Source organism: Salvia miltiorrhiza, chromosome 2 (genome assembly GCF_028751815.1).
Source record: "Salvia miltiorrhiza cultivar Shanhuang (shh) chromosome 2, IMPLAD_Smil_shh, whole genome shotgun sequence".
Taxonomy (NCBI): domain Eukaryota; kingdom Viridiplantae; phylum Streptophyta; class Magnoliopsida; order Lamiales; family Lamiaceae; genus Salvia; species Salvia miltiorrhiza.
This window is the reverse complement of record NC_080388.1, coordinates 7,848,759-7,920,847: the sequence shown is the minus strand read 5'-3', so window position 1 is coordinate 7,920,847 and position 72,089 is coordinate 7,848,759. Positions and strand designations below refer to the sequence as shown.

At 37.6% G+C, this 72,089-nt stretch overlaps 2 protein-coding genes, 3 long non-coding RNA genes and 1 other non-coding gene across 7 annotated transcripts; 4 read left to right on the top strand and 2 right to left on the bottom strand.

The window, feature by feature from the left end:
- Positions 1-14,639: 14,639 nt before the first annotated feature.
- LOC131013724 (small nucleolar RNA R71) lies at positions 14,640-14,746 on the bottom strand. The gene has a single exon (XR_009097811.1). It is a non-coding gene; the product is annotated as a small nucleolar RNA R71 (small nucleolar RNA).
- Positions 14,747-24,351: 9,605 nt separating this feature from the next.
- LOC131012909 (uncharacterized) lies at positions 24,352-26,900 on the top strand. Its single transcript, XR_009097515.1, has 2 exons — positions 24,352-26,203; positions 26,701-26,900. It is a non-coding gene; the product is annotated as an uncharacterized LOC131012909 (long non-coding RNA).
- Positions 26,901-36,751: 9,851 nt separating this feature from the next.
- On the top strand, positions 36,752-39,727 carry LOC131007938 (G-type lectin S-receptor-like serine/threonine-protein kinase At2g19130). The gene is made up of 3 exons (XM_057934850.1): positions 36,752-36,829; positions 37,055-37,134; positions 38,761-39,727. Exons 1-3 carry the CDS (start codon positions 36,752-36,754, stop codon positions 39,725-39,727), a joined length of 1,125 nt encoding a protein of 374 aa, XP_057790833.1.
- On the top strand, positions 38,276-41,776 carry LOC131012907 (G-type lectin S-receptor-like serine/threonine-protein kinase B120). 2 transcript variants are annotated; one of them, XM_057940882.1, is made up of 7 exons: positions 38,276-39,914; positions 39,989-40,093; positions 40,174-40,388; positions 40,458-40,668; positions 40,758-40,995; positions 41,074-41,221; positions 41,318-41,776. In XM_057940882.1, the coding sequence occupies exons 2-7, from the start codon at positions 40,084-40,086 to the stop codon at positions 41,612-41,614; spliced, it is 1,119 nt and encodes a 372-aa protein (XP_057796865.1). In that variant the 5' UTR covers positions 38,276-39,914; positions 39,989-40,083; the 3' UTR covers positions 41,615-41,776. The 2 variants fall into 2 exon arrangements, with proteins under 2 accessions (XP_057796865.1, XP_057796867.1); XM_057940884.1 differs by lacking the exon at positions 41,318-41,776 and having other exon boundaries at positions 39,732-39,914; positions 41,060-41,220.
- A 13,687-nt stretch (positions 41,777-55,463) lies between these two features.
- LOC131012904 (uncharacterized) lies at positions 55,464-58,129 on the top strand. Its single transcript, XR_009097513.1, has 2 exons — positions 55,464-55,751; positions 57,816-58,129. It is a non-coding gene; the product is annotated as an uncharacterized LOC131012904 (long non-coding RNA).
- LOC131012902 (uncharacterized) lies at positions 55,805-56,953 on the bottom strand. The gene is made up of 2 exons (XR_009097512.1): positions 56,337-56,953; positions 55,805-56,033 (listed from the first exon to the last, which is right to left on the bottom strand). It is a non-coding gene; the product is annotated as an uncharacterized LOC131012902 (long non-coding RNA).
- Positions 58,130-72,089: the final 13,960 nt, after the last annotated feature.

The following is a 72,089-nucleotide window of genomic DNA, read 5'->3' as shown; positions in this document are numbered from 1 at the left end:
AAAAAGAAAGCCAAAACAGATTGGGAAAACAAAAGTAAGAAAAAGGGCAGATGACCGGAAAAAAACGTACTCAGACTTCTGCTCCGGCGAAGACAACCCTAAATCTGAAAATACCTTTCACCCAATGAGTTTTCTGCACATCACCGCCGTTGAACCTCTAGCAGATTTCACCGCCGTTTGGTGAAAGGAGTTCAATCAGTGGGTGAAGACGAGAGGGAAACCCTAGAAACCCGAAGGTTTAGAGGAGAAACCCTCCGGTGATGTTTCACCTTCTTGGAGCAGATCTTCAAACAAAACCAAAATTTCCTTTGTAATCCTTCACGAATGATGATGGAGATGGAGAAGAGAGAAGCGAGTGAAGGGCTGAAACCCGTGAGCAAGGAGAGAGTTTTCTCCGGTGAGATTCAAGAGAGAGAGCGAGAGTGAAGTCTAGAGAGAAGGCAGAGGGTTCTTTCTAGTGAGAGAAAATCTCAACTTCAATACTACTACTTTTTTTTTTTTTAGTCTTTCTTCATGTATGACATTGTAAAAGCACAATTGTGTAGTAGTATCTAAATTATGCAGTTTATTCTCATGCTTTGTTGGTTTGATGAGTTTGTAGAAGCAAAACAACATACATAGATAGGATGCATCATATTGTCATTTGTACAGAGGGAATAAGTTGGAGTTAAAAGGTAAAACCTTTGGGATTGTATTCTGTGATGTTGGTGTTTATGTAGAGGAGAATTAATGTGTAGAGGTATCTATGATATTCCAGAGCTCTGCAGAAAATATGCAGAGAGCATATGAGATTAGGAGATTGCTGTGAGAGGAAACAAAATGAATTGAGTGCAGAAACTTTACCGAAGGTGTTTTGCTGCTGGGGTGAAGGTGATTGGTGAATAAGGGAGAGATTATAACGGAAAGGGGAAGAACAGGTCAAGGTATGGATTGAATAGAAAAAAGTACGAGGTGAGCATGATTGAGTGGGACATGGGCAGTTGAAGAAGCATGGTTGGAGGAGCATTTTGAGCTGCTGCAATACAGTGTGCAGGAACATCCCTCACCCTTTTCATAAGGATCGATTTTATTAAATCATTGGGCTAAAAGAAAAAGCCAATTATATAAACAATTTGTTCTTAACTAAAAGGCCCAACACTTTATCAAAGCCCAACATAAATAAATATCAAAGTCCTATATGAACTTTAATTTAAATTATATATATACTTATATATATATATATATATAATTAATGCTAGCATATATGAAAATCATACATTCATATATTTCAATTTATGCAATGCACAAAAATCAAAAGACTAAATTTTATAAAAGCTTTTGTAAATAAATTTTGTTGGAATTTAAAATAAATTCTTTTTCATTTCTCCAGCGTAAATCATTCTAATCTAATCTTAAAATGAATTATAAACTTAATAAAATAGGCGGCAGTATTACATTCCTCCATCCTTAAAAAAAAATTCGTCCTCGAAATTGAATATCTGGGTATTCTCATTTGGATGCTAGACTTTCTTTCCATTCAACTCTTATGCGGCATTGAATCATACACGGCCTTAACTTTCTAACAACGCGACATCATTCTTCGAACTAGAAAATTTTCTTCAAAATTCGGTACGTCATTGTGCCGTGAAAACTCATCTCCTCATTTCTTAGAGATTGAAGCGGGATCTTTCCCTTGTTACAAAGTATCGTGCCATTGACTTGAGTAGGTCAACCAATTCTAGGATTACGTCAAAATTCTATCATAGAAATAACACGCAAGTATTTCTAAATGTTTCGGCGCCTATATCGAGCTCTAAGTTCGTGGTGACGTCCTTAGCAGCCAGTCTTTCATCGTCAGTTGTACTAACTTCTAACGTTGTTACGGGACGATCGTGGCATCAATTCTATTTTCTTAAAAGTAGCATTTGAAATGAAAGAATAGGATACCCCAGTATTGAACAAAACTATAACCTACACGTCGAAAACATTAATCGTACCTGGCAGGTTTCCATAGTCTCTTGCTGCTTGATGTTGATTAAGAGCATAGGCCCTAGCATATCGTGGTTGCCCCTGATTTCCTCCAGGATCTTGGTTCTGTCGCTGTTGGTTTCCAGGATTTTGTTGTTGGGGTACTCCACCTCCCTTCTTTGGGCATGTTGAGACATAATGCCCGGCCTCCCCGCAGTTATAGCAGACGTTCATTCCTTTCAGACATTCTCCCGGGAGGAGTTTTTGACATTTTGGGCAAGGAGTTTGAACCATTGCTTGAGGTTGTGGGTTCTGATGCTGATTCTGATTTTGATTTGCCATCCATGGTTTCTTCCCATTTCCAATGTTTCCACCAGTCCCTTCATTCCATTTTCGCTTTCCCTTACTACCATCTTGAGATGGTACAAATTCAAACTGTTTGGGGGATTTTCCTTTCTCCCTTGGCAACAATGACTCAATAGTGAGGGCCCTGCCCAATGTTTGTACATAGGTGAGACCTCCTTGACTTGCTAGGGAAATCGCTATCTCGTGATGCAGTCCGTTTATGAACTTCTCTACGCGTTTCTCATCACTGTCCACCAATGTCGGAGCATATCTTGATAGTTGATTGAAGGCCCTGTCGTACTCAATCACAGTTCCCATTTTCTGTCTCAGATTCCAAAACTCATTCAGTTTCTTCTGTTGGTAACATCTCGGTATATACTTCTCATACAATTCAGCCTTGAACTCTTCCCATGTGAAATTCTCCCACTGTTCGTCAGTCATTGTCCGCCTCACTGACTCCCACCAAAAGTCAGCTTCGTCCACCAACTGATAAGTTGCACATGCCACTTTATCCTCATCATCACAACGGATGTAGTTAAAGATCCTCTCTATTGCTCTAACCCATTTCTCAGCATCTGTGGGTTCGCCCAATCCATCAAACGTTGGGGGTTTTTCCTTACGAAACTTTTCCTCAGCTGTGCGATTTGGTGCTACTTGTGGAACAGGTTCTTTGGGGACAACTCTTCTACCGCGCCCACGGCCATGTCCTCGTCCTCTACCACATCCTCTTAGCGTGTCTTCCATTCTGATTGACGGATGAGAATCAGCAGATGAAGAGACTCATTCGGCATACGTACATACATATATAGATATACACAAGATATATCGCTTCTATGGTGTAACCATGTGAAAGACTAGTTTTATGTGGAAACTAATCTTAACTTAAGTGGAATAACTTAAGTGAAACCTTAATCTCATGACATTGTTTCTACGTTATAACATATCTATGCTAAACGTTGCTATCTTATCATCCTTACTTAAATCGATCAAGCGGAGCTATCACGACTAATATTTCTAAGGTATCATTGGGTAGTACTCAAACGGTTTGTAAGAGGACTCATCATTCAAATCGTATAGGCAATGGACCTAAAACGATAACATAAAACTTTTCATTCATTCAATCATTTGTTTCTTTTGAAACCTTAAAACATATGGACAATAAATGCCCCTTTCATGAAAATTTTCTTAAGTCGGAAAGATTAATGGAATCTAACTCGACCATAAATTCATTGATTCGTTAAGGGTTCGATAGTCCCAAACATGACATACGTACATACATTGGTTATATGAGTCAAATGCTCAAAATAACAATATGAAAGCGATAAGCAATCCATATAACATCATTCGCGCACTTCTTAAAAACTTTGAAAGCATTTAAAATTATTGAAACTTTTAAGGTGTACCTTTTTGTTGCGGCAGTGTGACGGCGAGCTGAGGGTCAACAAATTTCTTAGAAGCCTAGAGGTATTATTCTAGACTCGACATTAGAAGCTTACGGTTATCAGATATATGAAAAAAAACTTATGCTCTGATACCATTCAAATTCTTGCAGCTGGGTAAAGGTTTATTGTGAATGAGGGAAGACCATTTAAGGATGAAGAACCGAATAGTTGAGTAGATGGAAGAATTAGTGCAGCTAAGGCATGGATGAAACTTGAGCGGTGTGAAGCTAAGGCATGGCTCGAAAATAGAGTAGCTTAGGGCATGGTTGAGCATGCTGTTGTACTTAGCAGCAATGAAGGTGGTGGCTTGGGGTTGGGCTTCCTTCTTTAAAAAAAAAAAAAGACTTTGGGCTTGATTGATATTAACAAGTAAGGTTTAATTATAACTAAGGCCCAAAATGAATCATCTAAACTCAACACACATACATAATTAAAGCCCAACATAAACTTTAAATTTAAATCATATATAAATCAATGCTAACATATAAAATAATCACATATTCACATAATCACTTTAAATAATATAAAATGCATAAAGGTTTGAATAAATGAATTTTGTAAAAGATTTTGTAAATCATTTTGTTGGTATTAAAAATAAATTCTTTTTCATTTCTCCGGCGTAAATCATTCTAATCTAATCTTAAAATGAATTATAAACTTAATAAAATAGGCGGGGTATTACAAGAATATTTAATGGACAAGATTTATCCATATTTTATACACTTAAAAGTGTTTTTATTATAGCCCTCCCCTATATATATATATAGGGTGGGGTTAATATAGAACCCCCCTTAAGATGAAAACTAGGAACCTAATCTAAACCATTCATTTAGAAAAAATAGATGGCTGAGATTAAATTATAGATGCACAATTTAATTAATAATTTTAATGTAATTAAAATTTAAAGGGTAAACATGTAATACTAGAATTACCCATTACTCACGATTTCCTATTACCAATTCAATTTCAATCTTTCACTTTTTTATCTAGGGTTCTGGCGCCGCTATGCACCTAGAATACACCCATCAAAACTGTTAGGCGATGGAGCTTCCGGCAGCGACGATCCAAATTGTACCACGCGGCGGCTGAGAAGATACTTTTGAAGGTGGCGGCGATTGAAACTGTTGGTTGCCGAAACGGTGCAATTCGAAGGTGCGGCGGCTGATTTGTGCAAGGCGACGACGTTTCCGGCGGCAACGAGATTCTTGCTCGTCAGTCTGTAGCAGGCGGTAGCAGAGACGAATCTGTTGAAGGCGGCGGCAGAGGCCATTTCGAATTTCAGTTGCACAAAGGTTGGATATTGTTCCATAGATGTTCGATTTTTGTTAATTTTTGTTAAAATCCATAGATGGTGGTTATGGAGTAACCATTGCGAATTTTAATTGTTGATAGTTGTTGTTGCATAGATGTTGGATGTTGTTGCAAAGATGTCGAATTGCATAGATTCTTGTTATTTGTTAATTTTTGAGGATCAACTGTTGTGTGTTTTGCTTATACATTTGATTGCATAGATTGTGTTAATGGAGTAACAATTTTGGGTAAATGACAAACATGGTTTTCGTACCTCAATTCCACATGATTTGTTGTCATTTCCCTTCATATTTTGATTGCTAATATGTGTTTGTATCCCAATTTTGAGTTTTGTTGAGTTTTGATGCTTGGTGTATCTTTTGGAGTGATTTCAGGAAAAATCAAAGATTAATTAGAAGATTTTGAAGACATGAGATTGAAGTACGTCTCGAGAGGAATCCGTGAGCGCAAACGGCGACCAAATCCGAGTCCGGACGAGGGAGAACGGAGCCGAACAAGCGGACTGCGCATAAAGCCCAGGACCCCGCGGTCCGGGCCACGGCCATGGTCCCGACCGCAGGCCTCTGCTCCAAAATTGCCCAGTAAGCCGCGGTCCGGGCCGCGGCTACGGGCCCGACCGCGGGCCTCTGCTCCAGAGCAATCCAGAACGTTTTTGGCAATCACCCGCGGTTCGAGCCGCGGCCGCGGGCCTCGACCGCGGTCTCCTCTCATTTTGGCCGCGTTCTTGACCGCGGTTCATGTCGTGGTCGCGGGAAAAAGGCGGGATTGCCCCCTTTGGTGGGCCCAGGCGTGATTTTTGCCCCAAAACCCCCTTTTCCCCATTTTTCTCATATCTTTCATCTTCCCCCAAGAAAAACACACTCTCCTACCTCCATACCCAAGCCCTAACCTCCATAACTACACTCAACCACCAAGATTGGAAAGACATTGAAGAAGAGAGAAGATTGAAGGAAGCTAATTAAATAGGATTTGTCACCTCTTACTCTCTCTCTCTTTCATTTATGAATTTCCTTGAATTAAGTATTTTGATTGTAAGCATGATAGGCTAAATCCCCCATTGGTTTGGGGGTTAGGCTAATGGATGATGTAATGGATTGATTATTATGCTTAATATATGTCTTAATTACTTCCTTGTCATTATCTTTGCAAGCCCTAGTATTCTTTCTTGTATGGATTGTTGGTCACTTTCTATGCATTTCTCATTTCTCACTTTCTATATCTTTATATGATCCTAGTTCAACCCCTTTGAGCCTTATTTTTCCATATTCTTTGATTTAGCTATGGGTGAGAGCTTGGAAATTGTTAATATGGAATAGTTGGTTTGTGGAGATGAATGATCATGAGTTATGTTTTGTGGTTTCAAATTGAAAATCTTAGTACCCTACAAGTTGTTGAAAAAAAAAAATGGTGGAGAAAAGAAAAAAAGAAAAGAAAAGAGAGAGCAAAAGAATTGAAAAAATTGGTACATAGGATGCATTAGAGAGACATAATATCATGAGAAATAATTGTTGTGTTGTGATGGTTTCTCGTATTGAAAAATCTGGTTTTATGAGGTGGAAGATGGTATGGATTAAGAATGCTATAAGGTTGGTGATTGTGCTACATTGAGAGTATTTATTAGTCACTTAGCCAAATATATCCTACCCTACCAAAGAGCCTACATTACAACCCTCAATAAAGACCTTTTTGATCTTGGTTATAGGAGCACACATTGAGTGGTGGAGAGGTGAGACGATTGACAAGCATATGGTTGAGTACTTGTTCTGCTTGAACTGAGCGTATACATGTCCATGTTAATTGATACACTTGAGAGTTGAGAGTTCTTATATTCTATATCTTTTTGGCGAGGATTGCAAGTCATTGAGACCATAATTTGAAGTTTTTCATGATTGTGATATCTTGATGATAGGAGATACAAATGCATGTTGATAATATTGTTGACAAATCTAAAGCCACAATGTTATCCACTTTTCTCTGCACTCTTGTTGATCCATTCTTGGTTCATCTTTGTTTTGTCCGAGGACGGACAATAGTTCAAGTTTGGGGGGTTGATAAACATGCATTTTTACCTCTTGGTGTGTCATTTTTGATGCTTAGTTGTGAGGATTTTGTGTGTTTGATGGTTTATTTGGAGCTTATATTGGTTTTTGGTCAAGAACTTGTCACTTGCTTGTGTTTGAACGTATTTTCAGAAATAATGAAGCGGAATTTGGAAGATTTTTCTGAAATACAAGTTGTAGTTCATCTCGAGAGGAGTTCGTGAGCGCAAACGGATCATAAATCGGAGTTCGGACGAGGGAGAACGAGCCAAAACAAAATCACTGTGCAAAGCTGTCGGGAGTTCTGTTTCGTCACGCGGGCCAGCCATGCGGCCGCGCGACGTGGCCGCGCGAGTCGCCGTATTTCCGTCCAAAATTCGTTTTTTTAGCGATTTTGGGTATTTTTGAGAGCTACAAGACCTAGGGCATATAAATACTCCCCAATAACTTATTCTCTGCAAGCTTTTATCACCATCTATCATTTTTTACTTTTCCTGAGAGCTGAGAGAGACAAAGAACGGAGCCAGAGCAAGAACTGAAGACTCTCGAATTCTACTACGGTTTCATTGTTGAATGTTTATTTGTGTATTTTAGATATTGATTTTTAGTCATATGTCTATGTGTGGCTAGAATCCTTTTTCCCAGGGTTTAGGGAGTAGACATGATTTGAATTTCTGACTGTTTGATTCAATTAATTGAGATTATTTTTCCTTTTTATGTTCTTGTTACAGTTGTTTGCTTTATTGATTGACCACCAATTTAGCATAATCATAGGTTTTAATTTGAGATCGGGAGATGATAATTATTACCTGAACTAAGAACATAGAACACATATATTTAATTCTAAAGGGAATTGATATTTGTGAGGGCGTTAATCCTATGAGCTTTTAGGAGTTGCATGTTAGAAGTGCGATCCGGGGACGGTAGCCTTGCATGTAATCAACGGTTTGTATGCCACGGGAGTGGGTATAGACTAGTTTTGAGATTATCTTAGGAATCGTCTTATTAATTGAATTGAACATGTTCGTTAGGAGAATCTGTTGAAACATTTGCCTTGGGAATTCTTCTCTTATCTGTTTCTCTGTGTTCCAGCTTGATTTATTTGTTTCCTGTTATTTATTTATTTAGCTTTAAAACCAAAACTCTTAATTTCGTTTGTCCAGATAGAGTAGGATAATTTAGGATAGGAATTGGTAAATTCAGTCTCTGTGGAATACGACCTTGCTTGCTACTGTACACAATTGCACCCGTACACTTGCGGCGTGTCAAATAAAATAGCGAACAAGTTTTTGGCGCTGTTGCCGGGGACTGATTTTTATCAGTACTATCTGTTAATTATTTGATACTAATCTGGTTTTTTATTTCTATTTATTTAAATTCTGTTCTTTATTTTTTTTCCCGTGGTCCTGATTTTTGGTTCTGAAGTTTGCTAGGTAGTTCTATGGCTACCGCAGAAGATGTTCGTGCTCTCAAGGAGCAACTGCAGCGTTTGATTGAGGCGCAGGAAAACCGCGATGCTCAGAAGCAACCTCCCATCAATGAGGCGTTTACTCCGCAGTATCAGTATCATGAGCCTCCAAGAGTCAACGCGAATGATTTCGAGCTTAAGACTGGTTTGATCACCATGGTGCAGCAAAACCAGTATGGAGGCAAAGCTGTGGAAGATCCCAATGCGCATCTGGCGCAATTCCTGGAGCTGTGCAGCACTGTCAAGATGAATGGAGTCCCTGATGACATTATACGACTTCGCCTTTTCCCATTCTCACTCAGGGATAAGGCAAAGTCGTGGTATCAAACTCTATAGCTGGGAGCCAATCCAGTATGGGGGGACCTGGCAGATCTTTTCCTACGGAAGTTCCATCCTCCTGGGCTTACTTTGAAGTTGAAGATGGACATTCTTCAATTTCAGCAATTTGATGGAGAGACTTTGGCTGAAACATGGGAAAGATACCAGGAGAAGCTGAGGAAGTGCCCATCCCATGGTTTTGATGAGGGGACTCTGGTGGTCATGTTTTACAATGCATGTGGAGAGCGTGCGAGAATGTTTATGGATACAGCAGCTGGAGGTTCTCTGCTCAAGAAAGGGAGCTCGGAGGCAATGGAGATCATTGAAAGCATGGCCACCACGAGCTATCAATGGCCATCCGAGAGAGTTCACTTGAAGAAAGTTGCTGCTACCTCCAGTTCAGATCCCGTGGCATTGATTTTGACTCAGCTGGCAGAGATGAACTCAAAAATCAATGCTATGACTGTTGGCAATTCTAAGCCAGTTGTAGAGATCCCGACAGGCGTAGAAGACGTCAACTACATCAATGGCAAAAGCTATGGGAACTTTCAGCATGGGCAACAGGGTGGATACAATAGTGGACAGCAGTTTCATCATGGAGGGCGTCCACATCCCAATTTGGCTTATGGGAATCCCAACAATGCAATCCAACCTCCACCAGGCTTCTCTGTTACGAATGGAATCATTAATGAAGTGAAGAAGCCAAATATAGAGGAGTTGATGATGAAGTTCATCTCCAAGGCAGATGAGAGGATGGAAAAGCTAGAGTCCAATGCCGTTGCTGTGGGGACTCAAATGAAGATGTTCGAGACCCAATTGGGTCAAGTAGCCACCGCCGTCAACAAACTCCAACAGTCGGGTAACCTCTTAAACAATGCCAAGGTGAACCCAAAGGAGCAATGCATGGCCATTGGATTGAAGAATGAAGCCCCCTCAGAAGGCAACCATGGATCTCATGAGATGGAGAAAGAAGAGCTCTCGTGGAAAGTCTGGGAGGAAGGCCGACGACTTCCACCTCATCTGCGTCCTCCTGGGTGGTTGCCGTTTCCCCAGCGTCACTTTAAGATGGTTGATCTGCCGAGCGGGACTACACAGGAAGGGGCCATGACGGCAAAAGAGGAGAGTGCACGGCTGATTGAGGAAAAAGCTGAGGAGGTCACTGTTGAGGTTTCTGGCAGAAAGAATGATGAAAAGCAAAAAACTACTTCGCCAGCAACTGTGGCCATTCCTCTCCCTAAGCGCCATAAGAAAGAGAGGGTGAAGGAGCAGTTCTCCAAGTTCTTAGAGATCTTCAGGAAAGTGCACATTAATATTCCATTGGTGGAAGCACTGCAGGAGATGCCGCAGTATGTTAGATTCCTGAAGGAGATTATCTCGAGGAAGAGGAGGCTGGAAGAGTTTGAGACGGTGAATCTCAATGAAGAATGCAGCGCAATCTTGCAGAGGAAGCTGCCGGCAAAGGTCAAAGATCCGGGCAGCTTCACACTTTCCTGCATTATTGGAGGCCAGCATTTCGGAAGGTCACTCTGCGACCTGGGGGCAAGCATAAATCTTATGCCTCTATCTGTTTTTCAGCAGCTGGAAATTGGAGAGTTGAAGCAGACATCAATGAGGCTGCAGATGGCGGACAGGTCGGTCACCTACCCTCGTGGAATTGTGGAGAACGTACTCGTGAAGGTGGGGGATTTTATTTTCCCTGCAGATTTTGTGGTTCTAGACATTGAGGATGAGAACAAAATTCCGCTGATTTTGGGGCGCCCGTTCCTGGCAACGGGAAGAGCTTTGATTGATGTGGAGAAAGGAGAGCTCACACTGCGAGTTCATGATGAGAGCCGAACTTTCCATTTCTATGAACCATGCCACATCCACAAAGATGAAGCGCCAAAGAAAGCAAAAGATCCGGGCAAGGTAAGTGTTGATGTTTTAATACATTTGATGCGGATCCTTTTTCTTGGCAGGACCCAGGTGATCGGAAGTTTAAAGGAGGAGTGTTGGTTGAGAAGCATGAAGCAGGGAGAAGCTGTTCGCAGCACTGCTTGTACCAGCCTCCTTGATGAGTTTGTTGTTCGGTCGAGCTAACGACGTTAAAAATAGCGCTTATTGGGAGGCAACCCAATTTCTGGTTAGTTTGTTCCTTTTCGTTTGTTTGTTTGTTTGTTTTCGTGCCCCACAAATCCTTTTCAAACTTATTCTCCTTGGTGGTGAATAAGTTTGGGGGGATGTGTCTTTGTGGGTGCACTTTTCTTTTTGGTTGTCTTTGTTTGTGTCGTCGTTGAGTTTTCTTAGTCTTGCTTTGGTGGTTTCTTCGTGATGTTACCTTGATGATGATGTGAGTAGTGTAGAGTTTTGTGGATAACTGGTTCATGATGATTTCTGTTTAAAACTTGTGAAATTGCATGAGTTTGTGTTGATATTGTTGTGATTGAGCATGAATGATGAATGATAAGCATGGTCTCTATGTGGTTGCAATCAATGAAATAAGCTGTGAGTTTTGAGCCTTGACTGTCATTATTTTTACAGTCTTATTTCTTATTCTTGAGTGATTGTTTGAGTATGCTTGTGTCTCACTAGAACTTGTCTTGGTTTCTCCCTCGAGGTCACATAATGTGCTTAATAACTTTGAGATGATAGAAGGCCATCTTTGCTAGCCTATTTATCCCATATGTGTCCTAAATCTTTATATGATCCTAGTTCAACCCCTTTGAGCCTTATTTTTCCATATTCTTTGATTTAGCTATGGGTGAGAGCTTGGAAATTGTTAATATGGAATAGTTGGTTTGTGGAGATGAATGATCATGAGTTATGTTTTGTGGTTTCAAATTGAAAATCTTAGTACCCTACAAGTTGTTGGAAAAAAAAAGAATGGTGGAGAAAAGAAAAAAAGAAAAGAAAAGAGAGAGCAAAAGAATTGAAAAAATTGGTACATAGGATGCATTAGAGAGACATAATATCATGAGAAATAATTGTTGTGTTGTGATGGTTTCTCGTATTGAAAAATCTGGTTTTATGAGGTGGAAGATGGTATGGATTAAGAATGCTATAAGGTTGGTGATTGTGCTACATTGAGAGTATTTATTAGTCACTTAGCCAAATATATCCTACCCTACCAAAGAGCCTACATTACAACCCTCAATAAAGACCTTTTTGATCTTGGTTATAGGAGCACACATTGAGTGGTGGAGAGGTGAGACGATTGACAAGCATATGGTTGAGTACTTGTTCTGCTTGAACTGAGCGTATACATGTCCATGTTAATTGATACACTTGAGAGTTGAGAGTTCTTATATTCTATATCTTTTTGGCGAGGATTGCAAGTCATTGAGACCATAATTTGAAGTTTTTCATGATTGTGATATCTTGATGATAGGAGATACAAATGCATGTTGATAATATTGTTGACAAATCTAAAGCCACAATGTTATCCACTTTTCTCTGCACTCTTGTTGATCCATTCTTGGTTCATCTTTGTTTTGTCCGAGGACGGACAATAGTTCAAGTTTGGGGGGTTGATAAACATGCATTTTTACCTCTTGGTGTGTCATTTTTTATGCTTAGTTGTGAGGATTTTGTGTGTTTGATGGTTTATTTGGAGCTTATATTGGTTTTTGGTCAAGAACTTGTCACTTGCTTGTGTTTGAACGTATTTTCAGAAATAATGAAGCAGAATTTAGAAGCTTTTTCTGAAATACAAGTTGTAGTTCATCTCGAGAGGAGTTCGTGAGCACAAACGGATCGTAAATCGGAGTTCGGACGAGGGAGAACGAGCCAAAACAAAATCACTGCGCAAAGCTGTCGGGAGTTCTGTTTCGTCACGCGGGCCAGCCATGCGGCCGCGCGACGTGGCCGCGCGAGTCGCCGTATTTCCGTCCAAAATTCATTTTTTTAGCAATTTTGGGTATTTTTGAGAGCTACAAGACCTAGGGCATATAAATACTCCCCAATAACTTATTCTCTGCAAGCTTTTATCACCATCTATCATTTTTTACTTTTCCTGAGAGCTGAGAGAGACAGAGAACGGAGCCAGAGCAAGAACTGAAGACTCTCGAATTCTACTACGGTTTCATTGTTGAATGTTTATTTGTGTATTTGAGATATTGATTTTTAGTCATATGTCTATGTGTGGCTAGAATCCTTTTTCCCAGGGTTTAGGGAGTAGACATGATTTGAATTTCTGACTGTTTGATTCAATTAATTGAGATTGTTTTTCCTTTTTATGTTCTTGTTACAGTTGTTTGCTTTATTGATTGGCCACCAATTTAGCATAATCATAGGTTTTAATTTGAGATCGGGAGATGATAATTATTACCTGAACTAAGAACATAGAACACATATATTTAATTCTAAAGGGAATTGATATTTGTGAGGGCGTTAATCCTATGAGCTTTTAGGAGTTGCATGTTAGAAGTGCGATCCGGGGACGGTAGCCTTGCATGTAATCAACGGTTTGTATGCCACGGGAGTGGGTATAGACTAGTTTTGAGATTGCCTTAGGAATCGTCTTATTAATTGAATTGAACATGTTCGTTAGGAGAATCTGTTGAAACATTTGCCTTGGGAATTCTTCTCTTATCTGTTTCTCTGTGTTCCAGCTTGATTTATTTGTTTCCTGTTATTTATTTATTTAGCTTTAAAACCAAAACTCTTAATTTCGTTTGTCCAGATAGAGTAGGATAATTTAGGATAGGAATTGGTAAATTCAGTCTCTGTGGAATACGACCTTGCTTGCTACTGTACACAATTGCACCCGTACACTTGCGGCGTGTCAAATAAAATAGCGAACAATTGCTAATCCATCGTTGCCTAATCCCTAAACCACCTTCATCACTTAATTAATCCACTTTGTTTGATTGTTCTTATTTTGTCTTTAAATTTGTTAGTTAATCAAACCACTCACTTCCTTGTTTAGTCTAAATAGCTCTAGCATAATGACTTAAGGTAATCACTAGAATTTGACTACTAATCCTTGTGGAATACGACCTTGCTTCCCTATGTTGCAACTACACCGTATACTTGCGGCGTGGTGAAAATATTAGCGAACAAGTTTTTGGCGCCGTTGCCGGGGATTAGTTTAGTTTCATTACTTGTGATATTTTGCTTCATTGTGCTTAACTACTTTAGACATTTTACTTGCTTTAATTTTTGTTTTCTATTTTAAGATTGTGATTTGACTCTTTGTTCTTGTTGGTTGATAGGTAGTGTATGAACACAAGGTCTAAGGGTGCACCTCTTATACCTATAGACCTTGAGGTTGAAGCTTTTTGCCGACACAACAAAGCAAGAACAAGAAGAGATAGAGAGTTGGAAGAAGTTATGGCGGATAATCACGACTTAATCCGTCAACTCCAAAGGCAATTGGAGGACATGCAAGGGCAAATCAATGAGCAAGAGGCTCAAAGGAATGCACCACCACCACCACCTATTAGCAATATGTTCCAACCCATTGTCCAACAAGGAGGAGTGCATGCACCGAGAATCAACGCCAACAATTTTGAGCTCAAGCCGGCCCTCATAAATATGGTACAACAAAACCAATTCGTCGGTCTTTCCCAAGATGACCCGAATGGACATCTTGGAAACTTCTTAGAGATATGCGGCACCATCAAGATAAATGGAGTCCCGGAGGATGCCATTCGACTTCGACTCTTCCCCTTTTCGCTAAGGGGCATGGCCAAGACATGGTACCAATCTTTAGAGGGTGGTTCTATCACTACATGGGAGAACATGGCTCAAAAGTTTCTCAACAAGTTCTACCCTCCGGGTAAAACCATGAAGATGAAGAAGGACATAGTCCAATTTCACCAATTTGATGGAGAATCCTTCTACAAAGCTTGGGAGAGATTCAAAGAGATGCTAAGGAAGTGCCCTAACCATGGCTTAGATCAAAACACAATCATTTGTGTATTCTACACCGGGTGTAGTGGTGAGATGCAAAGAGACATGAATGCATCGGCCAATAAAGCATTGTTGGAGAAAAGCCACGCGGAGGCCGCTCACATCATAGAGAACTTGGCCACCAATTGCCATCAATTCCCGACGGAGAGGATCATCTTGAAGAAGGTGGCGGCTACAACAAGCTCGGATCCCATAGCCCTTTTGACGGCTCAAATGACCACCATAAATAGCAAGATTGATGCTATGTCACTATCAAGAATAGAGCCCGTGGTTGAAGAACAAACTAGCTTTGAGGATGTGAACTACATCAACAACAACAACAACCGAGGCTATGGGAACTTCCGGCCCCAACAACAAGGTGGCTATCAAGGACAAGGGCAATACAATCAAGGGTTTCAAGCAAATCGCCACCCGAATCTTTTCTATGGTAATCCCAATAACTTCTTGCAACCACCGCCCGGATTTGCAGTGAGTGATGGCATGATCAAGGAAGAGAAGAAGCTCAACCTTGAAGAAATCTTAATGAAATTCATGACGGCCACTCAAGCCCACATGACGAGAACCGATGAAAGGTTAGAGGCTAAAGCAACCCAATTGAAAATGCTTGAGATGAAAGTGGGGCAAATTGCCGAATCCTTAAGCAACCAACATCAAAAGGGGCAATTTTCGAGTAACACCGTTGTGAATCCAAAAGAACATTGCAAGGCTATCACTATAAGAAGTGGGAAGATACTTGAAGAGTCCAAGATACCTCCGGAAGTCAAGAACAATGATGAGAACATTTCCTCAAAAATGCAAGGCGACAAGGAGGAGAAGAAAGATGTGTACAAGGCACCACCACCTTATTGCCCACCAATTCCATTTCCTCAAAGACTTCAAAAGAAAAATGTGGAGAGTGAGTTCTCTAAATTCCTTGAGATCTTTCGGAAGGTACACATCAATATCCCACTTATTGAAGCATTGCAACAAATGCCCAAGTATGCAAAATTTCTCAAGGAGGTCATATCCAAGAAGAAGAAATGGGAATAATTTGAGACGATCAACCTCACCGAAGAATGTTGTGCCGTTCTTCAAAAGAAGCTATCCCTCAAGATCAAGGATCCCGGGAGCTTTACTATTCCATGTGATATTGGTAATGGTCGTTTTGGAAAGGCCTTGTGTGATTTGGGAGCAAGCATAAATTTGATGCCTCTCTCAATCTTCAACAAGCTTAAAATAGGAACCATTAAGCCAACCACGATTGCTTTGCAAATGGCGGATCGTTCTGTTTCATATCCTAAAGGGATAGTGGAGGATGTCTTGGTGAGGGTTGACAAATTCATTTTTCCGGTGGATTTTGTGGTGTTGGATATGGTTGAGGACAAGGATGTACCTTTGATCCTTGGACGTCCATTCTTGGCGACGGGGAGGGCCCTAATTGATGTTGCAAAGGGCAAGCTCACATTGAGAGTGAATGATGAGAGTGTTACCTTCTCAATCCACAAAGCTCCCAAGCACAAAGATGAGGAAGAAAGAATGAAAATGAAGGAATGCAAAATGATGCAAGTGATCGAACCTTGCATCAACTTGAAGGATAAATTGAAGAAAGAAAAGGGAGAGGAGAAATCTCCAAGCTTAGAGTTGAAGCTTCTCCCCACACACTTGAAGTATGCATTCTTTGGTGAGAATGAGATACATCCAATGGGGCAAGACCGTGTACTCCAACTCAATGAGTTAGATGAGTATCACACATTTGAGAAGTCAAGCCTCTACAAGGAGAGGACAACAAGTGCTTATGACGAGATGATACACAAACAGGAGTTTGCACCCGATGATGAAGTCCTTATCCTCACCTTTCGTCAATCACTACCTCCAGAAAAGCCAAGATCGAAATGGTCGGGTCCTTTCAAAATCAACAAGGTTTTCAATAATGGAGCAATTGAATTGAGAAAGCAGGATGGAAGAACCTTTGTGGTTGAGAAGGAAAGAATCAAGGTGTATTTGCCCTTGAAACCAAAAGTTGAAGTGTTCGTTGGCACCATCCCCGAGCCATGACACCATCGTGAAGACGTCGAGCTCACGACGTTAAACTAAGCGCTAGTTGGGAGGCACCCCAACAAGGTACCCTTTAATTATTGCAAGTTCAATAATCACACACATACATAGGTATTTATATATTAATCTATGTATATATTTATATATGTGTGTGGTTTTTTATGTTAGTTTTTTTTTGTGAGTCCGAGACAGCTTCTCATTCTCTTTTCCTCCAAACTCATTTCCATTTTGTGTGAAATAAGTTTGGGGGGAGGGGAAAGATGGATTAGTTGTCTCATCTATCTTTTGCTTTACTTGTTTTTGTTTGGTTTAGTTTTATTGTCTTATTTTTGTTATTGTTGAATAAATGAAAGCTTGAGAGTTAGTTGGGTTGTTGTTTTTGTTTTGCTTGGGATAATTGTAGCAAATATTGTGATGATGAATTGATTGGTTTTTGGGCTTATGATTGTTGTTTTTTAAAAAAAAGTTGTTGTGTATTACATGTTGATTTTGCATGTAGAGTTTGAACTTGTGACAATGAGCTAAATACTGTACCTCCAAGAACTTGAAAAAGAAATGAGCTTGTGAGAATTGAGCCTTTGATTGTCATACATTTACAATCTCATTTTGTTCTCGAGTGTAAATCATTTGAGCATGTGTGTTGATATCTAGAACTTGCCATGAGTCCTCGCTTGAAAATAAAAGTAGATGTGTTGTTAATATTGAAGTGATTTAAGGCCATCTTTGTTAGCCACTTAACTCAAATTGTGTCCAAATTCTCATATGATCCTAGTTTACCCCATTTGTGCCTCGTAGCCATTCTTTGAATGAACCAATGATAAAGGGGTAGAACTTAGAGTGTTAGTGGTTGCTTTGATGAAAAGGTTTGGGAAATGATTGAAATTGTCTATCAAGCTTTGATTGAGTGAAAATCACTAGTCCCCTATAAGCTTAAAAAGAAAAAGAAAGAAAAAGAAATGGAAATGAATGTGAATAAAAGAGCATAAAGGGGAGTGATTTGCCTTTTGAATCATATCATGATAAGTATCACTAAGGGTGAAAAGAAGAAATGTGGGGATTTTGGTTTCTGATTGATTAAAAAAGAGAAATGGTGAATTTGACTTGTTCATTGTGATTGTTGGATTGTGGGATATGAGTTATTTGCCTAAAAACACTTCACCCCACCAAAGAGCCCTCATTACAACCTTATGAAAGCCCTTGTTGATCATTATTTATAACACATTGAAGTATAGAGAGTTAGGATAAATGACAAGCTTATGGTAGATTGCATACATTGTTTCAATTTGAGTGCAAACACGTCCAATCTAAACACTTGAGAGTTGAGTGCACCATTGAAACATTCACCTTGTGAGGATTCAAACTTGGATGCTATAATGTTGAACTCACTATCACTTGTGACTTCTTAGAATGCATTTTACTTGTGATACACTTTTGAAAGATTTTTGAAATTGTTGAAGCCTTGAAATGACATCAATTCATGCTCACATGTTTGTTTACTTTTATTTCTAGTCTTTTATCGTTTGGGGACAAACAACGCCTTAAGTTTGGGGGGTTGACAAACATGGTTTTCGTACCTCAATTCCATATGATTTGTTGTCATTTCCCTTCATATTTTGATTGCTAATATGTGTTTGTATCCCAATTTTGAGTTTTATTGAGTTTTGATGCTTGGTGTATCTTTTGGAGTGATTTCAGGAAAAATCAAAGATTAATTAGAAGATTTTGAAGACATGAGATTGAAGTACGTCTCGAGAGGAATCCGTGAGCGCAAACGGCGACCAAATCCGAGTCCGGACGAGGGAGAACGGAGCCGAACAAGCGGACTGCGCATAAAGCCCAGGACCCCGCGGTCCGGGCCGCGGCCACGGGCCCGACCGCGGGCCTCTGCTCCAAAATTGCCCAGTAAGCCGCGGTCCGGGCTGCGGCCGCGGGCCCGACCGCGGGCCTCTGCTCCAGAGCAGTCCAGAACGTTTTTGGCAATCACCCGCGGTCCGAGCCGCGGCCGCGGGCCTCGACCGCGGTCTCCTCTCATTTTGGCCGCGTTCTTGACCGCGGTTCATGCCGTGGTCGCGGGAAAAAGGCGGGATTGCCCCCTTTGGTGGGCCCATACGTGATTTTTGCCCCAAAACCCCCTTTTCCCCATTTTTTCTCATATCTTTCATCTTCCCCCAAGAAAAACACACTCTCCTACCTCCATACCCAAGCCCTAGCCTCCATAACTACACTCAACCACCAAGATTGGAAAGACATTGAAGAAGAGAGAAGATTGAAGGAAGCTAATTAAATAGGATTTGTCACCTCTTACCCTCTCTCTCTTTCATTTATGAATTTCCTTGAATTAAGTATTTTGATTGTAAGCATGATAGGCTAAATCCCCATTGGTTTGGGGGTTAGGCTCATGGATGATGTAATGGATTGATTATTATGCTTAATATATGTCTTAATTACTTCCTTGTCATTATCTTTGCAAGCCCTAGTATTCTTTCTTGTATGGATTGTTGGCCACTTTCTATGCATTTCTCATTTGTGATTTGAATCGGGAGAGGATAATCATAATAGATTAGGAGCTTGAAACATATTGACTCAATAAACCGGGAGGTTGAGAGTTGGGTGAGAGTTTATCGATCTTATTGTGCTTTTGGGAGTTATAGGTTAGAAGTTGACCGGGGACGGCAACTATGACCCGTAATCTACCGTTTTAGTCGTCCGGGAGAGGGCTAGAACTAGTTGGGAGATCACTCTAGATAAATAGGAGTATCAAGACTAATATTGAGCTAAATTGAAGTTCATTGCTAATCCATCGTTGCCTAATCCCTAAACCACCTTCATCACTTAATTAATCCACTTTGTTTGATTGTTCTTATTTTGTCTTTAAATTTGTTAGTTAATCAAACCACTCACTTCCTTGTTTAGTCTAAATAGCTCTAGCATAATGACTTAAGGTAATCACTAAAATTTGACTACTAATCCTTGTGGAATACGACCTTACTTCCCTATATTGCAACTACACCGTATACTTGCGGCGTGGTGAAAATATTAGCGAACAGTAAACTTATGCAATTATTTTAACGAGTATCATATTTTAAGCAGGATTGATCTTTCGTCTCATTATTACTTATTACATGAACTTATTTGCATAATGTTGGAGTAGTTGAAATTGATGTTGTTGCATAGATGTTGGAGTAGTTGCATAGATGTGAAATGTAGAAACCATGGAGTAACAATGTCAGATTTCAACTGCATATATGATTAGTGATGTTGCATACATGTTGAAAGTAGTTGCATAGAGGTGAAATTGCATAGATGTTTAGGAATTTAAACATTTGCATAGATTATATGAGTTGTTGCATAGATATTGGATGTAATTGCATATATGTGAAATTGGATAAATGATATGAGTAGTTGCATAGATGTTGGATTTTTGAGTTACATAGTTGTGAAATTGCATAGATGATATGAGTAGCTGCATAGATGTTGGATGTTGAATGTTGGAGTCACCATCTACTTTTACGTATAGTGAACCCACATGCACTTGCGTATGCACGGTAAAAATTGACACCATCCTCAAGAGTATCAAATGTTTGACCAATTTTAGGTTTCAATGAATCATCGCATACAGGCACGTTAAAATCTTCAACATTCGCAGTATCCAAATCAAGTTGCACAGAATCTGAATGCAAAAACAAAATATGATTAAACGATATTGAAACTAAATTATATGCATAATTGTAAAACATAATTGTGCAATTATATGCATTACAATGCAACAAAATTTAAGATACAAATTTAAAACTAAATACAATGACTCATGCAATTTCAGATTCAAAATGTGCAACACACTAATTTAACTATGCAGCCAATAAATAAACAACTAAGCAATTTGAATCTGTAATACCTCGTTTCCTCGAGCTAAGTTTAGAATAATTTTGAACTTAGATTTAAGATGATTCACGCCGGATTGAGAAAAAGAATTTATTTTAATTCCAACAAAAATGATTTACAAAAGCATTTGTAAATTTAGTAATTAAATTTATATGCATTGCATATTTATTTAATTAAGCATTCAAGCATTTATGTGTGTTGAGATTTAATTTCTTTATGGGCCTTATGTTTTAATTACCTTTGGATGATAAATGAGAGCCCAACCCATCTTTGACAAAGCCCAACCCATCTTTGATTCAAGATATTTTCTCCACCTCCACCGCCTCACTGTTCTCTCTCTTCTCAATATTATCTCCTCCGCTGCTACGCCCAAATCATTCTCATTCACTCACTTCTCTCTCGTTCCAACACACACCGAAGAGAACTTCGAGAACAGCAGCAACCATAACTCTCGATTCACACAGCAACAGCAGATTCAAGCCAAGGTTTCACCTTTAACTCCCCTGCTTCTTCACTACACTTTTCGATCTAGAAACCCAAATTCATGTTCATGTTTTTGTGTGTTTATATGTATATATTTTGCTGCATAACTGTTAAAAGAAAAGAAAGGTAGAGTCTTGATTTATGTTGCTGTAAGTCGAGCCTTGAGCATGTTGATTTTGTGGAGTTTTGGGTGGATCAGTCGGAAGTAGATGAGAGTTGAGGGTGGCGGCCGTGGCTTGCTGCGGTTGCCGGAAACAGAAGGAGGTGACGGCACTTCACCGTTGCCAAGGAGATGATCAGCGTGAAGCTGTACTGGTGGGCTGAGAAAGAAAGAATCGTGAGCTGTACTGAATTTGGGAGAGCAGAGCAAGGAGATGAGTGTAGAGCAGAGCAGACGAGAGAGAGTGCAGAGCAGAGCTGGAGGTGCAGAGCAGAGCTGGATTTCAGAGCTCGGAGGCCAGAGCGGAAGTGCAGAGCTAACCGGCAGAGCTAAAGTGCAGAGCTAACCGGCAGAGTTGAAGTGTAGAGCTAACCGGCAGAGCTGGAGGTGCAGAGCAGAGCTGGAGGGCAGAGCAGAGCTGGATTTCAGAGCTCGGAGGCCAGAGCTGGATTGCAGAGCTCGGAAGCCAGAGTTGGATTGCAGAGCTGACCAGCAGAGCTGAATAGCAGAGTTGGGATAGCAGAGCTGAATGTCAGAGCTGAATGCCAGAGCTGAAGACCAGAGCTGGTTGAGCAGAGCAGAGTAGAGTATAGTAGTGCAGAGCAGAGAAAGGGGAAAGAGGCGGCAGTGGTCTGCCTTTGTTTATGTATCTTGGGCTTGTGTTTGTTTTTTTTAAGTAAACACTATTGTACTTAAGTATGAAATGAGTCATGCATTGCATCATAATTTAATTGGTTATTTAAAACTCCAATTACAAAAGAAAGACGAGTAAGAATATTGTTGGTGTTCTTAACTCAAGAGAATTGTTTTCATTTATTTATTCATTAAATTTTGAAAACCCGGCTAAGTGAATCATAGAATGTTAAGCACTTTACCGTGACTTGAGTTTAGATTTAAGAGACCTATTAAGAATAGTTTTCTTGTAGGCTTTGAACGTCAGGAGGATTAGCACTGCTATTCCGATTCAGAGATAAGTTAAACGACAGGCTTTGCCTAAACAGTTGGGCTTATTTTCCAAATGTATGATTGAGCTAATGAGCTTAAATGTTCGTGAAAAATAAACTGTTTATCCAATAAAATATTTTTGTGCACTTTACCATGTTTAAGGCTCGTACAGTTAATCAATTGAGGTTCTCTTATGACTTAAAACGTTGTTTGAGAATTGTGTACACTTGTTAGCTGACTCGGTGGGTTGATCTCCATCGGGCACTAACCAGAGACGTTATAAGGGTGCTCGGCTGGATGTGTTCCGGAGCATGAGAAATATAAGGGGCTGCCTGGGTAGCATCCCGAGGTCAAAGTAAACTTGTCTGGGTTACGCCCTCAGTTCAAGTAAGCGGGAGACAGAGATCTGTCGGTGGCTAAAAGGTCCGGGATCACAGCGAGTAACAGAATAGAGTGTGCAAACGCGCGCAAAATAATTAAGTATTATATGAAATGTTTTAACATGCTTAGAAGTTATTTCACTTCAAAACCTTCTAAGTCATGTCACTATGATTGGATAAACTGTTCTTCAGATTATGAAATGTTTCAAAAGTTGCAGCCCACTAAGTACATTAGTACTTAGCCCAAAAATCTTCAAATGTTTTTCAGGTTAAGCTGGTGCTGACGGGGCGAGCTGAGGCTAGGGTTCAACTCCGTGTTTTGACTTCCGCTGTAGAACTAGTCAATCTATGTCTTTTGTTTTCTTAACTTAAGACCTTTATGTTGTGACTCTAAACAATATATTTATTCTGTTGAGCCGAGACTATTATTTCACAAGTATTTCATTCCAAATGTTGGTTATCCGAAGCATGACACTAAACTTGTGATCCTGAAGTTATTATGCTTGTTGATTGATTCGTACCACTTGAATACCTGTCTTTCTTCTTCAAAAGGGGCTAAGCCCGATTGTTATCCATTTTTTTCGGATTTCACAAGGTTTTTCCCTTGTTCATATTCTAATGATGAGCCGTACCCCAGTTATAGTTCTTGTTTCAAGAATTGGGGTGTGACAGAATCCCAACTATGCAGTTAAAATATGCAATTATGCAACACACTAATTTAACTATGCACAACATTTTAAAACCCAACTATTGCCACACAAAATTAAAACACATTTTCCAATTTCAGTTCAAACCCTTAATTTCAACTAGGAATTATAAATATTCGTATGCACTAAACTCTTACATGAATACAACAAATACATTGAACTATGCAGTTTACGTATTCATCTGTGCAAAACACACTTTTTTGCCATGCAATTAAGCAACTACATAATTTGATTATGCAACTCACAGAAATCATGAACATCAATTTAAATAATAATAATAATAATAATAATAATAATTATTATTATTATTATTATTATTATTATCATTGTAAAAGAACAACTTCCTAAAAATCAAATCAACATTTAAAATGTTTAAAAGAATTGAAAATAAATCAACTAAAATTGAGAATAAAACTAAATTAATAAATACCTTGAGTGTTCATCGTGTTTAAATACCTGCTACAACTGTCTTCAACAATTGCTACAACCGTCTTAAATAATAATTGATATTAAGAGTATAGGATATTAAGAGTATAGAAGAATAAAGAAGACTTGGAAAAAGAATGAGAGAAAATTAAGAACATAAAATAAAAGATTAAAAACGAAAAGTATAAAAACACACTACTAACGAAAAATAGAAACACACGACTAGGTTTGATTAAGTAATCCAATAATGGTTAGGTTTAATTAACTAATTACTAAAAGACAAATGTAACCTTAGTCTAATTAAAAAGTAAAAAAAAAAAAGGGTATCTAATACTAATAACCCCATTTTAGGCGGATATTTTCCAACTTAATCATAATCATTAGATCTTCAATTTTAAAGGCTAAGATGTGGTTCCTAGTTCTCATGTTAAAAGTGGTTTTTATTAGAACCTCTTTCTATATATATATATATATATATATATATATATATATATATATATATATCTTTGTCACAGCCCGACCTAAGCTAGTGAATAGTTAAGTCGGGGAAAAGTGTGACTGAAAACAAAGTAAGAAAATAAAAAAGAAAATAGATCTCAATAAAAATCACTAACCTGCTTAAACAATAATTTACCAAAATATTTGGTAATCATAAACAATCTTTTCTAAAACTCAAAAGCAGACAACTCGCAATACATAACGACAAGTTGTCTAAGTATCAGGTGACATAATTCTGTAAGCTATTAGTTTGAAATCTTTGCAACACATCAATAAAGTAAAACGCACTAAGCGTTGCAGCGGAATAGCTTAAGTGGATTACATGTATGAAGACATGGAATCCTGAGCCTAATTTAGTACTTATATATCAAAAGCTTTGCTCTGCTGGCATCCATCTGCATCACAGCTTAACCTGCACATTTAGAAAACATATGCAGGGCTGAGTACTCAAAAGCACTCAATGGTCACATGCCGAAATAACTTTAAAGATTGCTCTTAGAGCTATAAATTGAACTTGCCATCTCAAGCATCACACAGGAGTTTTATTTAAATAACCTGTGCACGCCAAAACTGTAAAACTTCCCTGTAATTATCATAAACTTCACATGCGTCTGCAGACATACTTCTTTGTACTCTACCATATCTGCAATGATAACTGTGTGCCGAGAAGGTGGCCACCTTCTACGGTCACTGACCGGCCGATACGCTAAACCGGCTCACGGTCCTAGACCGGCCGATATGCTAAACCAGCTCACGGACCTAGACCGACCGATACGCTAAACCGGCTCACGGTCCTAGGCCGGCCGATATGCTAAATCGGCTCACGGTCCCTTGTGTACACTAATCCTGTCTAACATCTGGATAGAACAGGATCCGAATTCGATTAACTTCTGGTGCCAGATAGGTGTCATACAAATTCATAAAATAATTTTGGCAAGTCAATAACTTTAATATAACTTCATTCATGTAAACATAATTAAAATAGTGTGCACTTCAGATTTTGAGTTTAGAAAGCCCACCTGATCGTGGTCTGACGATCTAGGTAATTCTGAACTATGGATTCACCTTCTTTTGTATGTGACCTTTAATATAGATTAACTAACTAAGTAAATAAGAAAATAATATGGATTTAACTTAAAGAATACTTATGTAGGTCTTAGGGTGATATTCCTATTGAAATATGGACTGAAGACTAACTGTTATTGACAACCTTATCAACAAATTTCAGTATAGACTTAAACTGCGATGATCATAATCCTGGCATTAATCATAACTTTACTTACACTAATGAAATAAATAATTATTTACTTAGGGACAATATAAATCCCTTCTTTTCCTCTTCTTTAAAGAATCTAATTTCGAAATATTCTAATGTCTAATTTATGCATAATTAGACTGGATAATAGCATAAATTAATCAATCAAACTAAATTTTAGTTAATAGCTAATAATCCCTCGTATAAGATTATTAAGCTCAAACTAATAAACTACTACTCAGTTCAATTAAATAAATTATATCCATCTTCTAATTAACTATCAAGGGCCAACAATAATCTTATTTAACTAAGCCCACTAGAAATAATAATAAGCCCATCAGAAATAGCTTAAGCCCAATTAAATATACAAGTTTAATAAATAATTAAATCCACCATCTTCTTCTCAAAGTTAAGAAAATCAGATTTCTTTCTCTCTCCCTGTCTCCGGCGGCCGTCGCCGGCCTTCGTCGCCTCCGACACGGCGAGGTCGGCCTCTTCTCTCCCCCTTTCCTTTCTTTCCATTTCTCTTTTCCCTAAGTCTCAATCCCCAAATTATAAAATCAAAATCCTAGGGTTTCTACCTCTCTTCATCCCCCTCTGGAATTCGTCTCTCCGGCGAAGCCTGCCGCCCCGCCGTTGTCTCTGTCACGCCGCCGCCTCTTCTGACTCAGGTAAGTCCCTGTCTCTCTCTCTACTTCTGTCTCTGCTCTCTCCCTCGAACTCTCGCTCTCTCTCTCTGTTCAGGGCGCGGCGGCCGCCGCAAGCCACGACGGCGCTTGCAGCGCCGGTGCTCGCCGCCGCCTGCCCCGCTCCTGTCTCCCTCTAGCTCGTTCTGCCTTTCTCCCTTCTTCCTGCTGTCTGTCTCTATCTCACACTCTATCTCACTATCTTCCACTCAATCTCCCTCTTTCTTTCGACTGTCGGCAGCCACCGCGGCCGCCGTGGCGCGGGCAGCGCCGGCGGCCACCACCGCCAGCCATGCCTCCGCTGTGGTGGCTCGCGGCTGCGGCTGCGGCTGCTGCTGCTACTGCTAATCCCCCCTTCTCCTTCTTCCTTCCCTCTTCTCTATTTCCCAATTCAAAATCTCATTCCAGCAAACTTCCAATTTAATTTCTATTTCAGTTTTAACATCACAAAATAATAAATCTCAAACTATTTTCTGTTCCAGGAATCGGTGATTCAAGATGGTTTGAGATGGTTTCATCGGCAGTTCATCTACAGCCCAAGACTCCCTTTTAAAGACTCAGCCTTTTATTATTGAATTAACTGTTGTAACTAAATGTATGCTGTAAGTGTTAAAGAAAATTGATGTTATCTCTACTATTCTTGATTACTATCTATGAGTGAATCATTGAGTTATAGGAAGAATACTACCTGCTTGCGTGTTGTGATCAACTGCTGGGGACGATTTATGTTTTGGATGGATATTTACTTTACTGTTTGGAGTTTGCAGAATGGGGAAAAATAAGATTTATGGTAACTCATCGTATTTATACTCGTTTGAGTCGGTTTGAGGGATTTGGCTGAGTGTAAAATTGAGAGCTGAGTGTAAAGTTGGAAGATACGTGTAGTATCAAGCTCTACGTGTTCTAACTAAAGCTCATTAGAAAAATAACTGATTCTCTAATATAACTATGAGGCATTGGGCTTTATATTATTACATCACCCTCTTGGCCCAAGTGATAACCATTGGCCCATCTGAACTGAATTCATATATATAACATTGGGCTTTGGTTATAAAACAAAATTGCTAGCCCAAACAATAATATTATTGGGCCTCTTTTTATAATAAAACTCTTAGCCCAGTTAAAAGGTTTATTGGGATTCATTTTAAAATTGAATTCATATATAATAACTTGGGCTCGACTACTCCAGCCCAAAATAACTATTGGGCTTTCTACTCTTACACAACTTTTGGCCCATTTATCCATAATTGTTGGGCTTTTTGCATAAAATCCTATCAACCTTAAAATCATGAAATACTCGAGCTTCTATGATTTTAAAAATCTCGATATAATCTGCTCGTTAAATAACTAAGTTCAGGTTTTGCATAAAAATTGAGACTTCTCTTTCTTCTTTAAAATCATAGAAAATAATATTAATAATATATATACTGCAGTGAAAATGCTGGGTGTTACAATATATATATATATATATATATATATATATATATATATGTATTGGACACAAAATATAGATTACCTATTATATCCCTATTACATATTTAATTTTAAGGGTAATTATGTAAATTATACTTCATTCGTCCACAAAAAATAGTCATTTTTTGTTATTTTGGGATGTCCACAAAAATTAGTCCATTTCCATTTTTGGAAACTATCTATCACATGGTGGGCCTTATTCTTCACTCATAATACAATTAATTATCATTATAAACACTATTATTTAAGTGATACTCTTTCTCCACTCACAATATATTAATCATTTTTATTAAAATCTGTGTCATCCACCTTTAGGACTATTTTTGGTAGACGAAGGGAGTATAATATTATATATTTAGAAGAATATATTAATTTATTAGATATTAAAGTATTACAAAATATATTAAGAGTAACTAATTACATTACATTATTCAAAATATATTTGATATATATATGGAGTCTAGAAACAAGTTTTAATGTATGCTAAGAGGGTGTTTGACTAAGTTTATTTTAAGGAGTTTATAAGTTTCAACAACTTATAAGACACAAATTCTCCTGTGCACCCGGGTGCACGATGCACTCGGGTGTATAGTGTCATTTCGATAACATGATAGTGTCATTTAATGTTAGTGTCATTTCGCGACAGTGTTATTTATATAACGTGATAGTATCATTTGTAAAATAAAATAGTGTTAGTGTCATTTAAAGACAATGTTAGTATTAGTGCCATTTAGTGTAAGTGTTAGTGTCATTTATGACCCGGGTGCACCATGCACCCAGGTCCACCCAAGAATGCCTCCTTATAAGATGTTTCAAAAGTTTATAAAATAATATTGCCCTACTTACCAAATTTTCCTTGTCCACAAAGTAATGCCCTACTCTGCTTTTTGTACCACTACACCCTTTTTTCTTTCAGTTATTTATCATCAATTGCCACTAATGGATCCACCATACAACAACTTATTTTATTTTTATATTATACTTTATTACACTTTATTACTAGTGGACCCACCACACAACACCTATAACACTTTAGTCAACTACTTTTATTACTTTAGTCAACTGCCCTTATATTTCACTCACAATCACTTTATCAGCTTTCTTAAAACTTGTGTCGAACAGTAAATGGGGCAATACTTTGTGGACGGAGGGAGTATAATTTTCAAGAATTTATAAGTTGTTAAACTATTTGGATAATTGAGCTTATAAGCTAGAGAAAAAAAAATTATGCTAAAAAGGGAAAATCTTTGTTAGAAATAGATCATTGAAAAGAGATGAATTTGAAATAGTATAATTGAAAGGATCAATATAGTTGAAAAATATTTGTAAAATGATTATTACATACTACTCCCTCCATCCACGATATCGTTTCCACTTTTGTCATTTTGATCAGTTCACAATATCGTTTCCACTTTCGTTTATAGCAGTAGGGTCCACAAACATCCACTCATAACAATAGTGAGACCCAAACTCCACTCACAACCTTTCTCACTATTATCCACCACTTTCTTAAAACTCGTGCCGTCCACAAAGTGGAAACGATATTGTGGACGAAGGAAATATAAGATATGAAAAAGTAAGTGGAGGATAGTGAAACTTATTTTTTAGAGAGCTAATAAACTCTTAGAACTTATTTTTATAGGTAATAAATTGTTTAGAAGTTTATTTTGTCAAACACTCTTAAAAAAGCTTATAAACTCCTAAACAACTAATAAGTTGCCTTAAAGAGCTTATAATTAGCTCAACCCTCTAACAACTCAACAACTCGTTGAAATTTCAATAGCGACTTGTTAAATTCCAGTCTTCTCCTCATTAGACAATCTTGTTTGATTGTCAAGCATAAGTGTAGAATACATTATACTCGGTTTCATGACGAGATAATTACTAAAGTGACACACATTTGGCACCACTATGGGGTAGCACCATAGTGGATGCCCTAATATAAGATACTCCCCCCGTCCCGCTATTTATGAGACATTACTTTTCGGCACGAAGATAAAGAAGAAGAAAAATTAGGGGACTAATAATGTGTTTAAAATTTTGTTGATCATCGAAATAATTATGCAAAATCCAGAAACAATTATGCAAAATCCAGAATTCAGCTACAATTTTGGATTCTACTAATCAAAACAAAATTCAGCCAACCACAAACCAGTGATATGCCAATCAAAACAAAATTCAACCAGAATTTTCGATTCTGCCAACCAAAACAAAATAAAAAATCCAGATTCTGCCAACCACAATTTTTTTTGTAAAACCCAGAATTGTGCAAAACCCACAAACAAAAATCCAGATCCAGATCCACTCCCTTCCCCAGCACCCAATCCACCACAACCAGAATCACCTAGGTTGGTCGCACTCCATCACCGCGCTGCTACTAGGGTTCTTCAAGGTGCAAAGCGGAACGATTGGAGACGGAGAAAGCCAGCGAGCAAGCTTCTTCAGGGTGCACCTCTTTTTCTTGTCGGCGGCGCCGCCCTCCTTCGCAAGCTTTTTACCGGCCTTTGGCTTCTTCTCTTCTTATCGAAATGTTTCGTTGAACGGCGCAAAGCAGAACGGTGGGAGACAGAAAAAGCCAGCGAGCAAGCTTCTTCTCCGTAGGTGCTTTCTCGGCCGCCAGTCATTTCTCCGCCGTGGGGTTCTTCTTCGGAGGCGACGGCGTGGAGCAAGAGGAAGGTGAGGTAGGCGGAAGGTGAGGGAGGAAGAAGGTGAGAGACGAATGCAGAGAGAGAGAGAGAGAGAGGTAGAGTTGAAATGAGTGTAATTAAGAAAGGATTTATTTAGGCAGTAATTAGTGAATAAATTAAGCTTTAAGTGAGCCCTTATTATTTTTCAAAATAGAAACATGTCATTTAGGTTGGGACAACCTAAAATGGAATACGTGTCATTAATAATGGGACGAATGGAGTATGAGTTTTTTACCTTCAAATTTTCTCTCTCTTCTCACTTTTTCCCGCCAAATTTTCTTTAAACCTTTTTTTTTATAATTCTTTTAAAAAATCATTAACTTCTATTCATGAAAAAATTATTTAATATGAATGTTAAATTAAGGATAACGAAAAGATCTTTAATTAGATGTAAAAATTATAAAAAATAAATTTGAAATGAATAAGTTATGATCATTTTGTTTTCGTTTGTTAGTGCAAAAGATGAGATTAACTTACCTTATTTGTTTTTGAATCTATAAATTTTATTTATTATTATACCTATTTAATTATTATTATATAATACTTGTTAAATTGAATATTATACTTATTAAGTTGATAATATTGTTATTATATACTCCCTCCGTCCCATTATTATTAGTCTATTTCTTTTGGACACGAGTATTTAGGAGAATAAGATTGCAGTGTAAAAGTGTGTAAAGGTGTTTGGAGCCATATTGTTTGTAGTGTAAAATTATTACCAAAAATAGGAACAAACCAATATTAATGGGATACCCCCAAAAGGAAAATAGACCAACAATAATAAGACGGATGAAGTACTATTTTAAATTAAATACTAATATTTAAATTAATATAATATTTTTATTACCAATTTATAAATAATGACATTTTGATATTTTACATAATTTAAAATTAATATATATATATATAGGGAAGGGTTAAAATAAGAGCATTTCTTAAGATATAAAATAAGAATCATTTTCAGCCCTTAGATCTTCAAGATCTACGGTTGATTCGTAATCATGTTGGATGGATTTATGGTCCTGAGTTCGAATCCCAAAGGTAGCAAAAAATTATTTTTCACAATTCATACCTTTATACAACGAATTCATACGTGTTCTGCATAAAATTCATACATTAAAAATTGCTCTTATTTCTTATTTTAAGATGTGCTCTCACGGTAGCCCACCCCTATATATATATATATATATATATATATATAGGGGGCCGCTCCAATGAGACCCCTAGTTTTGATATGCTAGGCGAATAAAGTGAGCGCCTCTGAGCGCTAATCCTAATCACCCTTTTTTTATTAATATATTTTTTATTCTCTTATCTCTCTCTCCCTCCTTTCCTGCAACTTACCCAATTGTCGAGTTCCACCATATCAAAATTCATACTAATTTATAATTTTTTTTTTGTCTTACAGAATATTAACGATTCAAGATTTAAGAACCCGTACTCCTTTGGTTTACAAGCAAAAATGATGGATAAAATGACATAAAAAAATCATCTATTTTTTGGTGTTAAATTGGTGCATAAAGAAAACAAAAATGGTTGCTTGATTCTCTTACTTTGCAAATTTGGATAATTTCGACTGCTTCGAAAGTATGAAAGAAGAGAGCACACAAAGAATTCAATCATCTCATTATTAATTTTCGTTGATGTTAATTCATGTTTAATTTGACATCCACGTAAAAAATGGAATGATCTGAATTCATGTATAGAGGTCTGATGGAGAGACAATGGGAGTAAGGAAACAAAAATCAAGAAAAAAAAAAGAGATTTGCGAAGACATGGAGAAAGAATAATAGACGCGAGAGAGTTGGGAAAAACAAGTGGGGTAAGTTGCAGAGAAAGGAGAAGGAGAGAGAGAGATGAGAAAGATATGAGAATGAAAAAAATAATTAAAAAAGAGAAAGGAAAAGGAGAGAGAGATGAGAAAGATATGAGAATGGAAAAAAATAATAAAAAAGGTTGATTAGGAATTAGGATCAGCGCTCACGGAGTCGCTCACCATATGCGCCCAGCATATCAAAACTATATATATATATAGGGGGCCGCTCCAATCAGACCCCCTAATTTTAGCGAGATCTAGGGCACGATCTGGTGCGTTTATTTTATCAATCATATGGCTGATATTGTATCTCGAGGGTGATTTTTTTTTTTCGCAGGGTTCGAATCCTAGAGGGAGCAGAATATTTTAAATTTTATTATTCATCAGTATATACTGCATTGTTCATCAGTATATACGGTCCTGTTCATCAATATATATGTCTTATTCATTACGAATTTTTTAAATTTTATTTTTCATCAGTATATACATCTTGTTCATTAGATATACGTTTTGTTCATTAGTATTATATGTCTTATTCATTGTACTCATGTTACACGAAAAATATGGGGTCTCACTGGAGCGCGCCCCTATATATATATCTATGGAGACCACTTCTTATATAGAGAATGAAGACCAAATCTTGTGCGTCGATCTTGCTTAATCTAACGGTGATCATTCGTCCATTAATTATTGTAATTTTTTCATATTTATTTATTTCCCTAATTACAACTAATCAAATCTTTTATTTATGCTCAAATCTCTCCCTCATTGTTCCGTCCCTCTCTCCAAACTCACGCTCTCTCTCTCTCTCTCTCTCTCTCCCACACGTTCGTAGAAAAACAAACGAACATACTAATGTTCTCATAGAAAATACTAATGAACGTACTAATGTTCGTTGCTATGTTTGTAGAAAATTTAGTATGTTCGTTTGTTTTTCTACGAACATATCAACGAACATTAGTATGTTCATCAGTATTTTCTACGAACGTGTAGGAGGAGAGAGAGAGAGAGCGTGAGTTTGGAGAGTGGGACGGAACAGTGAGGGAGAGATTTGAGTATAAATAAAAGATTTGATTAGTTGTAATTAGGGAAATAAATAAATATGAAAAAATTACAATAATTAATGGACGAATGATCACCGTTAGATTAAGCAAGATCGACGCACAAGATTTGGTCTTCATTCTCTATATAAGAAGTGGTCTCCATAGAACTCCACCCTATATATATAGGGTTGGGTTCCGGTGGATCCCTATGCTTATAATAGATCCGTAGATCCAAATCTAGACCACACATTTATGACATGTGACGCATCAAGATGGTGACACGTGGCAAGGCATTTCAAGGCAAAATCTGGAGAGGGGTAAAATTGGAATGTAATTTTCGAAAAAAAAAAAATTAGATTTTATCAAAATAGATATATTTTAGATGCATAAAGTTTCATACGAGAATGCATGAACTTTCATATAAAAATGCATAAAGTTTCATATAAAAATGCATAAGATTTCACCCCACCCCCCACACCCCTGAACCCCACCCCACCCACCCCCTACCCCCCCTCCCCCCAAAAAAAAAATTTTTTTTTTATTTTTTTAAAAACTGATTTTCTGACCACTGACCCACCCCTACCCCCACCCCCCCACAAAATTTTTTTTATTTTTTTATTTTTTTTTTCTCAAAAACTGATTTTCTGACCACTTACCCCCCCCCCCCAATTTTTTTTTTTTTTGAAAATCAGTTTTGAAAAAAATAAAAAAATAAAAAAAATTTGGGGGGGGGGGCAGGGGCAGGGGTGGGGTGGCGAAACTACCAGATTTATTAAAATTAAATGCATTTTTTGTATAATTTAATGCATTTTTATGTGAAAACTTTATGCATTTTTGTTTGATTTTATATGCATGTGAAACATGCCTATTTTTGGGGGGTGGTAATGGAGAGGGTTGGGGGGTGGTGTGGGCTGGATTGGGGGGTGGTATGGGGTGGGGTGGTGAAAATACCAAAATTGGAAAAATTAAATGCATTTTTCTGTTCAAAGTTATGCATTTCATGTGAAAACTTTATGCATCTTTGTGTGAAACTATATGCATCTAAAATATATCTATTTTGAGAAAATCTAAAAAAATATATATATTTTTTTAATTATTAAATCCGAAAATTACATTCCAATTTTACCCCTCCAGATTTTGCCTTGGAATCCTTGCCACGTGTCACCATCTTGATGCGCCACATGTCATAAATGTGTGGTCAAGATTTGGATCTAGGGATCTATTATAAGCATTGGGATCTATATGATCCCATTCCTATATATATATATATTGTGGCCACCCGCCGTGTCACGACCGGACTTAATTAAGGATAATTAAACCGGGAAACCATGACTAAGGGAGGGAGATAAGAAGCGGGAGTAGAAAAGGGGAGTGAATAAATAGAGAAGGATTTTACTTTTCATTGATAACGAAGGAAACATCTAATATATATAACGAAGGTTTAGTTGCAATGATTCGATTGAACTAGTAAGCTCGGATATCTCCGACTTAGCCAAAATAATATAAGACTTCTTTGAGTACGCAGCGGAAGTAATAAGGTTTCTGATTACATGTATGAAGAAATGTACCCAAGAGTTTTTCAAAACATATAACATCGAGACAAAAGAAGATCCTGCTCGTCACTTCATCACCATCGGCTACTGCTCAACCTGCACATTTATAAATACATGCAGGGCTGAGTACAAAGGTACTCAGTGGGCACATAAGCCTATAATGAAATATAACATGCTTCGTAAAGTTGTATATTGTCATGCCATCATAAACAGTACAGCAAGGGGGTTTTTCGCTAAAGGCCCAAGCTTACTAAATTCATTTGTGATTCTTAAAGTTCGTCTGATCAGACTAAGTTCTCTTGTAATATATCATATCTGGAACTGCGTGCCGGAGAGGTGGCCACCTCTCACGGACACCTGACCGGCCAACCCGCTCGATGACTCACGGTCATACGTGTACACTAGCCCTGGTAGGATAGCTATCAACTGCTCAGGACCCGAATTCGATTACATAACACATCAGATAGATATCATACCAAAATTTAAACATTTATGGCAAGACAACAGTTGAAATAATTTCCAGTTCAAAGATTTTATAACGGAATAACTCGTTCAATTGTAACATTAAACTCATTTGATATATATGAAAGTAATGCCCACCTGATAGAAACTTTCTGTGGTACAGTAGCTCCTTGACTGATTATTAATCTCGTGCTTGACCTTTATTACGAGAATATAAATAAGATACTGCTCGAGCAAAATCCTCAAATAATGAGAATACGAAATTAACGATGCATGATCCTTTTATGCATGAATTATTATTCTGAAATAATAATTAGGGAAATTCTATTGTTAATCCAGGCTATCGGATTTAAACAAAAGCTAAGTCTCGTCTCATGAAGCCGAATAATTAACTCAAATTAATCCGTTCTCCGCAGGGTGTTCTAATCCGCCGATTAAATAAATCTCACTCGAGGTAATCGATAGAAAAGAAGTAAATACTTTGGCTTATTCGCTGTATAACCTCATAAAACTCAACCGGGCTTAATAAATAGGAACAAGTAATGTTATAAGTTCGAATAATTAAAAGGCCCCACGTAAGGCAGCCTAATAATTTATTAAGTAGAAGTGGGCCTGAATAATTAATATGAAAGGCTCAATTGAGATAATTCCTTGGCTTAAGTAGTTAAATAAATCTTGGCCCAAATGAATAAATAATTGATTAGCTGGGCTCAAATAAATAAATCAAACGAGGCCCAACTAAGATAATACAACAGCCCAATTAAATAAAATAGGTGGGGCCCAAATCTGTTAATAATCCTCAGCCCAACTCAAATAAAAACAAGGGCCTATAAACCAGGGATCTGGGCTTAAGTGATTTGGAAGATCAGTTCATTATCAATTAATCTGCAGCCCACAACAGTTAAAAGAAGGCCCAATAATTCGGCCCAAGGGAAAATAAAAAAAAGGCCCAATTGAATTTCTCTCTCTCTCTTCCAATCGGTCCCCTCTTTCTCTCAAAATCAGTCGAGATTTCTCCCTCAAACATCAGTCGCGGCTTCTCTCTCTCGAAATCAGTCGAGAACTCCGACGCCGCCGCTTCCTTCTCCGGCTGTTCAAGCTGCCGGCGTCCAATAGTTGACCGCGCCGGCTCCTTTCCTGAAAACTCCTCTTGCTGATTGTTCGTCCAAGGCGTGAAAGCGAGCCCTAATTCCTCCCTGACATCGAAATCGCCGCTGTCGCCGCTGCAATTTCCCGCGAACAGTCGGGGTCTCGTTCGTTCTCCTGCGTCGGACTCTTCCCCCAAATACCTCCTCTCAATTCGTCTCTCTCAATTCAATGAAGGAGCGGAGGGAAGCCCTAATTTCCTCCGAATCTGGAAGCGTCGCCGTCGCAGTCCTCTGGCCATCAATCGGCGAGCGGACGTCGTTTCGTCCTCTCCTCCGAGCCATTCACGTCCCGACTCAGATGTCACGGTGGGCAGAGAGTGGAGCCCCGTTTCCTTTTCCGCCTCTACCGCCATGGTTCTGCCGCCATCTCCCCGTCCATTTCAATCAGCGGTTCAGCGTCGTTGCTCCATTCGCGGTGCTGCTGTTGCTGTAACACGATTTCCGCCGAGGCAGTAAGAGCTGCCGCCGTCATCGTCGTCGTCGACTTAGCTCAACCGAACAGGCAGCCGGTCTTATTCATAAAGCTAAGTTCTCTAGTCTCGTTTGTTTCTATTACGCGAGTGTCGATGAGTAATGCAAACTGAATATTGAAATAACAATGTTGGGACTAAGTCTGTGTTTGATTATGAGCTAAGGTGTATCCCTTTTTTATAGTCTGTGAAATCTAATACTGATGCTATGGGATTTTACATGAATGAACTGATCATGCTCTGGTACGAATGCTCGCTAGAATGGTATTTGATATAGAATTAATACCTTAGTGACTGAATGTTGGTTGGCTGTTTGCCGTTGAGTTTAATGAACTGGAATGATTGAACTGAACTGAAATTAATCGGTGTTGTTGTTTCAGTAATTGCAGTTGGTTAATGGAAGGAGATGGAAGGAGTAAAGCCAAGCTTACCTTGAAGTTGGCAGAACGCTGGATGGAAATTTCTGCTCCTCCAAAAGCTTCCAAGTGTGGGAAGGGAATGAAATGAGAAGGTTGCTGCTGATAAACTGATTTGAAAAAGTGTAGTGGTAGCTGCACTTGAGTAATCTACGAGATTGATGGCAGTAGGGTGGCTGATGTATGGATTAGATGGGATGGGGCAGCCATAGAGAAGGTAGTTGGACTGCACACTTGAGTGTGCTAGGGAGAAGAATGCAGAGATAGGGGTGGGAGCTGCTGCTCCAGCACACCCACACGTCCTTTCCCCTTTTTCTTTATTTCTTCCTTTTGCAGTTAGTAATTTAAAGAAATAGGATTAGAAGGATTTGTATGTAAAAGTTGTAAAGTATGAGAATGGGATTGTGGTGAATAAATGAAATATATTCCTATGTCTCGGTGATTCCATAATTGCAATATGAATCGCGTGTTCGTATCTGCTTGACACTGATTAATCAAATAAATCCCGTGTTTCGATATATGTTTTCCCGCCTTGCTAGAATCGACAGGTTGTAAGGTGAATCTAAATTAAATCCGTAGATTTAATTAACTCACGAGTTGGAAATAATCCACGACTTAAGTAATTATAAAATAAAATCTAATTCCATCTCGCTTAAATAAATAATATCATTGACTGCTTTAACAAAATAAATTCAGGATCATAAGCTGAATCCATATCAGGATAATAACCGAGTTTCATTCACTAATCAATAACCGAGTTTCATTCACTGATGATTAATAATAAACAGGCATTACTGAATTAATATATATATATAAAAGAGTGTGTCACTACACGCCGTGCTAGTTGTATAGATAAAAGATACTCCGTCCCAAAGATTTTTAACACTTGCAATTATACTTACTTAATTTTATAATATGATTTTTGTTGAATTTGTTTTTTTTTTTTTGGAATTTTTATTTAATTTGCAGAACTGAAAGTAACAAAAAAACAAAACAAAACAAAAAAAAGAATCAAAGAACTTACCGTTTTTTTTTTCAACCAAAATTTACGCTCCCACTTCTTCGTAAATTTCGCCGCTGTGGTAAGCTGCCGCGCCGGTTGAAATACAAACCGCCGTCGTCACCGCCGCAGGACATTGTTTGTAAATGGCTAAGGCAAGCCCAATCCAACATAAAATCGGAAGTTTCACTGCAAATGTGGTTCTAACATCAGTTTTCAAGAGTAACCGTACGTTGTGGTTGAAATTTCAACGAAGACTTTTGTGCTAATTAGTTCCAGTCTTCAAGTCGAAAGTGATGGGAAGCACAATATCTTTCTCTGATCATGACGAATTGTCTTTGCGTCAATCAGCACATATTTTAGAAAGATTTTGAGGAATACAATCTGGTAAATTTTCAGGATGCGCATGGCTTTCAAGTTTATTTCGTATTTCTTGTCTGTTAGTATTATATTTTTTTGGAGTAAATTTTGCAGTGGATTAGACACCATTTCAGCTGGCCAATCTCTGTTTCCGAACCAGACCATAATCTCCAAAGAGGGCAAGTTTGAGTTGGGCTTCTTTGATCCTGCAGGTAACTCTACCAACTACTATATTGGGATATGGTACAAAAACATACCTCTTCGAACAGTTGTTTGGGTCTTAAATAGAGATCTTCCTATCCCACACTCCCTTTATAACAACTCACAACTAGAAATAGCCAATGGTACTCTACTCCTTCGAAGTGGTCTCAACATATTTTTATCATTCAACCAAAATTATAATGCCACTGAGGCAGTAATTCTTGACACCGGCAATTTCGTCTTAAGAAACGCCTCCGGCATTTTGTGGCAGAGCTTTGAGCACCCGACGGATACATTGCTGCCGGGTGCAAAGCTCGGATACCGTTGGTTTAGTGATGTAAATGTAAAACTTGTTTCTTGGAGGAATCCAAACGACCCTGCTTCCGGAAGTTATTCATTCGGCATGGGGCCTAATGGAGGCAGTGATCTTTCCATTAGAAAAGGCACAGAAAAGTTGTGGAGCAGCGGGCCTTGGCAACGAGGGACTTTCCCGTTGCTCGACTTGAGAGATCCCAACAATTTTACGTACCTTGCACGCGATGGCGATGTATACGTGACATATAATAATGAGTCTGTGCTATCTAGGATTGTGATGGACTATTTTGGTATAATGATGCTGTTCCAGTGGTCGGAGGCAAGGCAGGCGTGGGATCTGCTAATCACGCAGCCTTATCCCTGTCGAGCATATGCCATGTGCGGGCTTAACGCAATGTGTGCTACCAATCATGCACCAGCGTGTAGGTGTTTGGACGGGTTCAAACCACGAGTTGAGGGAGAGTGGGATTCATCCAATTTTTCTAGTGGATGTGTTAGAAGAAGACCGCTGCATTGTACTGACAAAGTAGGATATATCAAGGTAGCCACCAATAGATTTCCTTAAAGCTATGAATCTGTGGAATTACCGAATAATGAATGCGAGTTTCAGTGCTCAACACATTGCCCCTGCACTGCTTATGCCTACGGCAGTGGAGAAAGCTGTATATTTTTTAGTGGGGACTTTCTAGATTTGGAAAGCCCAACAAATAATTCTGCTGGGGTGGATCTTTATGTCAAAGTGAAACCAATAGGTGAGCTAGTTTCTTGTGATTGTAGCATTTGCTCTGTATTGCATTAAAGTAATCACTTTCTCTAATTGTTTCAGGGAAGAGAAAAGTGCCTCTTTTGGAGTTAGTGTTGCCCATTACTGCTGCACTACTCTTATCTTGTTTTGGTTTCTGTTATGCACGACCAAAGCTAATGAAGAAAAGTATGACTTTCTTGCTAATGCATACTGCATTCCACATTGCATTTTTGTGCAGCTGATGTTTATCTTTTCTCTTTGCTCAGAATCCAAGGACACACATCAAAATCTACTACTTTTTGATTTGAACTCAAATGGAGCGGAATGTCAGAAAGGCGCTGAAGTTGGTAAAAGTCATGGAGGAGAGAAAACTGACGGTTACGAGCTGCCCATTTTCAGTTTCTCTAGCATAGTCGCGTCGACTAATAACTTTTCCATGGAGAACAAGCTTGGAGAGGGTGGTTTTGGACCTGTTTACAAGGTAACTAAACTTTGTTATGCATATAACTGTATAGTTTCAGTAGATGAACACATGATGTTCTTATTTCAGGGAGAACTTCTAAATGGACTGTTTGTCGCTGTGAAAAGGCTGTCGAAAAGGTCAGGACAGGGACTAGAGGAGTTCAAAAATGAGACAGAAGTGATTGCCAAACTACAGCACAGAAACCTTGTTGGGATCTTAGGATGCTGCATTGAGAACGATGAGATGATTTTAGTCTACGAATACATGCCCAATAAAAGCCTTGACTTCTTCATCTTTGGTTTGTTTCTGAATAAATATTCTCTTCATTTGTGATATTCAGCAAGGAATGAATCTACATTTGTTACAAACTTACAAATTTGAATGCAGAGCCTACCAGTGGAGTGATGTTGGAGTGGGCCAAACGCGTTCAGATCATTGAGGGCATTGCTCAAGGGATTCTGTATCTCCACCATTATTCCCGACTCAGAATAGTTCATAGGGATCTGAAAGCTAGTAATATACTACTAGATGCAGAGATGAACCCCAAAATCTCCGATTTTGGCATGGCAAGAATCTTTGGAGGAAATGACTTGCAAGCAAATACTGAAAGGATTGTCGGAACATAGTAAGTACAAATGCAATTTCTCATGAATTCAAGTCATTGTAGTGCAAAAATGACAGATTTCCAGTTTTGCAAATGCAGTGGTTATATGTCACCAGAATATGCCATGGAAGGACTTTTCTCTGTGAAATCTGATGTGTTCGCGTTTGGAGTATTGATGCTGGAGATTATCAGTGGAAAGAAGAACACTGGTTTTTATGGTTCTGAGTATCTTAGTCTCCTTGGATATGTAAGTCTTCTTTTGAGATCAACAACTTCTGCTAATCTATGTATAAGAAATTAAAAAGTTACATGGCTTTCACACTTATATTTTTACTGATTTCAGACCTGGAATGCGTGGATACATGGAAGAGCGCTGGAGCTGGTTGATCCAACACTGGAAATGCCAGCTTCATCTTCAGCTGCGTTAAGATACATAAAGATTGGCCTATTGTGCATCCAAGAAAATCCAGGTGATCGGCCTCTGATGTCCGATGTGGTTGGCATGTTAAATAACGAAGATGCAGAAACGGCATCACCCCTCAATCCTGCCTTCACTATTACCAGAAGTTCGGCAACGCCAAACAAAGTCCAAATCTGCTCTGTGAATGGTTTGACACTTTCTCATGTTGAAGCACGTTGATGTTTGACACTTGCAATTCCATAAAGACTGGATTAGATCTTCATTGGTAAAAGTTTCTTCACCTTATCAAATTTAACACTATCTTGACCTTTGGGGTGTGTTTGGTTTTTATCCCTCTAAGTAGATGGATAATATAATGAAGTATAAATTTATCACTTAAAATGAGGATCATATTTTTTATATTTTGGTTGTTTTGAATGATAATATAATTATCTTTCTTTCTAAGGTGGTATAAAATTATAACATCCGTACTTAAATATAAAATTATACCTTGCTCAAGGCAAAAGGTGTTGCCCAATATTTTATAATTTGCTTGAATTTTGTAGTATACATCAAAGCAAACGAGGTATAAGGTGATAAATGAAGTTTATCATTTCCTTATACCACAAAGCAAACACACCTTTAGTTTCCAAATGTTGAAGCATCATTGAAAAAGTAGTGGCATCTAATGTGAATCCCCTTGGATTCATCTCTTTAATGATTGATTTTGTGATGGAATGAATAGGTCTGGTCTCCATAGTTCCTTAACTCTATTCTTAGAGATTTTTTGTGTTGTTATCACTTGAGTAAAGGGAAATATCTTTATATTGCTATGAAAATCAATCTCTCATGTTGATAGAGTAGAGGCAAGTGAAGGTGAAGAAATAAGATAGAAACTAAAAATACGATATATAAATTCCTCCTGGGAAGCCCTCAGAGATAAATATCTCTACCCTACAGCTATTGTTGTCCTTAAACAATGATCCCAAGATAATTAACCCTAAGGCGTAAAGAACTATATAAAGACCTAATGACTTGAGGCTCAATTAAATAACTTGGAGCACATGAGTATGACCTAAATAACTTAACCCTAAATTATTGAACTATTAATTTCGGCATAAGTAATCCACATTTGGGCTCGATAGGGCTATTTTGCACCTGTGACATGCATGAATTCACAGTTGGAGCCCGAACGCTTATGTAGAATTTTTTTTATTTGTTGTTTTTCAATTATGTATTATTTTATTATTTATTTGTATATGTGTATAAATATGTCAAATAAAAAAATGAAATAAAATTCCACATTAGCATTCAGGCTGCAACTGTGAAGTCACGCATGTCTCATGTACAAAATAGCCCGATCGAGCTCAAATGTGGCTCACTTACGCCAAAATTAATAATAAATGGCCCAAATTTACAAGCCCGAAAAAATGTGGCTTGCCTATAAAAATTTTGAACTCTATTCATAACCCGTGCCTTAATTCATCTCGTACAAATCAAACATAAATCACATACAATGCCCCACAATTGCCCTTAAATCAACAATTTACCCAATTCAATTGTGTCATAATGCATCAATTGTGTGTAACCAATTTAATCTAAATCAGTTACAATATGATTCAAAAACTACATGCATTGTAACACAAATCATCTAAATTAAATAACACCAAATCCTCAGATTATAACTCCTAAATGTAATTTAACGTCAAAATCAAACTGAATTAAAAAAAATTGTGTTAGGTCCGGGGGTCTCGACTATAGGCTATTTTTATGACTATCTACTGACCTCAATCAGAGGGATCTCAGTCAGAGATTAAAACGAAACTTTACACGCAAACAAAGACTCCTGTTTTACTGAAATCAGTTTTGACCAACAGAGTTGACGACTGATACTGAAAGCTCTTCAGTAATGAGTTATCAGTTAAGTTAATGGAACTTAACTGATTCAAATAAGGGCTTCAGTCGTGTTTGCAAAGATAGAGATGATATCGCTCTTCCTTACTATAAGAGGATAGTTCAGTCAGATTGATATCATACGCAGCGGAAATTAAACTTAGTTTCGCAATAGCCTCGGTGGAGCAAGTTGTTGGATTAAGGTTTCTCTTTGCTGTTAGTCAGTGTTCAGTTTTATCAATTGAAATAGCACAAGTATGAATGTAAAACTGAAAGCTGTAAATAACACAGAGACTTTTACGTGGTTCGGAAAAACCCTTTCCTACATCCACGGCTGGTTGATCAGACCAACAATCCACTCCGCAAGTGCTTGCCTGGTGCACTGCAAACCGTACCCGTGTGTTTGCCTGGTGCACACAACCGTAAACTGAAGATAACCCCTCTTCAGCACCCACACACCTCGCGTAGGATTTCCCTGCTAAGCACACCTCGTGCTCAGACTTTTCACTCAGAGTTCAGAGTGCCTTCCTGAACTCCGAATCACTCAAACACTCTTACGGGGGAGAGGTTTAAACGAGTGCCAACTATACTTACAAAGAACAAGTTCTTTGAAGCAAGTTTGACCTTTGGCTTCTGGGTAAACAGATATATGCGTAGGGTCTAAGAGAATGTCTGAAATCACAACCTCAGAAGAATCAAGGGATCATGATATGGATGAAGTTCGCAAGCGCAGACTGATGGCTAAATCAAATGTTCCACCTCCACGAAGCTACAGACGAGCTAAGGAGGCCCCCAACCAGATCATTCTATTGAAAAGGCTGGAAAGCAGATTTCAGGCAAAGATCCGGGAAGGAACATCAGGAGTCAAGAAGAATCTTCCTCACCAATCCAGGGGGAAGAAAAGCTACATCAGTCAGAAACTGACATCCACATAAGTCACTGCTGATTACATACATTCTCTTAGACCCTACGCATATATCTGTTTACCCAGAAGCCAAAGGTCAAACTTGCTTCAAAGAACTTGTTCTTTGTAAGTATAGTTGGCACTCGTTTAAACCTCTCCCCCATAAGAGTGTTTGAGTGATTCGGAGTTCAGGAAGGTACTCTGAACTCTGAGTGAAAAGTCTGAGCACGAGGTGTGCTTAGCAGGGAAATCCTACGCGAGGTGTGTGGGTGCTGAAGAGGGGTTATCTTCAGTTTACGGTTGTGTGCACCAGGCAAACACACGGGTACGGTTTGCAGTGCACCAGGCAAGCACTTGCGGAGTGGATTGTTGGTCTGATCAACCAGCCGTGGATGTAGGAAAGGGTTTTTCCGAACCACGTAAAAGTCTCTGTGTTATTTACAGCTTTCAGTTTTACATTCATACTTGTGCTATTTCAATTGATAAAACTGAACACTGACTAACAGCAAAGAGAAACCTTAATCCAACAACTTGCTCCACCGAGGCTATTGTGAAACTAAGTTTAATTTCCGCTGCGTATGATATCAATCTGACTGAACTATCATCTGATAGTAAGGAAGAGCGATATCATCTCTATCTTTGCAAACACGACTGAAGCCCTTATTTGAATCAGTTAAGTTACATTAACTTAACTGATAACTCATTACTGAAGAGCTTTCAGTATCAGTCGTCAACTCTGTTGGTCAAAACTGATTTTAGTAAAACAGGAGTCTTTGTTTGCGTGTAAAATTTCGTTTTAATCTCTGACTGAGATCCCTCTGATTGAGGTCAGTAGATAGTCAAAAAAATAGCCTATAGGTGTATTCCTCCCCCCCCATACACCTATTCGAGACCCCCGGACCTAACAATTGGTATCAGAGCAGGTTGTTCGCTAGAACTATCTGCATCTGACTAGGTTCTATTTGAACTAGATCCTTTTCCTTAAAGCTCTCGAAAAAGTTTTACTCTTTCTTTTTGTGCTTGGAATTTGCTCTATCTGCCGTTATCTAGTCTCTCTTTTTTGATGGAGACTAACCACAAGCAGATTATCTTCTCTACCTATGTTTAGTATTGAAAAATACGACATATGGAAGTTTCGGCTTGAAAGCTTCCTCACCGCCCAACATTGCCGAATGTGGGAAGTCATCACCAGCGGACCGATCACCATCACCGAAACCATCAAAAGGGTTCCTGCTGATCTCCGACAGGATCCTTACGATGAGGTCCAGCCCAAGTCAAAGGCAGACTTCACCACAGAAGAAAGGAAGCAAGATGAGTTAGACAACCTCGCCAAAAGCATCATCTCCGGCACCGTTCCCGACAAGCATGTCATGAAGATCATCAAGTGCGGAACAACAAACGAGATGTGGGACATTCTGGAAAGAATGTGCGTAGGTTCTGAGGAAATCAAGGAGAATAAGCTATCCATAGCCTGCCAGAAGTTCGACTCCTTCCTCATGCTCAAGAATGAATCTGTCGAGGAAATGGAACAAAGATTCAATCTTATCTTGAATGAAGTTCAATCCATTTCCAAAGACAAATACACTCAACGAGAAATCAACCTGAAGATTCTTCGAGCACTGCCACGTGGAGAATGGCAGATCTACTCAGTCGCTCATCAGCATAAGCCAGGATTCAGTCAGCTCCCGACAAACAAGCTTTTCTCCGATCTCATGGCAAATGAGTTCGACCTTCTGAGAAATCTTGGTAACAAAAAGGCTGGAGGATCAGACGAAGATGGTCCATCAACCTCAAGAGGAGTTGCTCTGAATGCCTCAACCAGAGAAGGCAAGAAGCAAATCAAGGAGCCAACGGAACTCAACCCAGAGGACTTCTTCAGTCAATATGCTTTGTTGACTGAAAGATTTAACAAGATGGAGTCCAAGTTCCGGAAGTACAGAAGGTTCCACAAGCAGCACTACAAAGGAAAAGAAAGAGATGGGAACTCCAGACATTCCACAGATCGAAGCGGAGAAAGGAAGTCAACCGCTTACGACATCAAAGACTTGGAATGCTTTGGATGTAGAAAGAAAGGGCACTTTCGATATGAATGCCCTGATCTGACTCCAGCTGAGCGCAGGGAACTGAAAGCTAAGAAAGATCGTAGCTTTTCAAAGAAGAAAGCTTTGGTTGCTGACGATGCTGACTCTTCCAAAGACACATCAGAATCATCCAACTTCGACAGTTCCAGCTCAGATGATGAGAGCCGAGCCCTGATGGCCAATGAATCAGAAAGCGTGGCTGACAACAGCTACGACAATGGAATGAATGGCCCAGAGGTAAACTCTCACTCAAAAACTCCTTATACTGATAACTTCCTGATGCTTTCAGGAGACCACTCAGAATTAGGAGATAGCTCATCCGATGAAACTGACGAGTTTGATCAGCTATTGACTGATCACTGTCAGCTGAGGAAAATGTTTGAAGATCTCCTCAAGCAGAATCAGAAAATGGACAAGGAGATCAATGATGAACGAGCTAAGAATCAGACAATCATCTACTTTCCGGATGAAACGTGTCTTGATCAGCTAATCATGGAGAACAGTCGACTGGAAAAAGGGCTCAGAATCTCCAACTCAGAATGTGAAAGAGCATCTCATGAAATAAAGAGGCTCAATCACAAACTGGAAGAAACAGTCAAGAACTGCATGATGTAGTCTCCCATGATGAGCAACTTTCCATCGAAAGGCCTGGTCAACAGCATCGGTGCAGCTGTCAAAGGAAAGGATATCATGATCATCTCAAAGGACGATCCTTCTGAAATCACAACCTCAGAAGAATCAAGGGATCATGATATGGATGAAGTTCACAAGCGCAGACTGATGGCTAGATCAAATGTTCCACCTCCACGAAGCTACAGACGAGCTAAGGAGGCCCCCAACCAGATCATTCTATTGAAAAGGCTGGAAAGCAGATTTCAGTCAAAGATCCGGGAAGGAACATCAGGAGTCAAGAAGAATCTTCCTCACCAATCCAGGGGGAAGAAAAGCCACATAAGTCAGAAACTGACATCCACAGTTCAGTTTCAGAAGGAACAACATCCGTGGAGACCAAGCAATGCCTGAGTCCAGACGAACCAAGAGCCATCCTCGACAACAAGCTACTGGACATCAGCCAAGTCTCCAAAAGTCTGCAAAGACTCGAGTATCTCAGGGAAGATACTTTGCCGAGCAAAGAAGACCTCAACCACTCATCAGACAGAACTGCTACAAGAGTGAGGCCTTCAAAAGGATTTCTCAACAGAAGAATGCTCATGTGCCACCTAAAGCGCCAACGACATCGATCATACATTCAACAAAGCGCAAGAGATCAGCCAGACCAATTCTAAAGCAGATATGGGTTCCAAAGGGAACTCGAGCTAACATTGAAGAACCCAAAGCTTGATTGGGTGCCTGAAGCAACTCTTCCTTGCAGGTCAATGTCAGGAAACATAAAAAGAAGGAAGAGGCCAAAGCTTCAATCAGAACGTGGTATCTGGACAGTGGCTGTTCGAAGCACATGACGGGCTACAAAGAATATCTATCTCAGTATGTTGAGAAAGCTGGATCCAAAGTTGCATTCGGAGACAACTCAATTGGAGAAACAAAAGGCTACGGTGTGCTCAACATGGGTAACGCCAGTATCAGTAATGTTAGCTTTGTTTCTGGTCTTAAACATAATCTGTTGTCTGTGAGTCAATTTTGTGACAGTGGTTTCACAGTGAAGATCAAGAAGGTTGAATTCACTGTTAGAAACAATCAAAAGAAGGTGGTTCTGAAAGGATTCAGACAAGGGAGTCTCTACGTCGTTTCTTGGGAAGACAGCCCACCAGAAACATGCCTCATCAGCAAGAGCAGCTCGGAGCTCAACTGGCTATGGCACAAGAGACTCAACCATCTCAACTTCAAGACAATCAACAAACTTGCTAAGCATCAACTGGTAGAAGGTCTTCCTTCTATTGTGTTCCAGAAGAAGCAAGAATGTGAAGCATGCCTCAGAGGAAAGCAAACGCGGATGTCATTCAAGTCAAAGTCAGGACACTCCTCTGAAAGGATTCTGCATCTACTTCACATGGATTTGTTTGGCCCGATCACTCCAAGAAGCTACAATGGTAGGAAGTATACCTTAGTAGTCGTTGATGATTATTCACGATATACTTGGGTTATATTTCTCTTCAAGAAGAAAGAGACACTGGAGGAACTGCCAAAGCTGCTGAGAAGACTGAGCGTTGAAAAGGAAGTCAACATCATCAGCATCAGATCAGATCATGGGACTGAGTTCCTCAATACTTTTATTCGTAAGTATTGTGATGAACAAGGAATCAATCATCAAACTTCTGCAGCAAGAACTCCACAGCAGAACGGAGTTGCAGAAAGAAGAAACCGGTCTCTAAAGGAAGCAGCAAGGACGATGCTAGCCGAGTCAAAACTCCCCTTGAAGTTTTGGGCCGAAGCAGTCAACAACGCATGCTACACGCGAAAACGCTCCTTCCTCACTCAGAGACATGGAAGAACTCCATACGAGTTATGGAAGAACAGAAAGCCATCGATTGCCTACTTTCATGCTTTCGGTTCTAAGTGTTTCATACACAACAATGATAAGAAGAGGTTAAACACTTTCGATAGCAAGGCTGATCCAGGAGTCTTCCTTGGATACTCTGGAACAGAACGTTCAAGCAAAGCCTATCGAGTGTTTAATACTCAAACTCTTTGTGTTGAAGAAACACCTCATGTGATCTTTGATGAGTCTACAAATGGTTTCAGGGAACAAGATGCTGAAAAGTATGTTCAGATCGCTGAAGGTTCCAAAGCTGAAATCCACAACATCGAGCCCTCTACTGTCTTGGTGTGAGGACCTGGCAAAGATGAAGATACTGAAATGCTTCAGTATCAGAAGATCAACCAAAGGTCTGAAGTTCAGACTGGAGCCAATACAGATGGCATCAGTCAAGGGGGAACTCCAGATGCTGAAGTTCGAGTTGAACGCGCAGAAGCCACCCCAGCTCAACCCTCCCCTGCTCCAGAAGGTGCCCAACACCTCAGAACTAGGGCTGTCTAATTGGTTATCGGGTTTTGGATAATCCGTTAACCGAACCGAAATTTCCGGGTTTGGGTATCCAATAACCGAATTTTTTGGGTATCGGTTCGGTTTCGGGTATCATTTTTTGAAAAATTTCGGGTATCGGTTAACCCAATAACCGAAACGGGTTAACCGAAATAACCGAAAATTATTTAATAAATTATTTAATATATATATTATATATATTTTAATTATTAATTCATTAATTTATTTATTTTTTATTTAAAAATCGAGTCTTAGCTAAAATAAAATTATGATATGTTTAAAGTTTAAAAATAAGCTTTAGTCTAGTGGATAAGTTGCTTTGTGTATTTTCTAGAGACTAAGGTTCAAATCCAAATTATTTGAATTTTAATTTTTTAAATGGGTATTTCGGATACCCAAATAACCGAATCGGGTAACCGAAGCAGTTATTGGGTAACCGAACACCTAAACGGTTCGGGAACGGTTAGTGAAATATGGCAATTTCGGGTTCGGGTAACCGAAAATTCGGGTATGGGTAACCGAACCCGAACCGATCGACAGCCCTACTCAGAACCATTCTGACCGAAGAAGCCCCACCATCTCCAGAAGAAATCAAGAAGTATCGAAGATGGTTTGAACTCCACTCAAAGGAGAACATCATAGGAGAACCATCAGATGGCGTCAAGACTCGGAGATCAATGTGCAACCTCGTCTTCGACATCAATCAGAACTGCATCAACGAAGATAAGAATTTCAGCTGTTTCTTATCAACTACAGAGCCCAAGGATATTGAAGAAGCTCTGAAGTCCACTGAGTGGGTCATCGCAATGCTAGAGGAACTCAATGAATTCAACCGGAATTCAGTTTGGGAGCTTGTGGATCGACCAGACGATGCAAAGGTAATTGGCTTGAAATGGATTTTCAAGAACAAGGAAGACGAAGAAGGAAACGTTGTGAGAAACAAAGCAAGGCTAGTGGCTAAAGGATACAGTCAAGAAGAAGGAATCGACTACGACAAGACGTTCGCCCCAGTTGCCAGATTGGAAGCAGTCATACTCTTCTTAGCCTTCGCAGCTCACAAAGGTTTCAAGGTACACCAAATGGATGTCAAGTGCGCATTTCTCAATGGAGTGCTCACAGATGAAGTCTATGTAGAACAGCCTCCAGGGTTTGAGGTTGCTGGACCAGAAAAGGTGTACAAGCTGAAGAAAGCGCTCTATGGGTTGAAGCAAGCACCAAGAGCGTGGTATGATACTCTCTCAGAGTATCTGGTTGAACAAGGCTTCAAAAAGGGGTCTGTGGACAGAACTCTGTTCACTCTCAAAGAAGGAGAAGATCTCTTGCTTGTTCAAATTTATGTCGATGACATAATTTTTGGATCCAAATCCGAACGAATGTGCAAGAAGTTTGCTGACATCATGACCAACAAGTTTCAAATGTCCATGATGGGAGAAATGAATTTCTTTCTCGAATTGCAAGTCAAGCAAACCAACGAAGGAATACTGATCAGCCAGTCCAAGTATGCTAAGGAGCTGATAGCTAAGTTCGGTATTCAGCACATGAAGTCAGTCAAGATCCCGATGAACACAAACTGGAAAGTTGATCCAGGTTTAGAAGGAAAATCTGTTACTTCGAAGAAGTACAGAGAAATCATTGGATCTTTGCTGTATTTGACTGCGAGCAGACCAGATATCGCATTTGCAGTCGGGGTATGTGCAAGATGTCAATCAGATCCTAAGGAAGTTCATTTGGATGCAGTTAAGCGGATTCTGAGATATCTCAAAGGCACGCCCAATTTAGGATTGTGGTATCCAGCAGACGACGACATCAAGCTCACCGGATATTTAGATTCAGACTTCGGTGGATGCAAGCTTGATCGCAAATCAACCTCCGGAACATGTCAATTCCTAGGCAACAAGCTCATATCTTGGTTTTCAAAGAAGCAGACTTCAGTCGCCATCTCTACAACTGAAGCTGAATATGTTGCTGCCGGAAGCTGCTGCTCACAAATCCTGTGGTTAGTCCATCAACTAAAGGACTATGGGATCGACGAAAAGGAAGTTCCTATCTATTGCGACAGCTCCAGTGCTATTGCAATCTCCCAGAATCCAGTTCATCACACCAGAGTAAAGCACATTGAGGTTCGACATCACTTCATTCGTGATCATGTCGAAAAGAAGAATGTCTCTGTGGAATGGATTCCCACTGCTATTCAGAGAGCGGACCTGCTGACCAAGGCTCTTCCAGTAGAGGGGTTCAATGATCTTTGTGCAATGATCGGCCTCATCAACCCTGAAGAGTGATGCTGTGTTTGAAGATTTTCTCAAACAGTCATGCTGACTGGTGGTCAACCAACTGCTGCTTCTACGATCGCCGACGTGGAAAGCAATGAAGTCCGAATGCTCATCTGAAGAAGAAGTCATCCTGTTGAATCAACCAGGATCACGTGGTATCAACTGACTACTATGCTCAGTTGATCAGTAAGTATTTTAAATGCTTACCTTTCAAAATCAGTTATTTCAGTTATGAGCTTTAAGTTTTTAGTTCAAAATCTTTTCTCTAACTGATCAGTTTCTTTTAAAAACTTTAACTGATTGTTGGATTTGTTGGAAAATGGAATATCCGAGAAGGACAAGATTTTTATAAAGTGAAAATCTGTTTTGATTGAACTTGTCCTGATCTTTTTGCCAAAAATCCTTCCAACCTTTTTGCCTCTGCAATAAAATTTCTTGAAAAGCTCATTGACATGACAGTATGTAATGATGCCTTTGAACTTTTTAGAAAACACAGTCCCTCGCAGTGACGGCGGACGCGAATTTTCTCTTCAATTGCATTTTAGGCACAGTTTTCGAAAAACCTTTCATCTTCTACATGGTTCAAATTTTGTCTATTTATACCATGTTGTCTTCACGTTTTTTTCTGCATCAACTAACAACTCTCCACAGCCTTCACTGTGAGAAAAAGTTTCAATTGTTTCAAAAGTTGCAGAGAAAATTTGTTCCGACTAAAGGAGAAATCTATGACTGCAAAGTCATGGAGTGGAAGAATGACGCTCACATACCTGGTCTTCACCGGACCCTTCCACTGGATCTCAACGTCTCTCCGACATCAAAGTTTGCTCTACCCTCACTTGTATCCAGCGAAGCGAGTGTCTTTCATTCTCATGCCTGGCGCCAAGAAGCTTTACCGCTTCTGGAGGAGATATTCCTTATCGCATATCTCGTGCTCCTCCCTGGCTTGCAACAAACAACGAGACCTCTCTTGTTGTTGGCCGGCATCTTCAGCCGCACCGGGTCTATTCTTCACAGACCCTGGGTCGGCGAGTCGACGGTGTTAGTCTTCTCAGCTGCCACCGCTTCGATTCTTCCTTCTCACGCCCATCCCTCTTCTCTCTTTCTTTCCAATTCACTAACCTGATCCCTCTCCTCTTAAGGCAGCCCTCTCCTTCTTCCAAAGCAGCCTTCTTCTATCTTCCGCCTTCTACGTTTTCTTGTCCTCCTCCACTTCTCCGTCTCCCTCCTCTCCTCACCCCACCATTGACGTCCTCCTCTTCTGTTTATCCGGACTCACTCTGTTCTCAAATCTTCTCACGAACTTCTGAGACTAGGAGTTGGGTACCGTCTGATCATAGCCTCCATCGTCATCTCTCTTTTTGATGTTGCCAAAAAGGGGGAAAGTTGGAAAATTCAGAAGTCAGAGAGAAACCTTTTCTTGAGGTTGCTCCTGTCCTCTAACTCTTGACTGATGATGGAACAACAAAGGATCACCAGAAGTTCAGAAGGATGACGTTTCAGAAGAGACCTCAATTCAACGGAACACAAGTGAGAGTGGAACAAGCTTAGGAACATGAAAACACGAAGACAGAAGATGAAGATCAAGAAGTTCAAGGCGCAGCCAAGCAGACTGCTGGAGTCCATGGGTTTCCCCATGATGTTTTTGTTTTTCTTTTTACTCCAATGTAAGTCTTGCTCTGTACCTCGACTGATGGCTTATCGGTCTTTATTAATGAAATGAACTTCTTATTGATCTCAACCTGAAGACAATGACTCTTTGTTCAGACTCTGATTATGGTTTTTATGTCTTCTTTTAGTTCTGTTTTTAGAACTGTTTTCGTTCTTGCTCTAAGTACAAGTTTTTAGGATCTATTGTTAAGGGGGAACTGTTTTCACCCCTTGTTTAGAACTTGTACTGTGAGTTCAGTCTTTTTGCTGTCTAGAACTGCTGTGTGGTTTTGGCATCATCAAAAAGGGGGAAATTGTTGGGAACCTTGTGGAATATCCTAACCCTTGTTTTGATGATACCAAAATTCATAGGACTTATTTGTAATAGACTAGAATCGTTTTGAACTCAAGTGTTAGAGTTTGTTTCTAGTTTAGTTGCGGTGTCGAAGACTGAAGACTGAAGAACGAAGACTGAAGACTGAAGACTGCAGATACCAACTGAAGTATCAGTTGAAGAATCAGTTGAAGACTGATTATTTAATGCGCACAATGGACTGATACTAAAGTCAAGTATCAGTTGAACATTCCTCCTAGGACTGATCTTCCAACGTTCAGAGGAATCCACGTACGCACAAGTACAGCCGCATTAAATGCAGAGATCTCAATATCTTATCTCTGCAGAGGTCATTCCTATCTGGTGGTTACTTTTCAGAGATGTCACATCTCCTGTCCATCAAAGAGAGCCGTTTCCACACAGACAAGGAACCTCGAAGATTGAAGCCTCAGCCCAAATTCGAATTGCTCTCCAACGGAAGAAATCTTGAGGACGATTTACGCCAACGGATCTATTCAAGAGTTCTCCTACAAATAGCGCTCGAGGATCACTTCAACCTTCACCGATTCAACGACATAAGCTGAAGCTCTGCCGAAATTGCTACTCAGCCTAAAGCTTAACCGCCCAAAGCTTGAATCGAAGAAGAGAATTCCAAAGCCAAAATCAGTCACTGCTGATTACATACATTCTCTTAGACCCTAGGCATATATTTGTTTACCCAGAAGCCAAAGGTCAAACTTGCTTCAAAGAACTTGTTCTTTGTAAGTATAGTTGGCACTCGTTTAAACCTCTCCCCCATAAGAGTGTTTGAGTGATTCGGAGTTCAGGAAGGTACTCTGAACTCTGAGTGAAAAGTCTGAGCACGAGGTGTGCTTAGCAGGGAAATCCTACGCGAGGTATGTGGGTGCTGAAGAGGGGTTATCTTCAGTTTACGGTTGTGTGCACCAGGCAAGCACACGGGTACGGTTTGTAGTGCACCAGGCAAGCACTTGCGGAGTGGATTGTTGGTCTGATCAACCAGCCGTGGATGTAGGAAATGGTTTTTCCGAACCACGTAAAAGTCTCTGTGTTATTTACAGCTTTCAGTTTTACATTCATACTTGTGCTATTTCAATTGATAAAACTGAACACTGACTAACAGCAAAGAGAAACCTTAATCCAACAACTTGCTCCACTGAGGCTATTGCGAAACTAAGTTTAATTTCCGCTGCGTATGATATCAATCTGACTGAACTATCCTCTGATAGTAAGGAAGAGCGATATCATCTCTATCTTTGCAAACACGACTGAAGCCCTTATTTGAATCAGTTAAGTTCCAGTAACTTAACTGATAACTCATTACTGAAGAGCTTTCAGTATCAGTCGTCAACCCTGTTGGTCAAAACTGATTTCAGTAAAACATGAGTCTTTGTTTGCGTGTAAAGTTTCGTTTTAATCTCTGACTGAGATCCCTCTGATTGAGGTCAGTAGATAGTCATAAAAATAGCCTATAGGTGTATTCCCCCCCCCCATACACCTATTCGAGACCCCCGGACCTAACAAATGTTAATCATCATCGCTCTCCTCCTCAACGACCTACCCGCCATTGCGAGAGTCATGGCGAAAAATAAGTCCACATTTCCTACATATAATTATATTCGTGCGTAATTGATAAAGTTTTTCATATAATAGGTGCAAAAAAATCGTCCATGTATTTTCATGATCGTAGGTGATATTGTAATCCTACATATATAATAATATTCATACTTACTTGCTAAAGTTGTTCATATGATATGTAACACTCGGCATTTTCACTACAGTATATATATATTATTAATATTATTTTGATTATTTTCTATTATTTTAAAGAAGAAAGAGAGGTCTCAATTTTATGCAAAAAGCTCAATAAATATTATTTGGGCAAGTGATTATATGAATTTTTGAAGTTAAACCCAATATTTTATTATTTGGGCCAAAGGTTATGTAGGTATATGAGAAGAGGCCCAAGTTGAACTCTTTTAAATCAGTAGATTAACCTACTCTTATTAGTGCAATTGTGCAAATTGGATTATTAAAGTAGATTAGCTGCTCAAGCAACACGTGGCTCTACACTCATTACTCAGCTGTTTTCCAAACCGACTTAGAGATAGTATAAGTATTTTCCTTCTCACGATCAGCCATTTTTTTTTACCCTGCAACTCGGTCCAGTTCACCAATCGTCCCCAATAATCTTACACGGCAGTTCAATTCACCTTCGTCAAGCAGGTAGTATTTCTTTATCACAGCTAATTCATTCAATATGTATAGAACAACAGATATAAATAATAGTTACACCTACCCTTAAATCATATACGAAGCAATAATACAATCTCGTTAGCATCTAGAGTATTTTTTTTACAAGAAATTCCAGCGTTACAAGGAGTTAATAACTGAATAAATACAAAAAGAAGAATAGATGAAATTCGAACAGCAACAGTGAGAACTAAGGCAGCCTCGTCGGATTGATAACGCCTCCAGCCGGCAATGTTTATTGGAGAGCACCTATCTCTGTAATCAAGAGTTTTAATTCAGAAAAACCAATTAGAATAGATGGGGAAAAGAATTAGAACAGGGGAAGGGAAGAGGCAACAGCAGCCGCGAGCCACCACGGCAGAGGCGCAACTGGCGGCAGCGACCACCGGCGCTGCCCACGCCACGGCGGTCCGCGGTGGCTGCCGACAACAGAGAGTTTGAGCGAGGGAAAGAGACTGAGACACGAAGAGAGAGAGAGATGGACAGAAGAGAAAGCAGAGCGACATCGGGGGAGATCGAGAGGGTAGCGAGAGAGAAAGAAAGAGAGAGGGGGTTTACCTGAGTCGGAAGTGGCGGTGGTGCGACGGAGACGGCGGCGGCAGTGGCGGAACTCACCGGAGAACGTGAATTGAAAATAGAAATCCCTAGATCTATTTCAACTTGGGGATTTTAGATTCAGGAGAAGAGGTAGGGAACGAAAGGAAGGAGGGGGAAGAAGGGGTGTCGGCTTCGCCGCGCCGCAGGCGACGAGAACCGGCGACGTCCGCCGGCTGTGAGAGTGTGAGAGACGCAGAGAGAGGGAATGAAAGGAGAGAGAAAGCGTGTGAAGAAGAAAAGAAAAATGAGAGAGAGAAAGTGTTTTCCCTTTTAATTAAAGAAAATTCTAGATTTATTTTAGTTTGAATATAGTGATTGGGTTTAAGCTGGTACTTGGGCCTATTAATCTCAATGGACTTAATAATAATAAATTGTGTTGGGCCTGGGAATATATAAGATGATGGAATTAATTTGTTAAGTTGGGCCATTAATTTATTTGATTGGACTCAATAGTATTTTAATTTAAGCTTGATAAACTTAAATGGAGGATTATTAGCTAATAATTAGTTTGATTTATAAAATGGTCTAGACATGTAGAATTATTTAAATTAGTGTGAGCAGAATTATGATTAACGTCAGAGTTACAATTATTGTAGTTTAAGTTTTGGTTTAGATAATATGTTGGTATTTATTGATAAGTTCACCAGGTAGCAATCAGTCATCATTTCATAAGTTCCAATAGAACTATCACCTTAAAACCAACATAAGTATTCTCTAAATAAATTTCATATCATGTTCTCGTTATTTATTAGTCAATATTTATACTGAAGGTCAAATACAAGGGAAAAGAAGTAAAGCAATAGTTCAGAATTACTAGTGTCGTCAGACCACGATCAGGTGGGCTTTCTAAACTCAAAATCTGAAGTGTACATTATTTCATGATGTTTACATGAATAAAGTTATATTAAAGTTATTGACTTGCCAAAACTTTTATGAGCTTGTATGATACCTATCTGGCACCAGAAGTTAATCGAATTCGGATCTTGTTCTATCCAGATGTTAGACAGGATTAGTGTACACAAGGGACTTCGAGCCGATCTAGCATATCGGCCGGCCTAGGACCGTGAGCCGATTTAGCGTATCGGCTGGTCTGGGTCCGTGAGCTGGTTTAGCGTATCGGCCGGTCTAAGACCGTGAGCCGGTTTAGCGTATCGGCCGGTCAGTGACCGTAGAAGGTGGCCACCTTCTCGGCACACAGTTATCATTGCAGATATGGTAGAGTACAAAGAAGCATGTCTGCAGAGGCATATGAAGTTCATGATATATATAGAAGTTTTACAGTTTTGGCGTGCACAAGTTATTTAAATAAAACTCTTGTGTGATGCTTGAGATGGCAAGTTCAATATATAGCTCTAAGAGCAAGCTTTAAAGTTATTTCGGCATGTGACCATTGAGTACCTTTTTAGTACTCAGCCCTGCATATGTTTTCTAAATGTGCAGGTTAAGCTGTGATGCAGATGGATGTCAGCAGAGCAAAGCTTTTGATATATAAGTACTAAATTAGGCTCAGGATTCCATGTCTTCATACATGTAATCCACTTAAGCTATTCCGCTGCAACGCTTAGTGCGTTTTACTTTATTGATGTGTTGCAAAGATTTCAAACTAATAGCTTACAGAATTATGTCACTCGATACTTAGACAACTTGTCGTTGTGTATTGCGAGTTGTTTGCTTTTGAGTTTTAGAAAAGATTGTTTATGATTACCAAATATTTTGGTAAATTATTGTTGAAGCAGATTAGTGATTTTTATTGAGATCTATTTTCTTTTTCAGTTTCTTATTTTGTTTTCAGTCACACTTTTTCCCGACTTAACTATTCACTAGCTTAGGCCGGGCTGTGACATGGTAAGTGCCAAAAATTCGTAGATATAAAATTATAATAGTATGTAATGTGGCAATCCACGGCTGGAATCCCATTTCTTGAGGATTTGATGATTCATTGAAAAAGTGAAATTATTCATACGCAATTTTCGATTAAACTAAACTTGTATATTTCGTTCATACCTCAATTGATTCATATTCATTCAAGGATAAGGTTAAATAAATAGATCATCAGGAGTTTGACAAGGCTGAACATGTATTGAAGTTGAGAGAGCAGATATTAATAGGCCAAAAATAATTATAATCCAACTGCAAAACTCAATAATGTATAAAGAAAATATCGATGTAATGTTAATCATCATCGCTCTCCTCCTCAACGACCTATCCGCAATTGCGTGAGTCATGGCGAACAATAAGTCCATATTTCCTACATAAAATTATATTCGTACGTAATTGATACAGTTGTTCATAGAATAGATGCAAAAAATTCCATTTCTTGAGGATTTGATGGTTCATTGAAAAAATGAAATTATTCATACACAATTTTGATTCACGTGAACTTATATTTGTCGTTCATACATAAAGTGTTTCACATTCATGTAGTTTTAACATAAAAAAATATAGATCATACAAAGCTTGACAAAGGCTGAAAATGTATTGAAGTTCAAATGAATGAGAAGATATGGAATGTTGTGGTGTTTAAACGTATCCCTTACATTGTGGAAAGATATTAATTAACAAAAATGTAATTACATTGTTAACCTTCTTAAATATTTCAGCTGAATCAATTGTGAAATCGCAAAAAAAAAAAAAAAAAAAAAAAAAAAAAAAAAAACTGACCGTGTAAATTAATGAGATCAATGGTTAAGATTGAGTCTTATTTTATAGGCTAAGATTGAGTCTTATTCTAGCGCAACCCTATATAGGATAAATTAGAAATCAAATCTTATGCGGCTGGTTAAAATTTATCAAATCTTCTGCATAAAAAAATTCAAGTTTCATTTTATCTAAAAGCAAATAACCATTGATCTGCAGCACGAGAAATCAGATTTCAGGACAGATCTGCAGCACGAGAATCAGAGATTGAAAGCGGTTCTTTTTTTCGTTTCTCCAATGAAATCTCACTTTTTATTACGATTTTTCACATAATTGTTGTTGTGTTAGTGTTGGGCGATTTGAAATCACGGTGGTTTGCTTGATATTTCTTCTCCTTTTCAAGATTCATGTAGATGTTTTGTGCTTGGATGATTGGGCAGCTACGAAATGAGACTCTTATTTTAAGAGTATGTTGTTGCCTTCTTCAACAAAAGTTGGAAGTTTTGTGTAAATATTTGTAACAATAACATCGTGCAATGAGATTAGTGGCTTGTGAAACTCTTGCTCAATACTTGTTACATATCTTTATGCTTTTTGGTAAGTTCTTGTATGAGAATTCTTCTGTTAGATTGTATTTGTTGCAGAAGATGCAGTGTCTCTTAAAATCAACTTTATGTAGAGGACATGGATAACTTGTCTGAGAATTCTTGTGTTTTAGAGATCTATGAATAACTTCAATTGCTATTTTTTGCAGTTCATTGCTTTTAAGTATTTATTCAACAATTATGATTCATTGTTCATTATAATTTTTGGTTGGTTAATATATTGTTCATTATTATCGAAGATATATTCAGAAAACATTATTTTATTGATATTAAGGTTTTCTGAAAAAAAAATCATAATATTCTTGTTATAAGTAGAGAGAATAAGAGAAGAAGAGAGAATAGCGTAGAAAGCATAGAGAGAATAAATCTGCAGGAGCGTCTCATTATGAGGACTAAATGCCTCTATTTATAGGAGATACAAAGCTAGGGTTAGGGTTTAGGGTTAGGTCATTAAGTAAGGAAATATATATTAAATATATTTACAACACTCCCCCTTAAATGACTAACCCTAAAAATATGCTGTCTCATTAAAACCTTGCTAGGAAAAATTCAATGGAACAAAAACCTAGTCTAAGGAAAAAGAGTACAGCTGCTCCCCCTGAAAATGATCATTGTATATCTTTGAGTCGATGTATGCCGATCTTGTGTATTAGCTTTCTGAAAGTCGATGTTGGTAATGTCTTTGTGCATAAGTCCACCAATTTATCGCTTGATCGAATCTTCATGTATCCTTTGAGTTGCGTGCAATTTGACTTCAAAGAAACTCCTCATTTGATGTTAGAGTCTAGATGTTCATGCCTTGTTAAAAACCTCTCCGTAAAAACCCTATGGGAAAAATTCAGTAGAGGAAAAAAGTACAAGACATATATTTACTCATATATTACACTAGTTGCCTCGTTAAAAACCTTAACTAAGAAAACCTTGTAGGAAAAAACTTAGTAAAGGAAAAAGAGTACAACCATTTGGCCTTCAGGGCCATTGACCTTCAAAGTCTAATTTTCGAAACTATTTAAAAGACCCTGCTCCCCCTCAAGATAACAATCTTGAATGTGTTCAATATAGTTTTCGAAATTAAATAAATTATCAACATCATCCACCAATTTTGAATTTCTATTTCTTTCATAACATAGACCAATTGTAATTTGCTTTGAATATAACCAATAACATGGTTAATATCATTTAAAATTCTCCTTCTTAGAGAAACATTAAATCTTGCTAGCAAGTCAACTTCGAATTGTATATCATGCATGATAAAAGTAGTGCATCAATAGCACACAAGTAAGGAACTTCGGGTCCTAAGTAATTTCGTTGTTTTATTTTGGTCTAGGTGAATGAATGTGATATATTCATATTCATCAAAAACCTTCTTCGGGTAGGTCGATTAAATCGATTAGTTTGAAATACTTTATCGAAAAGATGCTCGATCTACAAGTCAAGACAATACTTAGTTTTAACTAAGTTTTTCAAAACTCATCTTTAGACATAAGTTAACTTCCTCATGTTTTGAGTATTCATATATGTTCTTTCTTCGGGAAGAACTTCCTTAGTTGGTTATGGACTTTCACATATATATTTATGTTTAATGGCCTATATAATAATACAACCATAACGTCCATAAATTTGGTATTTATATCAATGAGTACTGTCATAAAATGTTATATAAATAACAAAACATAATGCCATTCATAACATGAGAATATATTTGGGGGCTCTGCCTCATTGCTTACTTCTATATTTTTAAGTGCTTCTGGCACACTAATATAATTTGTTTTGGATCCAAATAATCTTCAAGTTGAACTAACAATTTGTTGAGGCAAAAGTTGTTGTCGACAACTATAATTTTTTCTATTATACGATTCTCACGTATTCACAAAGTTCATGGCAACTTTAGTAAAACCAAACTTTCACCATTTTTCATAATATTTGGTCTAGTTGTTTCGTAATCCCAATATTACGATAATTTAGTGCACATGCAAAATGTATTGGGATTATCGTCTTCAGGACGATCCTCTTCATGAGGTTTCAGAATTTTTTGAGTTCTTTATTTGATTTTGTAATCCGCGGATATTTTATCTTGGGCACCAATAGATCGTTTACGCTTCTGTCGTCAATAAACATTAAATCAATTTCGTCCTTCAGGGACTTCAATTATTTGTGGTGCAATATGACATATGTATAAGATTTCACTCATGTGGCAGTCAATAATAACTTGTTGAACTTCTAGTTCATTAATGCATGAATCTAACATAATTAAGCCAACGAGAAATTTACGGCATTGTACAATTCATCATTCATATCTCCTCCTAATGCCGAAAAAAGTTTTAAGTTGGATAAATCAAAGTATCAATATATGAATTGATCCTCAATTATTGGCTCTGTATATGTATTTTTCATAAAGTATACATATAATTTTCATAGAGCTATGAGTGCATTTGAATGGTGATAAAATAATTTAGTAGATGGGAAATCCTCTTCAGGAGGTATTTTAATCACACACTAATTATAATGTAGACAGCCCAAATACTCAAGTCTTGAGTTATTTTAAAATCATTTGGGTGTATGAATTTGAAATTTATCTCGACATGACTATATGATAAAATAATGGATCATGTATAATTATTCAATTCTCATTGGAGAATCAATGAAGCTCTTCTGGAGTCCATACAAAAATATTATCAATTTACAATTGTATTATCCATATTCTTAACAAGAGTTCAACAACAATTGAATAGCAATTGCTCTTCAAGAGCTTGTAATATTCATCATGAAAATTAATTGTGCTACTTCGGGAGCAACAATATGAATCAAATAGATAAAACAATGTAATAATTAAATAAAACCCTAAATAATAAGTAAATACCGAAATAAAGCTTAAAATAAAAATTCATTCTTAATATTTTAATATTCTTCCGAAATATAAATTTTTATTTCATGCGTTCATCGGGAACACATTATATTTAATGAAGTGATGTCGTTGTGTTTCATCACAACGATTTATCTTTTATAATAATCTTCAAGATTATTAATAATTGTAACTTTAATATAACATGATATCGTTGTGTGATTTATTTTAATAATCTTCAAGATTATTAAGAATCACAGATTCATTCCACATTGATGAATTGATTAAATAAAGCAATCCTTCGGGGATTGTATTAATAAATCAATTTAAATGTGCTCATCATAAACACATTATATTTAAACTTAAGGGATATCGTTGTGTTTCAACAAAAACTTCAACGATTTATCTTTTAATAATCTTCCGAATTATTAAAAATTGCTAATTTATGTTTCTTCAGGAAACAATATAATAATCAATAAATAAAACAATTAAACAAGCAATTCGTCGAATCTTATTATTTATGCATAATAAAAATTAACATAATATCAGACAATCAATTGACGAATATATATTCAAGAAACAAAGTTTAAAGAAAAAGGGAGAATTCGGACCAATCAAAAGGAAATTAAGATTTAACAAAACTAGTGGATCCAAAAACAAATTGTTAATGCAATATGCCTTCAATTTTATCAATTATACGACAAAACTAGGCATATACTAATGGCAATTATCAGTTTCATATTCTGACATATGATTTGGGATTATCAAACAGAAGGCACAATTCACACAATTCATGAATACTCTCGAATTACTACTAGAGACATCATTATAAAAATTGGATCTTTAATATAATATGCAGCCGCCGTGATTAGAACTAATTCATCACAGACTAATTCACAGATCTAAAATCGTAGATTTAATTAGAAATTGAAGTAATCGAACCATGTTGATTCAAATACGGATTACCTTGTTGGAAAGACATGATTCTTTCCTAGGGCATACCTCCAATATTGACTCAATTGATTAGAAGGAGCACATCTCCAAAATCACTCAATTGGTTAGAGACTCGTGCTGATAACGTGTTATAAGTAGAGAGAATAAGAGAAGAAGAGATGTTGAAAGTAGAGAGAAGAAGAGAAGAAGAGAGAATAGCGTAGAAAGCATAGAGAGAATAAATCTGCAGGAGCGTCTCATTATGAGGACTAAATGCCTCTATTTATAGGAGATACAAAGCTAGGGTTAGGGTTTAGGGTTAGGTCATTAAGTAAGGAAATATATATTAAATATATTTACAACAATTCTCATGTTATTGTAATGATTGATAGGTCGAAATGCAATATTGTGAAAAAAATAAATATTTATGTAAAATCGTTATCATAAATCTTTTAGAATGCACTTCAAAGTTTTTTGAATATTTAAATAGAAAATACTGAATAATGATAGTTGATCTAATATTATAAAATAATATTAAAAATAATTTATTGAACAATGTAATATAAAAAATGTAATTAAACATATTATATTCATGAATAATACTCTCTCCGTCCACGAAAGAACTTCATATCTTTCATTTTTGGGACGTCCACAAAAGAACTTCCTACCTATTTTTGGACTATACCCCACCACTTATAATTCTCTTACTTTTCACTTCTCACAACTCCCAATATTAATTATAGTAACACATTTTCACCACTCCCAATATACTCAACTACCTTTTATCTACCCTCAATACATTCAACAATATTTTTTCTTAAAACTCGTGTCACTCCCTCCTAGGAAGTTCTTTCATGGACGGAGGGAGTATTACTTTATTCAAAATAACATTTTCCTTATTCACAATTTATGAATAATAGATATATTATACATATGAATATATTCAGCAAACTATTTTAATTATTAGGGTTATTAACCTGTAAATACATGAACTTTTTGTATTTTCTCAAATTTAACATGACCTTTTTTTTCAGCCCAAAAATACATGAACTTAGCACCTTTTCTGATTTTTGACACCGATAAAGAATTCGGCGACTTACTACTGTGACGTATAATTTACTGCTTACATGGCTCATTATTTTGCTGATGTGGCAAAATTTGCTGGCAATTTAAAAAAAATCATGAACATTGTTTATTATTATTAATTTGTTGTCTTCAATTCCTAAACTGACCCATTGGTGTAAATGTAATTACATTTATTTCCAAACAAAATCCTATTTGTTTTCTTCCCAAACACAAGATTAGGGCTCGCAGACACCATTTTCCTCTCCATCTGTCTCATTTCCGATTTTCTTCTCCATCAAATCCTGAGAAAAGCAGACCTAGACAGTCTCCCAGATACCTCGATGAGAATGACGTCCCTTGTCGTAGCACTCCTCTGCGGCCCTCATCACCTCCGTCGAATTCTGCTGCGCCACCTCCCTCATTCTAGAAACCTTCTCTAACGAGAGCGCTGCTTCCCCGGGCAGGAAATGGAGATTTCGGCGACTCTCACTGGAACGGCCTCGATCTGAATGGTTGTCTCTCTATGATGAGGTTGATACTCATCTCAATGGATGTCAAGAAACAGAAGAAGGATAAATTTAAGAAGGATGAATTTGAATAATGCTTTACTAAGCTTTCAATTAAACTAAACAAATGGGTTTGGGTTGATTAGTCGCCATTTGTTGGGGATTGGGTTTGCGCAATTTGTGTTTGGGAAGAAAACAAATCTGATTTTGTTTGGGAATAAATGGAATTAGATTTAAACTACAGGGTATAACCTCGTTTTTGGGAATTGAAGGCAACAAATTAATAATAGTAATAAAGAATGTTCATGATTTTTTTTAAATTGCCAGTTAATTTTTCCACATCAGCAAAATAATGAGCCATGTAAGCAGTAAATTACACGTCACAGTAGTAAGTCGCCGGATTATTTATCGGTGTCAAAAATCAGAAAAAGGTGCTAAGTTCATGTATTTATGGGCTGAAAAAAAAAAGTCATGTTAAATTTCATAAAATAAAAAAGTTCGTGTATTTACAGGCTAATAACCCTAATTATTAGCATAAATATGAGTTTTATTTGGTACATCTTGTAGAATATTCGAATACGATGCATTCATAGATAATCCTACTTTATACAACAAAATATTTTACTTATTTACAATTTATGAGTATCATATTCAATTCAACAAACTAATTTCCATATTTGCAAAAATATGATTCTTATATGGTTACATCTTGAACAATATCCATATAAAATATAACTATTGTTAATCATACAAATGAATAAAATTAGTTTATACAGATTTTGAAATAATAATATAGTTTATTATGTGTATTAATTATTAACATGAAGCTTTTCGAATAAACGTCATAAAATTATGAATATTCTAGTAAATAAGTCTGAATATTGATATCTAATTGAGAATTGTAAAAATAATTAACATAAACTTTTCGAATAACGTAAAAAAATTATAAATATCTAAATAAAATATTCAAATTTTTCTTGCTGACAAATACATTCATTCCATTTAACAAACAATTTCTGAAATACAAAAAGAATTATACATCCATCTTTTATCTTTTTTTAAATAATTCAATTTTTCATTTTATATTTATATTTATATTTGTATTTTTATTTTTATTTTTTTTTCATTTTCATTTTTTAACTTATACTTTTGGCCTTCTATAATATCAATTTTTATTATTGTGAATTCTTCTTTATTTTTTTTAATATTTAGCTCAAATATATTCAGTTAAAACTATTTTTTTTAAATTATATTTATAAATATGATAATTGAATTTGTATCAATTCTATATAAATATAAAAATATAAAAATATTTTCTATGCATAGCATGAGTTACAAATACTAGTAATTTAAAATCTCACTCAAACTGCAACTATTGAAGTGGAGTAATTAACAATGAACTAATCTACCGTTAATCTAAAAATACAAAGGAAAACTAAAGTGCATAAAAAGATTGTAGCAGAAAAATAAAGTTCATAGAAATTGTAGCATGGAAAAATTGTAGCAGAAAAGTTTAATAAAAAAAAGGAAAAATATGCTAAGAGATCATCCCTAAGAAATCTTCTAAATTTAACATAATCAGGCCTAACATAATTATAGGAAAAACGGTTTGAATGAAAACAAAATTACAAAGATATCCTTACATAAAAAAAACGCATAGCTTAACTAATGAGATACAGGAACCGTCCGATTGATTAAATAAACGACTACTGTTGTAAATATACATAAAATATATATTTCTCTATTAAATGACTTAACCTTAAACCCTAAACCCTAGCTTTGTATTTCCTATAAATAGAGGCATTTAGTCCTCATAATAATAGGTTTCTGCAGATTTATTCTCTTTATCTCTCTACGCTATTCCCTCTTCTTCTCATCTTCTCTCTACTTTCAACACGTTATCAGCACGAGCCTCTAGTCATGAGTGTCTAATTGATTTAGATTGGAGGTGTGCCCTAGGAAAGAATCATGTCTTTCCAACAAGGTAATTCGTATTTGAATCACCATGGTTCGATTGCTTCAATCTCTTATTAAATCTATCATTCTAGATATATGAATCAGTTTTGTGAATCAGTTTCAATTCGCTCTTGCTCTGAAGAAGATAATTGGTATTCCATTAAATTAAACTCAATTGATTTCTATTATTGTTTATTTGTTTGCCGTTACATTTTTTCTAATGAAGATAATATACCATCGATTTATGTTCAATTGCCTTTCATGTTTGAATTATCTTATGTTGGAGTTAATTTGCTAATTAACTATCAATTGTTATATTAATGTATGATTATTGGTGCATTGTTTCGATTGCAAATAGAATTCATTTTGCATATATATTAACCAATGAAGATCTTGAATAGATAGTTAAATCTGAATCGCTCATTTTAATATCAATTATTTGACAATATTTGGATTGCTTGTCATATGTTGATTGTTTGTAATGTTTCCCTTAATTTTAAATATAATGTGCTCCCAATGAACACATTTGAATTGATTTATTAATACAATTCCCAAAGGATTACTTTATTTATTTAATTCATCATCGTGGAATGAATTTATGATTCTTAATAATCTTAAAGATTGTTAAAAATAAATCGTTGAAATTCTCGATAAAAACACAACGATATCTCTTCATATTAAATATGAAATATAATGTGTTCCCGATGAACATGTGAGATAAAATTAATATTCCGGAAGAATATTAAAATATTGAGATTGAATTTTTATTTTATGCTTTATTTTGGTATTTCCTTATTATTTAGTAGTATTTAATTTATTATTAAATTGCTTTACTTTATATTGAATTAATATTGATCCTCCCGAAGTAGCACAATTAATATTCCTGAAGAATATTACATGTTCTTGAAGAACAATTTATATTTTAGGTGATATATGTTTATTCTTGATGAAAAACAACATATACACATAATTTAAATATTACAAGCTCTTAAAGAGCAATTGATCTTCTCAATTCAATTGTTTTTGAACTATTAATTGAGAATATGAGTTATACAATTAAAAATTGATAACATTTTTGTATGGGCTCCGGAAGAGCTTCATTGATTTTCCCATGAGAATTGAATAATTATACATGATCTATTATTTTTAACACATAATCATGTCAAGATGAATTTCAAATTCATACACCCAAATGATTTAAAAATAACTCAAGACTTGAGTATTTGGGTTGTCTACATTACAATTAGTGCGTGATTAAAATACCTCCCGAAGAGGATTTCCCATCTACTAAATTCTTTTATCACCATTCAAATGCACTCATAGCTCTATGAAAATTATATGTATACTTTGTGAAAAATACATATACAGAGCCAATAATTGAGGATCAATTCATATGTGATGCTTTGATTTATCCAACTTAAAACTTTTTTTTCGGCATTAGGGGGGAGATATGAATGATGAATTGTACAATACCGTAAATTTCTCGTTGGATTAATTATGTTAGATTCATGCATTAATGAACTATAAGTCAACAAGTTATTATTGACTGCCACCTGAGTGAAATCTTATACATATGTCATATTGCACCACAAATAATTGAAGTCCCTGAAGGACGAAATTGATTTAATTCTTATTGACGCCAGAAGCGTAAACGACCTATTGGTGCCCAAGATAAAATATCCGCGGATTACAAAATCAAATAAAGAACTCAAATAATTCCGAAACCTCATGAAGAGGACCGTCCTGAAGACGATAATCCCAATACATTTTGCACGTGCACTAAATTATCGTAATATTGGGATTACGAAACAACTAGACCAAATATTATGGAAAATGGTGAAAGTTTGGATTTTACTAAAGTTGCCATGAACTTTGTGAATACGTGAGAATCGTATAATAGAAAAAAATTATAGTTGTCGACAACAACTTTTGCCTCAACAAATTGTTGGTTCAACTTGAAGTTATTTGGATCCAAAACAAATTATATTAGTGTGCCAGAAGCACTTAAAAATATAGAAGTAAGCAATGAGGCAGAGCTGAACTCGCTAAATGAAAACAATTAAGCGAGCTTAGTAGTTCAAGGGATTGAGATTCCCAATTATATTCTCATGTTATGAATGGCATTATGTCGTTATTTATATAACATTTTATGGCAATACTCATTGATATAAATACCAAATTTATGGACGTTATAGTTGTATTATTATATAAGGCCATTAAACATAAATATATATGTGAAAGTCCATAACCAACTAAGGAAGTTCTTCACGAAGAAAGAACATATATGAATACTCAAAACATGAGGAAGTTAACTCATGTCTAAAGATGAGTTTTGAAAAACTTAGTTAAAACTAAGTATTGTCTCGACTTGTAGATCGAGCATCTTTTCGATAAAGTATTTCAAACTAATCGATTTGTATTTTATATGAATTAATCGACCTACCCGAAGAAGGCTTTGATGAATATGATTATATCACATTCATTCACCTAGACCAAAAGAAAATAACGAAATTAGTTAGGACCCGAAGTTCCTTACTTGTGTGCTATTGAAGCACTATTTTTATCATGCATGATATATATTACAATTCAAAGTTAACTTGCTAGCAAGATTTAATGTTTCTCTAAGAAGGAGAATTTTAAATGATATTAACCATGTTATTGGTTATATTCAAAGCAAATTACAATTGGTCTATGGTATGAAAGAAATCGAAATTCAAAATTGGTGGATGATGTTGATATTTTATTTAATTTCGAAAACTATATTGAACACATTCAAGACTGTTATCTTGACGGGGAGCATGATCTTTTAAATAGTTTCAAAAATTAGACTTTGAAGGTCAATGGCCAATGGTTGTACTCTTTTTCCCTTACTAAGTTTTTTTCCTACGATGTTTTCTTAGTTAAGGTTTTTAACGAGGCAACAACTGAAATATATGAGTAAATATATGTCTTGTATTTTTTTTCCTCTACCGAATTTTTCCCATAGGGTTTTTACGGAGAGGTTTTTAACAAGGCATGAACATCTACACTCTAACATCAAATGAGGAGTTTCTTTGAAGTCAAATTGCACGCAACTCAAAGGATGCATGAAGATTCAATCAATCGATAAATTGGTGGATGTTAGGTCTGGGGGGGTCTCGAATAGGTGTATGGGGGGGGGGGAATACACCTATAGGCTATTTTTGATCTATCTACCAACCTCAATCAGAGGGATCTCAGTCAGAGATAGAAAAGAAACTTTACAAGCAAACCAGACACCTGTTTAACCGAAATTAGTTTTGACCAACGGGGTTGACGACTGATACTGAAAGCTCTTCAGTAAAGAGTTATCAGTTAAGTCACAAGAACTTAACTGATCCACGTAAGGGCTTCAGTCGTGTTTGCAAAGATAGAGGTGATATCTCTCTTCCTTACTATCAGAGGATAGTTCAGTCAGATTGATATCACACGCAGCGGAAATTAAACTTAGTTTTGAATAGCCTCGGTGGAGCAGATAGTTGGATTAAGGTTTCTCTAGCAGTTAGTCAGTGTTCAGTTTTATCAATAGAAATAGCACAGTTAAGAATGTAAAACTGAAAGCTGTAAATAACACAGAGACTTTTACGTGGTTCAAAAAAACTCTTTCCTACATCCTCGGCTGGTTGATCAGACCAACAATTCACTCCGCAAGTGCTTGCCTGGTGCACTGCAAACCGTGAACTGAAGATAAACTCTCTTCAGCACCTACACACCTCGCGTAGGATTTCTCCACCTACACACCTCGCGTAGGATTTCAGCACCTACACAACTCGCATAGGATTTCCCTGCTAAGCACACCTCGTGCTCAGACTTCTCTTTCAGAGTTCAGAGTACCTTCCTGAATCTCCAAGTCACTCAAACACTCTTATGGGGGAGAGGTTTAAACGAGTGCCAACTATACTTACAAAGAACAAGTTCTTTAAAGCAAGTTTGACCTTTGGCTTCTGGGTACACAGAATATATGCCTAGGGTCTAAGAGAATGTATGTAATTAGTAGTGACTGATTTTGGCTTTGTAATTCTCTTCTTCGATTCAAGCTTTGAGCGTTTAAGCTTTTAGGCTGAGTAGCTATTTCGGCAGAGCTTCAGCTTATGTTGTTGAATCGGTGAAGATTGAAGTGATCCTCGAGCGCTATTTGTAGGAGAACTCTTGAATAGATCCGTTGGCGTAAATCGTCTTCAAGATTTCTTCCATTGGAGAGCAATTCGAATTTGGGCTGAGGCTTCAATCTTCGAGGTTCCTTGTCTGTGTGGAAACGGCTCTCTTTGAATGACAGGAGATGTGACATCTCTGAAAAGTAACCACCAGATAGGAATGACCTCTGCAGAGATAAGATATTGAGATATCTCTGCATTTAATGCGGCTGTACTTTGAGCGTACGTGGCTTCCTCTGAACGTTGGAAGATCAGTTCTAGGAGGAATGTTCCAACTGATACTTGACTTTAGTATCAGTCTATGGCGCGCTTTAAATAATCAGTCTTCAACTGATTCTTCAACTGATACTTCAGTTGGTAACTCCAGTCTTCAGTCTTCAGTCTTCGATACCGCAACTAAACTAGAAACGAACTCTAACACTTGAGTTCAAAACGATTCTAGTCTATTACATTTAGGTCCTATGAATTTTGGTATTATCAAAACAAGGGTTAGGATATTCCACAAGGTTCCCAACAATTTTCCCCTTTTTGATGATGCCAAATCCACACAGCAGTTCTAGACAATAAAAAGACTGAGCTCTCAGTACAAGTTCTAGACGAGGGGTGAAAACAGTTCCCCCTTAACAATAGAACCTAAACAACTTGTACTTAGGGCAAGAACGAAAACAGTTCTAAAAACAGAACTTAAAGAAGATAGAAAAACCATAAATCAGAGCCTGGACAAAGAGTTATTGTCTTCAGGGTGAGATCAATAAGAAGTTCATTTCATTAAAAGGACTGATAAGCCATCAGTCGAGGTACAGAGAGACTTACATTGGAGTAAGAAGAAAAACAAAAAAAATCATGGATAAACCATGGACTCCAGCAGTCTGCTTGGCTGCGCCTTGAACTTCTTGATCTTCATCTTCTGTCTTCATGCATTCAATGTTCCTAAGCTTGTTCCACTCTCACTTGTTTTCCATTGAATTGGGGTCTTATCCTTTGGTTAATCTTCCTCA

Excerpts from the sequence above, each read along its gene's own strand:
- LOC131012907 (XM_057940882.1), top strand. Across the intron at positions 40,389-40,457 it reads GTTTTGGACCTGTTTACAAG|GGAGAACTTCTAAATGGACT; the intron begins GTAACTAAACTT and ends TTCTTATTTCAG. Across the intron at positions 41,222-41,317 it reads ATCTTAGTCTCCTTGGATAT|ACCTGGAATGCGTGGATACA; the intron begins GTAAGTCTTCTT and ends TACTGATTTCAG.
- LOC131007938 (XM_057934850.1), top strand. The coding sequence starts at position 36,752 with ATGGTTCTGCCGCCATCTCCCCGTCCATTTCAATCAGCGGTTCAGCGT. Across the intron at positions 36,830-37,054 it reads TTCGCGGTGCTGCTGTTGCT|TCTGTGAAATCTAATACTGA; the intron begins GTAACACGATTT and ends CCTTTTTTATAG. Across the intron at positions 37,135-38,760 it reads TACGAATGCTCGCTAGAATG|TGGATTAGACACCATTTCAG; the intron begins GTATTTGATATA and ends TAAATTTTGCAG.